The 66,613-nt window shown below is 33.6% G+C and overlaps 5 protein-coding genes, 1 long non-coding RNA gene and 1 pseudogene across 13 annotated transcripts; 4 read left to right on the top strand and 3 right to left on the bottom strand.

Annotated features, from left to right (window-relative positions):
• The first annotated feature begins 9,562 nt into the window (after window positions 1-9,562).
• On the top strand, window positions 9,563-12,557 carry LOC122604165 (disease resistance protein Roq1-like). The gene is made up of 3 exons (XM_043777062.1): window positions 9,563-10,112; window positions 10,455-11,544; window positions 11,632-12,557. The coding sequence occupies exons 1-3, from the start codon at window positions 9,592-9,594 to the stop codon at window positions 12,487-12,489; spliced, it is 2,469 nt and encodes an 822-aa protein (XP_043632997.1). The 5' UTR covers window positions 9,563-9,591; the 3' UTR covers window positions 12,490-12,557.
• Window positions 12,558-19,959: 7,402 nt separating this feature from the next.
• Window positions 19,960-20,598, top strand: LOC122604164 (TMV resistance protein N-like). The gene has a single exon (XM_043777060.1). The coding sequence runs from the start codon at window positions 19,960-19,962 to the stop codon at window positions 20,596-20,598; it is 639 nt and encodes a 212-aa protein (XP_043632995.1).
• A 2,633-nt stretch (window positions 20,599-23,231) lies between these two features.
• Window positions 23,232-32,944, top strand: LOC122604163 (annotated as a pseudogene).
• Window positions 32,887-33,823, top strand: LOC122604162 (protein SUPPRESSOR OF npr1-1, CONSTITUTIVE 1-like). The gene is made up of 2 exons (XM_043777059.1): window positions 32,887-32,955; window positions 33,056-33,823. Exons 1-2 carry the CDS (start codon window positions 32,887-32,889, stop codon window positions 33,821-33,823), a joined length of 837 nt encoding a protein of 278 aa, XP_043632994.1.
• A 2,798-nt stretch (window positions 33,824-36,621) lies between these two features.
• Window positions 36,622-39,584, bottom strand: LOC122603652. Of its 7 annotated transcripts, none has more exons than XR_006324484.1 (5): window positions 39,213-39,584; window positions 38,909-38,996; window positions 37,781-38,346; window positions 37,351-37,605; window positions 36,622-37,236 (listed from the first exon to the last, which is right to left on the bottom strand). It is a non-coding gene; the product is annotated as an uncharacterized LOC122603652 (long non-coding RNA). The 7 variants fall into 7 exon arrangements; XR_006324481.1 differs by having other exon boundaries at window positions 36,622-37,429; window positions 37,506-37,605; XR_006324479.1 differs by having other exon boundaries at window positions 36,622-37,605.
• Window positions 39,585-41,802: 2,218 nt separating this feature from the next.
• On the bottom strand, window positions 41,803-43,245 carry LOC122604160 (two-component response regulator ARR12-like). Its single transcript, XM_043777058.1, has 3 exons — window positions 42,900-43,245; window positions 42,699-42,775; window positions 41,803-42,324 (listed from the first exon to the last, which is right to left on the bottom strand). The coding sequence occupies exons 1-3, from the start codon at window positions 43,243-43,245 to the stop codon at window positions 41,803-41,805; spliced, it is 945 nt and encodes a 314-aa protein (XP_043632993.1).
• Window positions 43,246-56,554: 13,309 nt separating this feature from the next.
• Window positions 56,555-63,467, bottom strand: LOC122603813 (auxin response factor 5-like). Of its 2 annotated transcripts, XM_043776632.1 has the most exons (15): window positions 63,392-63,467; window positions 62,512-62,649; window positions 62,247-62,359; window positions 61,678-61,776; window positions 61,525-61,581; window positions 60,821-60,973; window positions 60,620-60,704; window positions 60,284-60,374; window positions 59,544-59,708; window positions 59,105-59,227; window positions 58,877-58,952; window positions 58,596-58,731; window positions 57,300-58,357; window positions 57,023-57,213; window positions 56,555-56,867 (listed from the first exon to the last, which is right to left on the bottom strand). In XM_043776632.1, exons 2-15 carry the CDS (start codon window positions 62,612-62,614, stop codon window positions 56,699-56,701), a joined length of 2,619 nt encoding a protein of 872 aa, XP_043632567.1. In that variant the 5' UTR covers window positions 62,615-62,649; window positions 63,392-63,467; the 3' UTR covers window positions 56,555-56,698. The 2 variants fall into 2 exon arrangements, with proteins under 2 accessions (XP_043632567.1, XP_043632568.1); XM_043776633.1 differs by lacking the exons at window positions 62,247-62,359; window positions 62,512-62,649; window positions 63,392-63,467 and having other exon boundaries at window positions 61,525-61,577; window positions 61,678-61,724.
• Between the last annotated feature and the right edge of the window lie 3,146 nt (window positions 63,468-66,613).

Genomic DNA, 66,613 nt, shown 5'->3' with positions numbered 1-66,613 from the left:
TTTGAAATAAAAGGATGGTCTACGATCAGCAGAAGAGTCGAAGAGAGGCTTTCTATATTTCTATTCAATTCATTAGGCCAGCGTGAAACTAAGAAAGATAGATGTGCCTAAGGCGTAAGCAAACTGTGCACGCTAAGAGAAGAGGAGGTGCACAGAAGGGGGAAAGCCCTCCTACTGAGCAAGATCATTAATTAATATTAATAAGGAAGCACTTAACTTAGGGCAGCCAGTCTCACTTCACACAGCACAGGTTGGGTTTGAGAGCCGTGTGATGGGTGACTATCCAGCACGGTTCGGAGAGCACTTTTAGTCTGCGTTGGTGGGGTTTAAGGCTAGCTAGTTGACTGCTCTGAAAGTAGTCTTTTTCCTATCTGAAAGTTATGGATTCCTGTCTTTTTCGATTAACAAGTCGGGCTTTCTTACCTGAGAGCCATAAAAACCTGTACGAACAGATGGAACCCCAGATAGAGAAAGCGGACCAAGGGGAGATTCCCCTTTCAATTGGAGTTCTACGGCGGGAAAGAAAGTAAGGAGTTAGAGCTCGGAAGTGAGAACTAGCTTATCTCTTTGTCAGTCGAATGACTAAGTACCGGAAATTTAACCAGTCAAGTCAGCTCCTCCCACCTAGGTCCCCGACTTTGCTTTCTTGTCCGGAATAGAACCAGCTTTAGTTCCGAGGACGGAAGCCTTTTTTTCTGGTTGGCTAGTTGGTTTTGATTTTCATCCACCGGAAGAACACCAAAGAAGCGTCTTCGCAGAGCTAGTTTCCTAGTCAAGACCCGGAGGGTTAACTGTTGCTGTAATCATAACCATCGGAATCGGGCTTGTGAAGGAGAGGCAATAGCAGCCCTCTCTGAAACTTAAAGATCCTACTCACGTTCACTTTAAGAGGTGGTTTAAGGAGTTTATAGGTTTGCATCAAGGTATGTTGTTTTCCCAAATGTTGATGGCTTGGAGTTACATATCCCTGAAGAGAAGGAGATGAGCGCAAAAAAGGTTGCGAACTCTTTTTGCTCAATAGCTAAATAAAGATAAACCAAACCACCTGAAGAGGAATGAAAGCTTCAAATCGAGTTATCTCTAGTAAAGAAGTGGATTAATAGATGGTGTATATAGTTTGGTTATTCCTTTTATGCAGATTGTTTCTAGAAGGACTTTTTTATAAAAATAATCAGGATATTCATTTTGGGGGTATTTGTCTAGCTAATTAACATTTACAATATTCACATTTTGTATTCCTATATAGATGATGTATATATTTGATCATTTCTTTACGTAAAGTGGTAAAACTTTAACGTTAGCGGATAGCTTTAGCTTATATATACTCTTGACTTGAAGCATTATTGTTGAATTTTTTACTAATCTTCTAAATTTAGCTTTATACATTTTGATATATCTGTTGTAAACACCATGTTGCTACAAACCTCTCTCGACCGAAAAGAGTGCATATATTGAAAGCATGTGTTTAAGTTTATACCGAGGTTTTGGCACAGTCATCATAGGAGCACTTCTTGCAAGAATTATATTTCTTACCACATTAGAGATCGCAAAGGCAGCTACTTTCAAGACGGTTGAACCAATCCGAACTTTCAGGTCCTACAAAAGTTGTTATTGCTAATGGATGTTGGCATTGAAGCCTTTTTTCCCCTTATTCTGGAGGTGTCTTTGTGATGAGTTTAATCATTGACCACCTCTTTGAGGTTCAATGGTGCAAGAAGTCTTTCTATTATTTTAGTTATATTTACTTTTGTTTTCTAAAATTTTGTTTAAAGACTTGCATTATCGAGGACTTATTATTTTAGTTAATTCAAGACTTGTGTTTATGATGTTTTTAGCATTAGTTGTAGTTTTTATATCTATTTTTTTATGTGCATAACTTTAATTAGATAACCCAGGTTGAATCCGGGTTGATTAGCTAGTACTTATAAAAAAAAAACATATAAAAGTAATCATATGACACCAATCACACCAACTTTTAAATCTATGGTTTCTTTGATGTATTTTACCGTCTAGGCATTATCTATATTAAAAATATTTTAAAGTCATAATATATTAGTTTAAATTTTCATTATTCTTTTTTTTTATCTACTTTTAATTATTATTCGGTGATATCATAAAAATCAAGAATATTTCTTTAATACGTGTTTAACTTTTTATTACGTTGAACATTATTATATTGTATATTTTGAATAACTTGATATTATAATAATCAATTTCGATCTATATATATGTTTCCTATCTCAATTGAAACTTTCTATGATTATCTACTAAAAATATTTTAAAGTCATAATATTTTAGAATAAATTTCCATTATTCTTTTTTCCCCTACTTTTAATTATTATTGGATGATGTCATAAAAAATCAAGATTATATATTAAGAAGTTTAGTCTAGTATAAAATGACATCATCACAATCTTGTTATATTAATATAATAGATTTTATTTTATACTTTCATTTGTATTTTAGTGGGATTCAAATAATTTAAATATAAAATGAGTTATATATTATGTTAAAATGATAATTGAGATATTTAAGTTTTTGAATGAAAATTGTATTTTTAATTTAGTTATTAAACATTATAAATAATTTATAAAAGTAATTGGTTGGGTTGTTAATAGGAATGTAAAAATTGAGTTTGGTTGGGTTCGATAGATAGAAGAGTGAGAAAATAATTATTTAATGAATATTAATGTTGAGTTGGATTGTGAATAAGGATGGTCTAAAGCAAGAAATAGTAGTAGATAATTTATAGAAGTAAGCAAAAAATGCTTATCTAAAAACTAACCTTCAACATCATATGCAATGCATCGTGTAATTCTTGCTGAAAATAATTAGTGGTTTTTGTTCATAGGTGTTGAGTAAACAAGTTTGACCACTTGTTAAACATTTATTGCACCTTCTAACTTAATATTATTGTATAATGCAAGTATGAGGACTAGAAGTGACATTATGTGAAAAATGATAGAAGGCAAGGACTGACATGGAATACTTGAGATTTAAAGTACTAAACTGAAAGTGAAACTTAGTTGGAACAGTCTCAACCATTCTTCTAAAAATTCTATTCTCAAGTTTTTATTAAAAAAAAAAAAGATTGGATTGGATAGGAGAAGAAAAGATAAAAAATTATATTTATAAATTGCATTCTTGAGTTTTATCATTTAAAAAAAAAAAAAGTGAATAAAAGAATTTAAAGGCATTTTTGAGTTAAAAAATAAGGATAAAAAAGGATAAAATATGTAATATTACATTTATAACCCCATAGTTATTATAGTTCATATAAAGGTTTGAAAGGTATATTGATAAATTTATAACTTATCCTTCCAAATAATGCCAAATATGGAAGGAAAGTTTTTAGCTTTAAAACCTCTCACTTTTCTTTTCGAGAAAATAACTTATATACCCAAAAATCATGTTATATATACCGAAATACCCACTTTTTTTTTAGTTTTCATTAAATAGCCATAAAATCGCAAATCTGAATGGAGAATCGCAAGTCGGGATGGAGATTCGCAAACAGTCAAAATCGCAAATGAGATTTGCGATTTAGGACAAAATCGCAAATCTCATTTGCGATTTGCGATTTAGGCTTAAAATCGAAAATCTCTTTTGCGATCCTGGATCCATATGTGTTCGACCCGACCCTATACTTATAAACCCTAAAATCGAATAGTCATTACAAGGATCGCAAACCACCCCCAAAATCGCTGCCACCACCCTCAACCACCCCCGTCGGCCTTCACCATCAACCACCACCAGAATCGATCATTCCATCACCATCAGCCATTCTTCACCATTCCAATTCATTACATCCCCAAAATCGATTTCATTCCAATTGATTTCATCTAGAATTGAACTGCCCAATTAATCAAGAACAAAACAATGAAGAAAGTCAAGAAAGTCAAGAAAGGCCCGAACCTAAGGTTGATATTCTGCCATTTTTCTTATTTTGATTTTGGATTTTTGTGAAGTTTAATGATTGTTAAACATTTATATATATTCTGCCATTTTTCTATATGTAAACTTTTATATATATATTTTAAGATAATGACTAGTTTTATACAAATTTCACAACTTTTATATAAATTTCACAACATTTATATATATTATCCTGGAGCAAAAATCTCACAACTTTTATATAAATTTCACATCGTTTTTTTATTGCTGTATGTAAGGTTTCTATCTATTTGAAACTTAATTAGTGGTATTGAACATACCTATTTACGTTTAATTTGAATGGTATACTAGTCTTAGTGATGCTACTTGGTTTTTTCTTATTGTTTTTAAGGAATATATCCAGTGTTCGTTGACTTTGAGGGGTAGAATGAGCATAGCTAATGGTATCACAAAAACTCTTACACCGAGCCAGAAAGAATTGTTTACTACTACTTGTTTTGGCTCAAGGCTGCAAGTACTAACAAGGCAGCGGAGACCCGTTCTTGACTCATCTATTTTTGTAATTTCATTATGCCCGATTTAGTCGCGAGGAGTTTTGCTTAGTGATCGGTCTACGTTTCGGGCGCCATGACTCATTCGGTCCATACATTGAGCATATCCGCACCCCATTATGGGTGTTTCGTGTTTTTCCCGACTACAAGGGTGGTGATACTCTTAATTTGATAGATTTCGAGCAAGTGTTTGAGAGTGGTCATTTGAAGGGGTTAGATAATCATGATTTCGTTCGAGTATGTCTTATATTACTTGTTGAGGCTGGATTTAGTGGAAGACAACCATTGCAACAGTTAGTAAGGATTTGTTATTATTGGCTGAAGATTTGGAAGCATGGAACGTGTTTCCTTGGGGATCATATCTTTGGCAAAAAGTGTATGAACAACTTAGCACTATGGCCAAACGTGGTGAAAAAGTGGGACATGGTCGTAAATATACTTTAATCGGCTTTATTTGGGCATTTAAGGTATGAAATATAGTGTTCAACACAACTTATTTTATATTTAAATATGTATATCTTATTTATTTAGTTAATTAATTTAATGTGTGTGAATTAAATTGTAGATATGAATTTATGAAGCCTTTCCCCATATGCGTAATTATGCAAAGAAGATGAAAAATGTGATTCCAAGAGCCATTTGTTGGGATAGAATTACGTTATTAAAATGGCCTAAGTTGTTGTAGATTATGCCGATTAACGATGTAAGTGCCAAAAATATTTATTTTAATTAGTTTGTATATTTATTCTTAATGTTTAAGCACGACTATATTTTATATATTGATAGGTTATTGACGAGCCGCTACTCACACTAACACCTGCAGAGGATGAGGCTAAGACTGATTGGTGGCAAGCTAGCAAGAGGTTTTTTAATGGGGTAGATGACATGGATCCCCCGACATTTCAGGTTCAACCTAGGGATCGACTCAATTCACCGCCACCACGATCACCACCTCCTCAAGATAATCTTCAACCCAATTCTCCACCATGATCGACCCAATTTTCCACCATTGTCATCCCCCACGTGACCGACAAAGATGCCACGCATGCATTCTCCTCCTCAACCTCCACTGGGCAACAATGTAACATCGACTGATCCTGAGATATGTGCTTTGCGGGATGAGTTACGTTCTTTATCTGAGATAGTGTTACCATTACAGAAGGAGGTGATTGCTTTATGACCATTACGTGAAGAGGTGCGTTCTTTGTGGGAGAAGGTTTGTGCTTTGGAAGTGGATCTCACTGCTCTACAGTCGCTAGACGACGCGGTATAGTTTATTTCAAAATCTAGTTATGTATTTATAATTCTGTATACGCTTATTTTGATATTGGTTTATGTACTCGACTTTATATTGCGAGAAATGGATGATATAGATGACATTTGCTATTCTGAGCCAGACTAGCCGTCTGCATTCGTTGTTCGTTCTGTACGACGGGGTATACGCCCCAAACGTGTTGGACAACAATTAAGGTCTCCATACACAACAAGACATTTCAGACGACGTCACAAGAAAAAGGAAGCTCCTAATATTGAGGACCATGTTAATGTGGTGAGCCAAAACCGATTCCTGTTCTGAGGCACCCCCCGTTCGACAGACACCTCTCGTTTCATATGTACCTGTTAATGAACCAGAAGTTATATGCCGATTTCCTAGAGAGTATAGAGATGCTAGTTACATACAAAATATTGATTGGACCACATACCAGTTACCCAAAAGTACCATCAGTGTGGATGATCGGTTCAAGTTGGTAGAGACAATTGAGGATAGCACTCTTTGGGCAAGAACTCCAGTCGAATTTTATCTACATGAGCGGGGCCAGGGATGCTACGTTGAGTTTTCTCTACACCGTCTACGTCATGTTCGTCTTGATCGTAAATGGTGGGGTATTTTATTTGGGGTAGAAGAATCCGGTTATCTTGATACAAGTGTAAGTATTATATTATATATGTTATATGTCTTTATTATCTTAATAAAATGTACTAATCAATATGCTTTTTTTTAATTTTTTTTTTATCATATTTCAAATAGCATATCGATGTGTGGAGAACTCGACTTTTGATTCAGAGGTCCAAATTAGTGCTTAGATCAAGGACAATGGATGATGGTGAAGAACGGGAAAAGCTTGAATCAAAATTACGATGGACTATCATGCCTCCATCCTTTATGGATTGTGAGTTATATGTTGGGACACCAGAGTCATATAGAGTCGCTGATGGCAATTGTTCGCTTCATGCTGGATGGTGGATGGTTGATAAGGTTAGCTTACAATCTTTTCAACACATATGTATCAAATAAATTAGTATTTATTTAAAGGCCTGTTTGTAGGTGTTTATCCCAATGTGTGCAAAACGTCATTGGTTTCTTATTGAGCTACAACTTCCGTCATTTAAGGTGATAGTCTATAATAGCTATAATAGTTACTTTGGGGATAAGGAATTGGACGGACTAATAGTGCCTAAATTGAGTAAACATTTACCAAAGTACTTGAATACCATATGTTATTGGGAGAATTCAGGAGATAAAAAGCCAAAAAAGATACAGATTACTGTCGATAAAGACAAGAGTGTGCCTCAACAAGCTTCATATAGAGGGGATTGTGGTGTATTTGTTTGCATGTTTTTGGAACAGATATGTATCAGACGCGAGAAACCTAAACTCAAATGTGGTATGACCAGTGCCATAGCAGGGTTGTCTTACCGTCATTACATGGCAGCTAACATATATATCCAACGTCTTCTACCAAGGGGTTATAAAGATGCAGAATGATCAGCAAGTATTAACAGATATCTATATCCTCTTGTTAGTTGCACAATAGGGCGATAATATTTGAGCAGTAAACATAGTTCATGTGTCTGATTGCTTTTATAAATTAGCAGAATATGATGGTGCTCTTAAATAGAAGTCTCCTTGCTGTTTGAAGATGTAGAAATGTGATAAATGTGCCCGTTAGTTCTGATGCAGAAATTGTTCGTGTTTTTAATGTTAAATTTTTTAGCAATTTGTGCTCTCTACTTTTGTATGCACCTATTTAATATATTAGTATATCCACTGTAAGGAATATTGTAAGTAATATTGATTAGGTATGCACCTATAGAGCAGTTTTTCAGCAGTTTTTGAGCAGTTTTTTTGTGGGGCTTGATAATTAGACCCATAAAAAAAAACCATTTGTACCCAAAATTCAACCTTTGACTAACTTTTCATAATAATTATTAACTTTTACTAATTTTTTAGTTAGATATAATAAAAAGTAATGATTACGTTTTTATTTATCTTTAACCAATATTAATATTTTAATGTTTTATTTTATTTTTTCCATAATTTATGTATCAACATAATAACATGAAAATAAAAAAATGTAATGTTTATTTTAATCTCTAATAATAACAAGATAAAAGTACAAACACTAAAATAATTAACAAAATGCAAAGGTTTATTTTAAATTTCTAGTAATAAAATAATAAAAGGAGTGTTGTTTTTTTATGGTGAGTATTTTAATAAGGGTTTATGGTTTCATGCTCTAAAACAACAATTTACTTTTTATTTTAGGTAATGATATTCATACTATGTATTTTAATAAATCTACCACATAGTACAAGTTTCTGAACATACTATACAAGTTACTAAAATACATATATGATAGATTTATCATAACCCAGATATCATTTCCCTTTAATGGATGGCTTAAATAAAAATTAAAGGAGTCATTGTTGAATGTTTTAAGTACTATATTTTTGTTTAACAAGTTCTTGAAAGTTAAAATTTCTTGTAAAGTGTTATTACCAACCTAATGATAGCATAAAACAAAATAAAAATCACAAAAAATGAAAGGCAAACATTGAAATAGAGGCGTAAACGAGAGCCGATACGAGCCCGAGCTTCACAGTGGTTAAGCTCATCTAATATTTATGAGCCCGAGCTCGTTCTAATCTTATTATTTAATCTCGGGCACGGCTCGTGATATATTAAAAAGATCGAGCGTGACTCAAGAATCAAGATCAACTCGTTTGTCAAACAAAAACTAAACGGGCTCGAGCATGGTGCATGGCTGGATATCCAACAGAGTAAGTTATCGAAAAGTTCATCTATCACAATCTTGTGAAAAAAACCTTTTTAAGGGTAAATCGATGGGAACCTCTTAGGTCCGTGTACCAAATTTGGTACCCATACTAACACCCTGCAAGGTTACGTGTGTACTGGTTAGTTCTCCTAGGTAGGGTAGAAATCTACCACATCGGATCAGTTTTGAAACGAGGTCGTTAAATATTGGCACCTCCATACATGGGGACCCACCGTAACACAGGCAGGTTACCAAATCCTCAAAAAAGATTGGCTAATAAATTCACCCCGCAAATGTGAAAATTAGGCTTCAAACTCAGGTAGATCTTTCCAAAGTCATAGACCTTACCAATGAGTCATCAACTCTTTTAGGTTCGAACTTAATATAATATATTAATTAATATGTATAAATTATATATAGTATTATATTATATATATTTATATAAAAGTTCATTTAGGTTCGAAAGTTTAATCGAGCTATGTATTTGAAATTTGAGTTTGGGTTCAATTAATAAACGAGTTAATAATCAAGCTCGAATTAGAATTGAGCTCATATAAACTCGGCTCAAAACGAGTTCTATAAAAATAAATTCAATTTTTTTTTTGTGAGCAGACTCGACTAATTTACAGTTCTATACATAAGTAGTTTATAGAGTTATACGTGACATAAAGAGATGCAAAATATCTAGATAATAGTTGGCAACCACTAGGGTCAATTAAAATAATTACTTGATATATGCTTTATATATTTTCCATCTTCTTGTTGTGTGAATCGTAAAAAACGACATTTCAAAGGCATCACGTTTTTTTGGTCGAAATTATGGTGATTGGGCGGGTTGGAAATTTATACGAACCGACCAAGAAACTTCTTAAAAGGTTAAAAAGCAAAAAGATGTTAAACTTTAAACAAAGTTAAAAAAATATATAGTGAACATAGTGTACGTGGCTAATTCTTGATCACAGTTACGACTTACGAGTCAACAAGTCGTCTGTCTATCTCCCTCTTTTCATTATAAAAAACAAATACAAAACAAACAACATCCAACATTCCAACCCATAACCAAACTTCTTAAAACTTCGTCATTTCAAATGGCCTCCTCTTCGAATTCGTCATCTTCTTCACCAAGTCCAAGAAAAGGAGGATGGACATATGATGTGTTTCTGAGTTTCAGAGGTGAAGACACCCGCAACAACTTTGTTGACCATCTTTTTTCTGCTCTCACTCTCAAAGGTATTCACACCTTCAAAGACGACAAAATGCTGGGCGGAGGCCAACCCATCTCAGAAGAGCTTGTGAAAGCCATCGAAGAATCAAGGTGGGCTGTTGTTGTTTTCTCCAAAAACTACGCCACCTCTTCTTGGTGTTTGGATGAGCTTTCCATCATCATGGAATGCCATGATCAGGTAGGCCAGAAGGTGTTACCTGTGTTCTACCATATCGACCCGTCTGATGTTCGCAAACAGAAAAGACATTTTGCAACGCATAAAGTGAACAAGTGGTTTAAGAGATACATGTTTAAGGGTGGAGAGATGGATAAAGTGAACAAGTGGAGGGCTGCTTTAACTGCAGCTGCCAGTTTATCTGGTCAACATATCTTGCCTGACCATGGGTAGATCTCTTTTTAAATTATTCAATAAATTTCAATCACGTCGCTAAAACCTAATAACTAATTGAGATTTGCTAACTAGTGTCCCTAGTGCACTAGTTAAGAAACATTTAATAAAAGCAGTTAATGAAGTCCAACTTTCCTAAAATATGAAAATATGTACTCCATTAATTATTCATTTAAAAATAGAAATCGTTAAGTTGAATTAATACACATTAAATACAATTTTTGATTAATAAGGAAATAAGAAGTTCATCAAATGCTTCCGAACTAGTGCACTAGGGGCACTAGTTAGCAAATCCCTAATTAATTAATGCTGTTAGTATCATATGTTTGTAATCACAGGGGTGAAGCTGCATATATAAGCAAAATTGTAGAAGAGATCTTAGCCGATATACAACCTCGTGGTGGTAGCACGGAAAACCATTTAATCGGTATAGAGCCTCGTATTAAATTCTTAATTGGATTATTGAAGATGGAGGCAACCGAAGAGGTCCGCTCGATGGGGATATGGGGAATGGGAGGGATTGGCAAGACAACTATTTCCCGAGCCCTGTATAACAGAATCGCTCATAAGTTTGAGGGTAGCAGCTTTGTCACTGATGTTAGAGAGAATAGCTCTAGTAAAAAACATATGTGCACCTTACAAGAGAGGATTCTAAATGATATTCTAGGGGAGTCTCATGGGTACAAGATAAAGGATCGTGATCAGGGATCCGAAATGATACAAGAAAGGTGTTGTCGAAAGAAGGTTCTTCTTGTTCTTGATGACGTGAATGATGTCGAGCAATTAGAGTTCCTAGCTGCAACACGTGAGTGGTTTGGTCCAGGAAGTAGAATCATTATAACCACCAGGGATCGGCATTTGTTATCATCTGTGGATGTAACGTACAAAGCTGCTATTTTAATTGGGGATCAAGCTGTTGAGCTCTTCAACAGGCATGCTTTTAACGAAAGAAGCCCTCCAGAAGGATACGAGGAGTTGTCAAGTCGTGCAATACATCATGCTGGTGGTCTTCCTCTAGCGCTAGAAGTCTTAGGCTCATTCTTTCGTGGGCGAAAAGCAAATGAGTGGGAAAGTGCTTTAATGAGGCTTGCCAAATCACAAGACGATAAGATCTTCGAGACACTCAAGTTAAGTTTTGATTATCTAAATGATTCTGAGAAACAAATATTCCTAGACATTGTATGTTTCTACAAGGGGAAAGATGTAGACTATGTTACCAGAATACTTGATTGCTGTGGTTTTGAGCCGGTTATAGGGATTAGTGTTCTTGTTGAAAAATCTCTTATAACCATCTCATGGGACAATACACTAGATATGCATGATCTCGTAGAAGAAATGGGCCAGAAAGTAGTTCAAGCAAGTGCTCCAAATAGCAGGCTATGGGAACTCGAAAAGACCTATCATTTTTTGAATAGTGCAAGCAAGCAGGTAATTAACCTCTTTTGATCATTTACTAGCTAATGTATATAATAAATGACTACACCTTGATCTAAGTTTCACGATCATTTCCTGCAGGAACTAGAATCAGTTGAGGGCATAGTGCTGCCCCCGCTCCCATTCCCACTGAGATCTGGTTTTGTTACTGTGCATCATGAAGAGGATAGATTGAGCATGAATTTGAGTGTTGATGTTTTTAAAAGCATGAAGAATCTTCGGGTACTCCATTGTGATGGAAAACTAACTTGTCGTGCACCTACGTTTCTCCCTAATGAGTTAAGATGGTTCCGTTGGCAAAATTACCCGTTCTCTTCTCTTCCTGTGGCACACATGAGTAAGCTTGTTGGGCTTGAAATGAAATATGGAAAATTGAAACATTTATGGAAGGAGAAAAAGGTATACGGTGCATGGAACCCAATCGCTTATTTAGCACCAGAAGTTTCTTTGTATAAAAATTCAAACTTGAAATTTATTAACCTTGTTAGTAGTGATTATCTACAAAGGTTTCCAGATGTCTCAGGGGCACCAAATATTGAGAGTATAAATTTAAAACTTTGTTGGAATTTGGTGGAGGTTGATGAGTCCGTTGGGAGTCTGAAAAAGCTTCTTCACTTGGACATGTATGGTTGCTCAAGCCTCAAGTGTCTCCCATCCATGCTCCACACGGAATCCCTAAGAACCCTCATTCTGTCTCAGTGTCGTTTTCTTGAAAGAATCCCAGAATTCTCGCCTTGTATGGTCAATCTATATATATTAGATATCAGTCAGTGTCATACAATAGAAGAACTGCCATCGTCCATAAAATATCTCTCTAGACTACAAGAATTGGATGTTACAGACTGTAGAAGTCTAAAGAATATTCCAAACTCATTGTCCGTACGTTTAGTCGGTGTAGAAGAAAGCGAAGGAAAGTTTATTCCAGTACTCTACCCTTAATAACGGTTAAATGTTAGCACTTTTGACACTTCCAAAGTTCCAATCTCTCAACTATCAATTACTTTGATTCTGCTACTAAATTACTAGTATTCTTCCAATTAAAATGTTTGATACTGTATTGCAAATTTCAGATTATGAATATTTAAGCTTTTCATTTTGATATGTCGTATTTTATACCCATTTCCCACGGATTAGTTAGTTGTTTAAGTAAGGTTTACGAGTCGTTTTCGTGTATATTTGGTACGTTTATGGTATTTGTTAGTGTTTCAGAAGTTAAAAGGTACTTAAGCGATAATCTGAAGAAAATGAAGTTTCTAGAGTAAAATGAGTGTTTACGGATGTTTTACGAGGCACGAGAATGAAGATTGGAAGCTAGTCAAAGCTGGTCAATGATGGTCAACGGAAGTCAACTGACACCGCGTCGCAATATAGGACTGCGTCGCAGCTATTCTTGTCGAGGAAAAAACTGCTTCGCAGTCACCTTAAACGGCGACGCAGTTGGACCATATACGCAAAAGGACCAGTCAAAGTCAACAGAAGTCAAGAGTAAGACTGAGACGCAGTTTGGTGCCGATTTAGAATACTTTTGGGATCATATAAATAGCTTGCAAAACATTCTAAAAAACCCTACCTTCACTTTCCAGTCGACTTTTGCAGCCTTAGGAGCAGATTTTCATCCGAGTATTCTCTTTCAAAGAACTTCATTACGATTGGATCAATTCCGTTATTCGTTTTCATTCCTTTGTATTCGGTAACGATGAATTCTTTTTATTTGATTGGATATTCGTATTTTAATATGAGTGACTAATCGCCTTTTCATCCATCTTGATGGAGTGAGACAATATGTAAAGATTGCACTATTTTTATTATTCAAGTTGATTTAATTTAACGTTGTGTCGTGATCTTAGTTTATTAATTCTTTATCATTTATCTATTGGTTGCAGATAATTTTTGCACAGTCTTAGTGGCAACTCGGGTTGGGTAGAAGTCATTTTGATCGCTTGGTTAGAAGCGATTGGTTCTATGACGGGTTCGGTAGAAGGTAATTAATAATTAATAAGAATTAACGAGTTAATGGTTGGTTACAATCAATAGACACATTTGTTACCTGAAATGACCAAAACCATTGTTGAATTAGTGAAGTTATAAAAAGGCGTCTCGGGGTACCGGTCTTAATAATGGAACTAGTTTAAACGAGAGAGTCAAATGAAGTTGTTAACTTGACGGGTACGAGGTTAGCGATCAATTTGAATCTCGGTTATTGAATCAACTAAATGAAATTTGAACTTCATCAAATGTGCAATCTTAACATGTTATCAGGCGAAATCAAGATGGGTGACCTTTAATTTATTGTTTTAAACAACAAAATCTTCTTTCGATTAATCCTGAGGGATTACTGACTTTTCTCACTAACTACTTGCAACGTAGCAACTCGGCCACAAACCCCCCCCCCCCCCCCATTTTTACTTGAATCACTTAATTGTTACAATTGTTTATAATAGTCCTTGTGAACGATCTTGGCTTACTAGCTTTTACTATACTGCATGCGATCAGGTACACTGCCTGTGAGTGTGTAGTGGTCAGTATTTCGGTAAATCGTGTTTATAAATTTTATTATTAGATTTCATACATCACATTTCTTTCCCTTTTTTTATTTTATATATAATTCATAATTTTATTTTTATAGAGCAGATTAATTTTATTTCATAAAAGTATTTGTCTGTATATATGTTGAAGGACTACAGTTTTGTACTTATATCAAGTATATAAAGTTAAACTTTATTTCATGTTAAAAGCTAGTTGTACTATTTAATCGTTACATATGTTTATTTTGTGAATGATATGGTTAGAATGTTCATTGGTTCGATTTATATTTCACATTCTTATCTTGGGTTTTGATATTGTTTTGATGATAACTTTTTTAGTAACGGTTTATGGTTTTAAAAATGTCCAATTTATAACGGGAAATTAGAACTTGGGATCTGATGGTGAAAATGGGATCTATTTATAAATCTCTCTAATTTATAAGAGTGTTGGCAGTCGGTGCGGCGTGGGTGTGGTGAGGGTATGGCGCCGCGGTGGTAACCCATGACCCTAGAGAGATCAGTTTGAAGGAGGGTGTCCTCTTCGATATCAACCATGATTCGTGTTTTCATCTCATCTTCAGTCAGATGAGATCGGTGAACATTCTTTTTTGATGAAGAGGTTGCCATTTGGTTAGCAAGGGTGAGTGAGTTTGTAGAAAAATGAAAATTGGAATGGTGATGAAACTAAATTGTGCTCTGGGTTGGTATTTATAGAGTGACAATTTAACTAGCCGTTTAGGGACTGAAAGTGTAAATGTTTTTGAATTTTTGGCCATTTGAGAGACTGAAAGTGTAAATATTTTGAATTCGAATATTGGAGAACTGAAAGTGTAAATATTGAAGCGTCTTTTACTTTACTTATATAAATACTTGTTTCTTATCAAACAATTTCTGATCAAAACACAAACTTTTATACATCTTAAATGGCTTCTTCATCAAATGTCCCTAACCGAAAACCACCAATGCTTGTTGATCAAGTGCAAGAGAGTATTATCACTGATATCCTCGACCACCAAAGGTTTAAAGAGGAACTTGTTGCAGTTGGTCGAAAACTAAATGCAAAGAAGCAATGGTGTCGAGAACAAATCAATTATATACAAACCGGGTATTGTACTGATATTGAGTGTCATTACTTTACTTTATTATAGGGGAAGATCGACAAGATTCAAATTGTTGTAGAACAACTTGCTTGTGCGATTATCACCTTGGACCGTTTGATCATAACTGTCAAAACAATTTATGCGATGAAGTAATAAGTTTGTATTTTAATAATGTATTCTACGAACTATTATGTTGTATGTTCTCTTTAATAAGTTTGTAATGTTTCTAAATTATGAATAAAAGTCTGTTGTTATTAATTTACAAAGTAGTCATTACAATACATAGAACACATTTAATTAAAATACTAAAACACACTTAAATAAAATACTAAAACATACTTAATTAAAATACGAAATAGACTTCGTTAATATACAAAAACAGACTTAATTAAAAGTAGGCAACCGTGCTAAGCTCCTTGAAACAATGCTGATATCTAAAGCCCCTTCCATAATTCTCGCGATACTTCTGATGTGCCGTTGCATAGAGCAACTCATTAGATTGCCTCTGTGCATTCAACCTCGTATAGATTGCCTCAAACTGCTTACGTTCATTGTGAATTTTGTTGAAGTAACCTAGTAGTTGAGATATGGTCCGTGGACCTTCAGTCGTGTTCATGTTGAAGCTTTCAGATATGTTGGTCCAAGCAGTTTTTTGGATTAGTGGGTTAACCATTTCACATCTTTGTATCCAACACCTGCATAACAAAAGATCTTCGGATTCAGTCCACATTTGTTTCGCCATTTTGAAATTGAATAGTTTGAGAAGGATAAAAATGAGTTGAAATGGTGTTTTGTTGTTGAATGATTGTTGTAAAATGGTAGAGTTTAAATAGATAAAAAAAAAATTTAAAAAGCTAAAATGTAGCCTTTGATAAAAAAACAAAAAAAAAATAATTTTTTTGGTATCCCTCCTCTCCTCACAAGCTAGCGCCGCTGACCCTTCAAAGCCTAGACCCAGCGCCGCTAGCCAACACCCAGCGCCGCTCCTCACAAGCCAGTTATAAAAATTCATTGTTATGTCGCATAAGGAAAATCTTTAAAATGATTACCTCATAACAATATTCTTTTATTTATATAGTATATAAGATAAGATTCGTTTTATTTATGATATTGGTGAGCGTCCATTTTGTGATAAAACCCCTATTGAGAGGCTTCATTTCGATGTCTAAATGAGTTAATATTCCGAAACTATTGGTACTTAATGAATCGTATGTTTATGTTGGTTCATGGAAGATGCGAGAGGGGGTAAATGGCATCAAGTGACTCAAGAAGGAAGACTATTAAGTTACAAGACACAATGAGGTGATTCGAGAGCCGAACGAAGACGCAAGAGTTGCAGCAGGAGCTACCAGTTCCGCTGGCACCCATGTGGGCGTCGCTGGCCAACACCCAGCGCCGCTCCTCACAAGCCAGCGCCGCTGACCCTTCAAAGCCTAGACCCAGTACCGCTGGCAGGCCCAGCCAGCGCCGCTGGGCGGCCAAGTTCAACAACCGAACTACACCTCTATTTAAGCCGAAATAACCCTCAAAACCCTAAGAGAGAGCCGATTCAGTAGCCCTAGCCGCCCACTATCAACCCTAGGTCGACTTTGCAGATTTCCAGAAGGTTTTGGAGCTTCCTAACGCCTTCCGATCTTCATCCTCGGTCTAGATCTAGTTTTTTATATCTACTTTCTTTACATAAACAATGTCTTTCATCTTTTCAGACTTTGTTATTCCATTAATAATGCTAGGCTGGTAGGCTGAATACTGTTTGGATCAATGTAATCTTGTAGACTTTTATTGTTTTACTATGTTTGTTAGAATCTATTGTAGTGTGTATTACTGTTTATTATAGATCCATGTTTTACTAGTTCTTCATATTATTATAGTTTCTATATCCGAATATATTAGTTTAATCCTGATGGTTATCTATGATAGTACACTAGGACTAATATGCTAAGATGGAAAACACTAGTCGGTCTATAACTAGATGTAAAAGGTGATTCACTTGTAACCGAGGGATCCGGTACCATAGTAATTAGAATGAATAGAACATGATGCTTAACAATGTCAGACGTGATCCTTTGACTTGGAAATGAGCATTCTGGTCACCGAAGAGAATTATATCTGGCCATGGCTTAAGAGTCGGGTAACTAAAAGATGAACTAGTAACACAAACTTTAGGTCATCAATGCTTAAACAATGAATCCAACGAGAATTTGTTTATAGGGTAGTGTGAGTCTAACGACAACACTAGTAATTAGGCAAAGTGAATCTAACGAGAATTTGAGCCGTGATTAATTTTACAACAGTTTAACAAACCAGTAGGATAGTATCTGGTCGTAGCATGAGATCAGAGATGCCAAACAAGTATTTTAATTTAATTACTGTTATTAGGTTTTCCATTATTTTACGTTGTTTCTTCAGAAACGGTCTGCGCCGGTAATACCGGATATTTACCTTAAAGTAGTAGTTATTTAGGAGTTAGTGACAAACCACAAAAACAACTAGAATTGCACGTATTATTAGATTAGGTAGTACAAAGTGTCCATGCGAACGATCAAGTATCTTATCACTAAACTATACTATCCTGACCGGGTTCTCTGCCCGTTAGTATGTGTATGTGTGTGTTTTAAGATAGTTACTTCTACAACATTTATAAATTTAAAGACATAAATAAAACCACCATCAGATCGCACCCCCTATTTTTCCTGATTTTGCTTTTCAGCCCCTGTGACAACCGTTATCTGACCGTACTTTCCCGAAGTACTTTTCCGATCGTTTTAGTTCATTATGTTCATGTACACGACTTTATAACTAGAATATGTATTTTAAGGGAATGAACGTCATTAGTCTATAAGGCTTTATTAATGAAAGAGAAAATTTTCATTACATCACCATGTGGTTTATCATTTTATCAATTTTTGCCTATATGCTTTTTTTTTTATCATTACATCACCCTAAAGTGACTTTTTTTTATCATTACACACCCCTAATTCTAATAGACGTTAGTGTGGTTCCGTTAACCCCCTCATGTGTGGTCTTTTTATCTCTGAACACCTCTCTTACTTGTTGTTTTCCTTTTTCAGATCTAAAGTCACTTTCTAAATCTTCAACCTCATATTCTTCATTCTTCATATTCAAGTACCTTAGATTTCCTAACACCCTTTTCTATAAATCCAATTTTTAAAACCAAACAAATTATCAAATAGCAAAATACTCGTAATAATATTACTATGGATAATGATCTTGTTTTCCTTTTATTTTCAATCTTAGTCAAACTCAAATGGCCCCATTTTATATTTGTTTTTGAGGCATTTTTCATTTTCATGTATTTATAACTGCAAGTGAGAATTCAAAAAGAAAATAAAGTGTACTACTACCTATTGTCATCATCATCACCAGTTCCTAATATCATTACACCATTGTCGTCATATTGTGCGAATGCTGTGTTAATATTTTCAAATTTAAACGAGCCATCAAATTTGTTAACTTTTTTAAACAGATCTAATTTGTTAACTATGTTTGGATGAATGTATAATCTTTTTTAACTAGATAGTTTGTTTTATTTATGATTACGAATATGTATAACATATTTTTTGAGATAAAGTCATAATTTTATTTTTATCTGTGATAATGATAAATAAAATTTTTTAAGCATAAAAGCATTTTATTTAATTTTGAATAAAAGAAATGTTAATTATAATAGATATTAAAAAATAGTTTGGTTGGGTTGTTGATGAGAGTGTGAAAGTTCGGTTTAGTCGGGTTGGATACTTTTAAGGAGAGAAATTAAATTTTTAATGAATAGTATAGATAAAGTTGGGTTGTGAGTGGGATAGTCAGGTTTAAAAGCAAAAAGATAATAAAACTTTGACAAAGTTGATCACAAATGCCTACAAGTCAACGGTATGTCTATTTCCGATATTCCTTACAAATTACACAAACAGCATCGAAATTCCAACCTGTTTAGCTTTGAACATATCACTTCAATTCAATGGGTGCTTCTTCTTTATCATCTTGTTCTTTAAGATCCGTACCAACAAAAAACAACATTGATGATTGGGCCGCCTGTTTGAGTGCACCACATCATTCCAATTCAATGGGTGCTTCTTCTCCAAGAAAAAAAAGGAGGATGGACATATGATGTGTTTTTAAGCTTCAGGGGTGAAGACACCCGAAACAACTTTGTCGATCGACCATCTTTTTTCTGCTCTTCAATGGGTGGAGGCCAACTCATCTCAGAAGAGCTAGTCAAAGCCATCAGAGATTCAAGGTTTGTTATTGTTGTTTTCTCTAAAAAATATGCCAACTCCTGTTGGTGTTTGGATGAGCTTTCTAATATCATGGAATGCCACAAACAGATGGGGGGTCAGAGCAAGAAAGTATTACCTGTGTTCTACCATGTCGATCCCTCCGATGTTCGGGGACAGAAAAAAATATTTCGCAACTGCATTCGAGACGCATGAAGACAGGTTTAAAGGAGAGATGGATAAAGTGAACAAGTGGAGGAATGCTTTAACCGCTGCTGCAAGTTTATCTAGCCAACATATCTTGTGTGAATATGGGTAACTAGATCTCTTTTAATATACTAGCTAGTTGGTATTCTTCAATCATGTTGCTATACCAATCAATAAATATATATTAATTAATGCTCTTATATATATACAGGCGTGAATCAGCATTTATAAACAAGATTGTTGAACAAAATCCTATTAACAACCTCGTGGTGGTATAGTAGTAGGGAAAACCATCTAATTGGTATACAACCTGGTATTGACGCCTTGATTTCATTATTGAAAATGGAGGCTACCGAAGAAGTCCCCATTGTGGGGATATGGGGGATGGGAGGGATTGGTAAGACAACTATTGCCCGAGCCTTGTTTAACACAATTGCTCATAAGTTTGAGGGTAGTAGCTTTGCTACTGATGTTGGAGAGAATAGCTCTAGTAAAAAGGATATATGTGTCTTACAAGAGAGGATTCTAAATAATAATTTAGGGAAGCATCATGGGTACAAGATAGAGGATCGAGATCAGGGAGCCGAAATGTTACAAGAAAGATGTTGCAGAAAGAAGGTTCTTCTTGTTCTTGATGACGTCAATAATGACAAGCAATTAAAGTTCCTAGCTGCAACAGGTGAGTGGTTTGGTCCAGGGAGTAGAATCATCATAACCACTAGGGATCAACATTTGTTATCATATGCGGATGAAATGTACAAACCAGCTACTTCAAGTGGGGATCAAGCTATTGAGCTCTTTAGTAGGCATGCTTTTAATGAAAGCCCTACACAAGGATACGAGGAGTTGTCAATTCGTGCAATTCACCATGCTCGTGGTCTTCCTCTAGCATTGGAAGTTTTAGGCTCATTCTTTCATGGACGGAAATCAAATGTGTGGGAAAGTGGTCTAATTAAAGAGACTAGCCAAAACACAAGATAATGAGATCTTCAAGACACTCAAGTTAAGTTTTGATGATCTAGGTGCACCTGAGCAAAAAAGATTTCTTAACATTGCATGTTTCTACAAAGGTGGAGATGTGGATGAACTAGAATACTTGATATCTTTGGTTTTGACCCGGTTATAGGGATTAGTGTTTGTTGAAAAATATCTTCTAACCATCTCATCAGGCAATACACTAGAGATGCATGATCTCATACAAGAAATGGGTCGGAAAGTAGTTCAAGAAAGTGCTCAGAATAGCATGATATGGGAACTCCAAAAGATCCATAAATTATCTCTCTAACCTAAGGGACTTGTTCATGACTCATTGCAGTAAAGTCAAGTGTCTCCCATCTATACTCCAGATGGAATCCTTAGAGACCCTTATTCTATCTGAGTGTCATTCGATCTCTTGAAAGAATTCCAGAATTCTCCCCCATGTATGGCCAGTTTATCCAATATAGATATTAGGGGCTGTCTTAAAATAGAAGAAGTGCCAGCATCCATTGAATATCTCTCTAACCTAAGGGAATTTAATGTTAAAAACTGTTATAAACTCTTTGTTTAATTGGTGTAAACGCTAGAGCAATTTTATGGCCTCTGATTACGGCTATAGCAAAACTTTGTAACAAAATTAAATGTTATCACTTTTGACAATTCTGATCTAGTCTCAAAACTATTAGCAATAAATAGTTAAGTTATGTGTACTATAAATGTTATTCAAATATGTTATTCAAATGTGTTCTAGAATAGTCGATCCCATGGAGATAGTCAATAGTTGTTGTGTAAAATCCTAATTAGGCTCCTAGTCTACAGGAACATCTTGTGTTTAATATCCTTGTGCATAATGGAATACTAGTCTTTCACCATTCAAACACTTAGCCTCTATAAAAACTATCAGTCACTTTTATTCTGCTACTAAACTACTGTAGTTACAAATTTTATGTGTAAAATTTAATGTTTCATATGAGCAGCAGCCATGGGAAGTCCAAGAGTGACATAACTCATTTTGACATACCTTTGTTAATTATACAATTACAACAACGGAGAACGCCTTTGTTGTGAAGTAACTGATACAGTTGTTGGATCAACTTTTGGAATAACTTACTGGCATTCAACTTGGGTAACTTCCGCTTTGATGCATGCCTATAACAAAACATTGAACACATAAAAAAGAATTCCTCTTAAAGTAAACATAAGAGATAAACTGTAAACATATATATGGTGGCTACATTTAAGTGAATCCTTCGCCTCCACTGACGTATTCAAGAACCACATAAACGCGGTTTTGTTTGCCAACTCCTGCAAAGAGAAATTACGACGCCTTAAGAGTGAATACCTTGTCAGGATATTTCAAATGAAATTTTTTACGAAGTTTTTTTATAAAGTTTATCACTATTAAAATAACTTTTGCAAAAGCTATGGAGTAAAAAACTTTTAATAAATAGTTTGAGGATCTTAAAAGTTTTTGAAAAACTTAACGCCTTCTCTCTTTTTGTTTTGTTATTATATTAAAATTAAAGGATATTTAAAAGACTTTTTTGAGCTTTTAAAACCTTTTAATAATTATTTATCAAATAGTTTTGACCATTAGAAATGCTCTTATGTTATCGAGTAGGATTTTATTTTTGAAAATAAGTTCTTTCTTTTTGAAAAAAATTGTTAGTACTATGAAGCTTCAAAATTTTTCATTACACTGCAAACTCATAATAGGCTTTCATAGACATTTTCCCATGATCCGGTTGATAAGGAACATCTTTTTTGTTAATGTGATTGGAGATCAAAATCTAAACATCTTTTTTGTTTTTCTCACTTGATTGCTACTGCTACTTTCTTTCTTTCCATTCTTACTTTTACTTACAATATATTTGTATGAGTTTAGGTGGTTGGAAGTACCAAGTTTTGGTGTTTGTTACTTTTTTAAATAAGAATAAGAAGTATGGGATGAGTTATTTTAAGAACTCATAAAAAAAAACTCAAGAACCATTCTGTACAATTCATTTTTTCTCTTTCTCTCTCTTCAATTAAATAATAAAATTCACCCAAATCATTCATAATGTTTTATCTCACAAACTGTAAATCGTTATACGAAACAACAAGAATGAGTAGTCTTAAAATTTCGTCCTCTTTCATTAAAAAAAAAAAGTCGTTAAAAGTACATCGAATTGGATCTTTAGTGAAACAGGACGAAATTTTAAAACTACCCATGCTTTTTGTTTCGTCTAACGATTTACGGTTTGTGAGATAAAGCATTTTGAATGATTTGGGTGAATTTTATTATTTAATTGAAGAAAGGGAAAGAGAGAAAAAATGAGTGGTCCAGAATGATTTTTGAGTTCTTTTTTTTATGAGTTCTTAAAATAACTCATCCCGATATATATATATATATATATATATCTTTGTTATTTTGGGTTTGATGTTGGTTTTTCTTTACCTAGTTATTATCTTTGCTTTTTTTTTTTAACAACAATATTTTTGGGTTTTATGGTTCCATAAAAAGTATATATTAAAACTCTGTTTGTATTATGGTTAAGAGAACAAAGGTAGAGGTAGAGGATAGTGGTAAATATATATGTATTGCTATTTGGATATACAAAATGGTGTTTGATTTTGTATATAGAGTATGGTTATAGATGGAGTTGGAGTATATGGAGATTTTGTGTGTAGATCTGGAAATGAAAAGCAATAAGAAGAAGAAGAGGTGAGTGGGTGGACTTTAAATGACAAATCTACCCCTCACGTGACACGCACATGAGTGCCCTAACGGAATAAAATAGATGGAACCCTCTATTTGGACCATTTCTACAAAGAAAACACATTTATTGGACCAAAAATGCGAGTTTTGAAAGCTTTGTTGCTCATAACTACAAGACCCCCCCCCCCCCCCCAAGGTAAGTATGAAGCATTGAACTATTATTTCTTTAAGGGTACGGTTGGTATGGAGAAATACAGAGAAATGAAATGAAGCAAATAAATGAAATACTTGAGAAATTATTTGATTTTCTTTGTTTGGTAATATTGAAGAATTAAATCGAGAAATAAAAAATTAGAATCAATTTTTTAACAAAAACTAAATAGATGTATGAATGGTTCTTTACCAAGACTTATCAGGGTTTCTCCTTAGGGTGGGAGGAGGGTTTCCCCACTCCTCCCCTCCATTCCTCTAATGCTAGGAGCACCTCACCACCCCTCCCCTCCCCTCTCCACCCTTTTTTATTTTTTAAGTTAAATTAAAATAAAAATAAGTTAAATTAAAAATAATACAAATTCCTAAATTCATTAGCTACTTAAGTTTAAAACTAGTTTAAAATGATAATAATAATAATTGTTATAATAATGTAATGTATATAAAACAAAATAAATATAACTTTTACCCAATATTATAAATAAATTAAACTCCAGGATATAAAATGTAAATATGAATTTAGTTAATATATATAGATTGATGGATATGGTCAATTGGTCATATGATTCTGGCTGAGAGTCAGTCTTCTTCTTTCCCACATATATATATACATATGTATATGTATATAAAATGGCAGCTTAAAAAAAAAAAAAAAAAAAAACCTCAAGCAACGGTCACATGTAACGGTCAAGAATCGGCAACACAACCGGCACGGCCCTCACCAATTCCCTCCCCACCCAACCGGTACCGGGGGTCGGCGCGGTGTGCCAACCGGTACCGGCCCGGTACCGGTTCCCTCCCCTACCCACTCCGTCCAGCCTTATAAGTTAGTCACCATCGTCCCCAATGCACATGTCAGACTATCATCAACCATTGTTCTCAAAATAATACACCATCGACCTCCTTACCAAACCACATATCATATTAATTTTGTATATCAGTTTTACCGTCAAATTAGAAGCCCTGAATATACACACACAAGACCATCACCGCCGTCGTCAGATCTTCACCAACCACCGCCACAACAAGCTCCTCCACTACATGGACAGTGGTATTTCGGTCACTCAGTCAGATTCGGTACCACTCGCCGTCAATTTCAGTCCCCTGTTCAACCACCTCCTCCGCCGTACGCCGCCGCAGCTCCTCCGTTGTATGTCACAGCAGCTCCTCCGACTCCGATGCCATACTCTTCTTACTCTCCTCCTTCTAACACGTATGTCTCATTTGTAAGGGTGAGTATAAGTCAACAGTATAATTAAGATAAATGGGGAAAGGTTACTTAAGAAATTGTATTTCCCTGCATTTCTCCATTTTTTGGATGGAAATCAAAATACGCTAAAATGGTTTCCCGAGAAATGAGCATTTCTCCGTGTCAAGATTTCCTTGGCTTACCAAACAAAAGAAAACAATTCATTTCCATTTCTCATGTGTCATTTCCCCATACCAAACACACCATAAGCCAGTGTTCTTGAGTTTATATGTAAAGGAAGGGGAAAGAAGAGAAGAGGGATGAATGGAAGAGAAGGGGTGGAGTTTCCTTCCTTTCAAATCATCCCAAAAGTGGGAGGAAAATATCTTTAACAAATTCTATAGAATTCTCCTTCCAAATTTTTTCCCTTCTTTTCTCTTCTTCCCTTAAATAAAACTCAAGAACCCAAATATTTTTAAAATCCTTTACAATCTTTTCCTTTCCTTTTAAAACAAAACTCAAGAACATACCCTAAAGGAAATGTTTAATCCTCCTAATAGATTAGCCTAGAGATCCTCCTAATTTTTAGATGAGAACATGTGAAAAAATCAAAGGGTAGGATTAGGAAAGAGAATTAGTGGTATCCACATGTCATAAGCTACAGTTATTAGGATGATTTTTAGGCTAGTTTTTTAAGAGGATAAATCATATCCTTTCTTTAAATCTGAAATGTTATGCTTTTTTATTAATTCAATGTCGCCTTGAATATTGTAAACTTAATTTCAATCTTTATAGACATGGTTAATTAGTTGTTAGAACAGGAGCAGTTCACAGTTATATTGGGACAAACTAGCATTATAACATGGCTGGACAGATACTTTATGTGGGAGCGAGTATTAACTTAGGTTTATGGCCAAACATTGTCAACAAAATTTTTTAGTTTCTACACAATTGAATGACTCATATATATCCATTGAAGTGTTGAACTATCATATATGTTTTTTTTAGGATGTACTATCATATATTAAAAAAAAAATTGAAAGTTCAATGGGTATATCACTCATTTAAAAAAAAAAGTATATGGAACAAATTATATATGAAATAGGTTTAATAGTTTGGAAGAATTACATATATCCAATATAAGTTTAATTTGAGAACTTGATAAGTCTAATTAACCACGATCAAACTTTAAAAACAAAAATCATATATTATAAAATATATATAAAGTGTAGAAAATGAAATAGAATATATATAAACAAAAGTTTATTTGTTATGATTTCAGTTTGAGTCATTTATTTGATTCATTACTATCATGATATTCGCATAATGCGGTGGTAATCATGGCGATGGTGTGGTGGGGGGCGAATCTTGGTGGTAGAAGCGACGTCGAATAATTTAGATAATTGATGTAAAGGTTTAATAGATATATTTTAAAAAATAAAAGAGTGATAGTATAATTAAAATCATTAAAGACATTTTAGAAAATTCTCAATGTAACTTTCAACAAAAGGATGTTTTCTATTTATTTTAATATAATATAAATACAGACGAACCTTTAATCAAAACCGCTTAATTCATTTTCTTTTTTTTCTCTTCCATTTTTTAAACCGATTAAATCACTCTACTTCTTCTGTTTATTTGGATGATTTGGTTGGTGTTGATGGAGTTTAATAAAGTTGACCCATTTTTTCCTTTTTTTAAAAAGGTAAATTACACTTTTCGTCCCAGAAGTTGGCACGTTTTTCACTTTTCGTCCCTTAAGTAAAAAATTACAATTTTAACCTTAAAGTTGGCAGATTTTTTCAATCATCGTCCCTCGCCAAACGTCGTTAAGTTTCAGCCATTAAGTCGGACACGTGCAACACACGTGAGGGACTGAAACTGCAAAAAATGACAAGTTGAAGGACGAAAACTGAAATTTACTTTTTTGTTGTCATCATCTTCATATTCTCCGGCTGACTTTCGTCGGAAAAGTCGCCGGAAAACTTAAAATGTCAATATCTCACTCGTTTTTTCGAATTAGACCACAAAACCACCACCAAACTACTTAAAATTAATTTCCACACGAATCCTAAACTCTGCACCAAAAAGAAAAGTACAAAATGGGGAGAGACCTTCATGTGGGTTCGGTTTTTGTCAATGAGGCAAAGACATAAGATCAAAAAATTAGAAATATATATAAAGAGGAAGCAAATAAAGACAAAAAGACAAGGAGGCCTAACAAGCCCCTGCAACTCAAACATTTCAAATCAAAAATTCCGATCATCGTCACTTGATTTTCTTAGTTTATATAATTAAAAGGACCCAACTCGATAAACCGAAAATACAAGATTTTTTTTTTTTTACACCCCACTGCGCCGCAGTGGGTCGAGCACTTCTCACTGCGCCGCAGTGGAAAGTCTCGGCAAAGAAAGGGACGAAAACCCACTGCGCCACAATGGGCTTGACACACCCCCACTGCGCCGCAGTGGGAGGAAACCAAATACTTTCCAAGGATTCCCACTGCGCCGCAGTGGGCATAACCACCCCCACTGCGCCACAGTGGGAGACCTAACCTGCAACCCTAACATCATTTTAACCCTTGATCCAACTTGCAACCTTCAAATTTCAAAACAAACTTCTCGAAACACATTTCAGAGGTTTCCAACAACAAAGTAGACACATTTCATACACCATTACAACATAACATGTTTCACAAATCCAAGAACAACCCTAACGGGTCATTTACCAGTTTTGGCAACATTTTCGCCCAAATACGTCAATACCATTTTCCAAAGACTTTACAACTTGGACATTTACAGAAATATTACCGAAACATGACCTCAAACCAAAATGTACCATGAGCCATGAGGTGTGGGACATCTAAGCTTCTATACCAAAAGATCGTCATCCGTCCGTAAAATGACCTAATTACCTTCAAGTTCTTCAAAAGATATCTACAACTTCAAGCTTATCAACACACTTAATTCCTTCCTCCAGAACTACCTATAAAAATGTAAACAACTAAAATATAAGCAAAGGCTTAGTGGATATACTTGCATACATTTACGAATACGAAGGAAGGCATAGTACAAGGACTTTCACATGTAACCTATGGCATCGTCATGTCACATTTACATATTCACCTTGCACACAAACAATACATATATGGATCCATATAAGCTAAACAATCACATCTATCGGGATTCTTAGGCCCCGGAGGTTCTTAGGCCTCATAAACAATGTCCCACATAGGCTTGACGCCAAATCAATTACCATGCTTGGAACATTCACATCTCATGGTAATTGACCCAACGTATACATAAGGGTATGCAAATATACTCACCTCCTCCGCAACAAAGAGAATAACGTTAAACAACAAGCACAAGCAAGCTTCAACCTAAAATCATATCGTAATATGCATAAGCTTACATTCACAACTTGACTAGTTCAACCTAGCCATTCTCAATCACTAGCCTTTTCTAAACCCAAAACCCAACCCATTTGTCATTAAGTTACTTTCATCTTTAACTATGACATTAGGTAGTTTAACCTACCATTTTCATTCACATATCAATAACTAGTAATATTCATCTTTTCTTACAAACTCAATTTATCACATGAACTTATCAATTTCATAATCAAACACATCATATAACTCAATGACAACTAGGTTAACTAGAATTAGAGAAAATTATCCATAATTCATTTCCTAGTAAAAACCCCCAAATTGGTTCACTCTATGAACCCTAATTCCAAAAAGAAAATGAAAGCTAGGTTAGGGGAAATCAATACCTCACAACAAAAGCAAATTCAAGACTTAAATGGAAAATTCTTCCTCTTCCCTTTTTCCTCTTGAAATTCGGCCACCACCACTAAGCCCACAAACCCTAACTTTTAATTCTTGAAAGGAGATTAAAGATGGGGATGATTATTAAGGATGTTTTTTTATCTTTTACTTGGATGAATTATCCTTTGATTTTGAAAGAAATTGAGAAGGAATGCATGGGAGGAGGAAGAAGATAGAAGTGGAGATATGACTCAAAATCAAATAAGTGTTTGGCACTTCCTATGGGTGCCACGACCCACTTCTCAAATTGGTGGATATTTTACCCGCTATCCGCTAAAGTTCCAACTAAATTAATCCCATATCCAAAAATAAAATACTAGAAAATTAATTTAATGTCAAAACTATGAAAAGGGGTTAATTTATTTTACCTTAAAATCTTGGGGTGTTACAATAATAGAAGTTCAAAGCAATTTAGAGTTCGTCATTTGGTTGATTATAGCTCTCGTTATATATTTTGTATAGAAACTTTAAATCCGTTGTTCGTGAAATCCTTACGTCAAAATCTCATTCTGAAAGTTGTTACAAGTTTACTATTGATTCATCTAGTATTGTATTAAGTTTCATAACGATTCATTACCTTTCATTTTTGACGATTTAGTTAGATGTTAATTTCATCGTAAGGTTTTCGATATAGTTTACTAGTCAATCGTTAAGGTTATTAAGTTGTTACAATAGTTACATTAGTAGATTGAGGTACAAAGAATTCGGGTGTGACAACCGATTCATTGGATCTCGTTTCGGTTATAAGTTATTCGCACTCAAAATTGCTAGTTCGTACAAGTTCCATGCTAGTTTGTTGATTTTTTTGGTCAACTGGGTCTTGGTTACAATATCATTTACGATGCTTTTCATTTACATTTCATGAAATATCGGCATTTTAAGAATTTTTTTTTTTGTTAGGATTCGTGTGAAAATTAATTTTGAGAAGTTTGGTGGTGGTTTCGTGGTCTAATTCGAAGAAACGAGTGAGATATCGGCATTTTAAGTTTTTCGGCGAATTTTCCGACGAAAGTCAGCCGGAGAAGATGAAGATGATGACAACAGAAAAGTAAATTTCAGTTTTCGTCCCTGAACTTGTCATTTTTTGCAGTTTTAGTCCCTCACGTGTGTTGCACATGCCCGACTTAACGGCTGAAAGTTAACGACGTTTGGCAAGGGACGATAACTTTAAGGTCAAAATTGTAATTTTTTCACTTAAGGGACGAAAAGTGAAAAACGTGCCAACTTTAGAGACGAGAAGTGTAATTTACTTGTTTTAAAAACAAGTTAGTACTTCACAGACATTTCAAACACCACAATAACATTCAATTGGACAGTATACGAAGCTCTAACTAGATATGAAACCCAAATTAATATATAATCAAGACTTGAGAGATACCATTAGTGCGTAAATGGCTAAATCTATCAATACAGTTACCAAACAAACAACATCAACCTATTTGTGCTTAATTAGCTTTGCACATATCACTTCTATTCAATTGAATTCAACCAAAGTACTTAGATTAATATATCAGGTTTTCATTAAACAAAACTTAGGAAGTAAAGTTATTCTTACAAAAAGTAAATGGAATACTATTACTTATTTTAATGAAAAGCATCATTATATAAATAAAAAATATAATACGAAACCCAGGGTGAAACTTCTTAAAAGTTAAAGTGAATGACCCAAAGTTGACCAAAAAAACAAACATCCTCAGTCCAGACTTAAAAGCTAATGCGAAAGACCTCAAAGTTAACAAAAACAAACAACATCCATCCACCGGCAGCATGTTTGAGCTTATTTAGCTTTCTAGATATCACTTCAATTCAAATGGCTACTTCATCATCTTCTTCAAGTGGTGTACCAGCAAGAAAAGGACGGACATATGATGTGTTTCTAAGCTTGAGGGGTGAAGACACCCGCAACAACTTTGTTGATCATCTTTTTGCTGCTCTAGATCAGAAAGGAATACACACCTTCAAAGACGACAAGATGCTAGGTGGAGGCCAACAGTGGCGAAGCTAGAAATTTTTGAGTGAGGGGTCGGGATCTAAATTTTTTTTCCCTAACGCTATTTTTCGGATAATATGTTCGGGTCAGTGATTCGATTCGGGTCGGGTCAAAAATTAAATATTATTATAATAAAAAAAAGTTTCAATCACTAAAAAACTAAACATTTGTCCAGGACAAGTAAACATTAAAAAGAAGACAAACGATTGGTACCTGGTTCGATTCACTAAAAAAATTAGAGTTCAGCCCTTCGACCTTTATGAACATTGAATTCAGTGGGCTAAGTTTTTAATTAAGAAATAGGTTTTAGTTTGGGTTAAGTAATTTTGAATGAGCTTATGTAAAATGTAATGGATCAATTTTATTGCTTAGTATATAAAAAAGTTTTCACGATTAAGATGTGGGGTCGAAACCGAGTATATCAAAATTTTTCTACACAAAAACAATATACCCCCTACATCACAAAAAAAAATTCGGGGGGTCGGGCGCCCCTCCCGGCCCCTATATAGCTACGCCCTTGGAGGCCAACCCATCTCCAAAGAGCTTGTGAAAGCCATAAAAGAATCAAGGTGGGTGGTTGTTGTTTTCTCCAAAAACTATGCTAACCCTTCTTGGTGTTTGGATGAGCTTTCCAACGTTATGGAATGCCATGATGAGATGAAGGTGTTACCCGTGTTCTACCATGTCGACCTATCTCATGTTCGCAAACAGAAAGGAGATTTCGCGACGGCATTCGAGACACATGAAGACAAGTTTAAGGATGGAGATATGGATAAAGTGAACAAGTGGAGGGAAGCCTTAACTACAGCTGCCAGTTTATCTGGCCAACACATCTTGCCTGAATATGGGTAACTAAATCTCTTTTTAAAAAACTAGCTAGTAGGTACTCTTCAATCATGTTTCTGATATACCAATCAATTAGTTACTGCCCTAGTTTAAAATATGTATGTACATACAGGGGTGAATCAACATTTATAAACAAGATCGTTGAAGAAATATTAGCGGATATACAACCTCGTGGTGATGGTAGTAGGGTAAACCATCTAATTGGTATAGAGCCTCGTATTCATGCCTTAATTTCATTATTGAAAATGGAGGCTTCCGAAGAGGTCCGCACTGTGGGGATATGTGGAATGGGAGGGATCAGCAAGACCACTTTAGCTCGAGCCTTGTTTAAGAGAATTGCTCATAAGTTTGAGGGTAGTAGTTTTGTTACTGACGTTAGAGAGAATAGCTCTAGTAAAAAAGGTATGTGCATCTTACAAGAAAGGATTCTAAATAATATTCTAGGGGAGCGTCATGGGTACAAGGTACAGGATCCTGATACAGGAGCCGAATTAATACAAGAAAGATGTTGTAGAAAGAAGGTTCTTCTTGTGCTTGATGACGTGAATGATGTCAAGCAATAAGAGTTCCTCGCTGCAACACGTGAGTGGTTTGGTCTAGGAAGTAGAATCCTTATAACCACCAGGGATCAACATCTATTATCATATACGGATGAAACATACAAACCTTCTATTTTAAGTTGGGATCGAGCTGTTGAGCTCTTCAGCGAGCATGCTTTTAAAAAAGAAGCCCCCAGAAGGATACAGGGAGTTGACAATTCGTGCAATACGCCATGCTGGAGGTCTTCCTCTAGCGTTGAAAGTTTTAGGCTCATTCTTCCGTGGACGAAAAGCACAAAATAATGAGATCTTCAACACACTCAAGTTAAGTTTTGATTATCTAAATGATTCTGAGAAACAAATATTCCTAGACATTGTATGCTTCTACAAGGGGGAAAAAGTAGATGATATAACTATAATACTTGATTGCTGTGGTTTTGAGCCGGTTATAGGGATTAGAGTTCTTATTGAAAAATCTCTTATAACTATCTCATCAAGCAATAGAATAGATATGCATGATCTCATACAAGAAATGGGCCAGAAAGTAGTACAGGCAACTGCTCCGAATAGCAGGCTCTGGGAACGTGAAAAGCTCCAGGATTTAAACGGGATGAAGATGAAGGACCCAAATAGTTGGCTATTGCCCCACCAAAAATTGCACAATCTCATCTGGAAGACCGAGAACCGGGTAATAAGGCTCTATTCATTTACAAACTAATCTATTTGCAGAAATGTTGTTATTAAATTGATTACGCATTGATCTATTTTTGGTTCATTTTGTGTAGGAACTAGAAGTAATTGAGAGCATAGTATTGCCATCGAAAGAAACTGAGGAGAGCTTAAGTGTTGATGTTTTTAAAGGAATGAAGAATCTTCGGGTACTCAGATTGTAAGGGAAAGTTCACTTGTAATAAACCTAGCTTTCTCCCTAACAGCTTGTGATGGTTTCTTTGGACTTACTACCCTTTTTCTTCTCTGCCTGTGGCACACATGAGTAACCTTGTTTGGCTTATTATGAAGTATGGCAAAATTAAACATTTATGGAAAACGGGGGAAAAGGTATACAATACACGAAAACCAATTTCTTATTTAGCATGTTCAGAAATTTATTTTATAGAAATTCAAGCTTGTTAATTTCTGCTTTCTTTCCTCCCTGCAGGTCATGCTAGAGAACTTGAAATTTATTAACCTTAGAGGGTGTGAATCCCTAAAAAAGTTTCCAGATGTCTCAGGGACACCAAATATCGAAGGATTGGATTTGTCAAATTGTAATTATTCTGTTGGGAGTTTGAAAAAGCTTGTTAAGTTGGACATGACGACTTGCAATAACCTCAAGCGTCTCCCATCCATGCTCCAGCTGAAATCCATGAAAACCCTTGGTCTTCTTAGGAATGAGTTTCTTAAAAGATTACCAAAATTTTCGCCATGTATGGTCAGTCTATCTATGTTGGAAATTAAGTATTGTAATAAGATAGAAGAAGTGCCATCATCCATAAACTACCTCTCAAACCTAAAGGAATTATACATAGCTAGTTGCGAGAAACTCAAGTGTCTCCCATCCATGCTCGAGATGGAATCCTTGGAGGCCCTCATTCTGTCTAATTGTTCATCTGTTAAGAAAATTCCAGATTTCTCGCCATGTATGGTCAAACTATCTAAATTAGTTATTAGTGATTGTCATAAGATAGAAGAAGTGTCATCCTCCATAAACCATCTCTCTAACCTAAAGATATTGGACTTGAGTGATAGCTATGAACTCCAGGATCTCCCATACATGCCTGACATAAGATCCTTGGAGACCCTCTTGCTGCGTAATTGTCATTTCAAAACTATCCCAATGCTCCCGCCATGTATAGACCCATCTGATGTAGATATGACAGGCTGTTATATGTTAGAAAGAGTGCCAACCTGGATGAACACTCCATAACCTATCTCTCTAACCTAAAGAAATTGGGCATGTGAGTTGTTGCTATGAACTCCAGTATCTCCCATCCATGCTCCACATGAAATCCTTGGAGAACATCTTGCTGTGTGGTTGTCTTTCTCTTAAGAAAACCCCAGAATTCTCACCATACTTATGGTCAACCGTACTGTCTGTTCAGTGAGAGTGGACTTCATCAAACCACCAAAACCGGGTGAACCAGACCGCTTAAAAACCGTGTCAAACCGGTCTAATGGTCAAACAGGTGAAGACTTTGCCGGAAAAATGGGCCAAATGGAGGGTGGAAGGTGGATTTGAAGGCGGAGATGGTAGGGGTTGCAATTTTCCAGAGGGGACGAAGTCGCCGGAGATGAAGGTCACCGGATCTGAAAGGCGGCGGTTGTGAGGGAGGCTGTGCCTTTTTTCAGAAAATGGAGGCCGCCAAATATGGAGGCAGCACCAGTTTTCCAGCCATCTTTGTTACTGTGTTTTTGTGTAAAATTATGTGTGAGGGAGGAAGGCTGCCTTGAAAAGGGTTATAGATGAGAATATGTATCCGATGGAGATTCACAAGAGTGGGTCACAATATCATAATATCATCATCATCAATGAACATCATTATCGAGTTGATGTATTCATAAAAACAATTGATAGTCAGTCGCAACAGTTGATCTCGAGGTTTAATGAGTCTGTTACTGACCTTCTCAACTTAGTGCTGCTTTAAACCCAACAAAGTGTCAAAGTCTTCCAATAGGGATGATTTATTCTCAAACTTTCAATAAAAATCTATCCTTTGGACTTCACAGACCAAGAACATATCCTTCTGGATTTGGAGCTACCCAATTATAAAGCCTTGGCCATTTCGAGGGTGGGCTATTCTCATCCGAAGCTGAAAAATGTTTATACACTTTCCAAGTTGTGTTGAGGCTTAAAAGAAACAGAGACGTCAGGAATATATCTAATGCTTGATAGGCTAATTCGTCTTATATTAACTCTTCCGGTTTCAATGGCAACAAGTGAAAGGGCTTTCTCGGCAATGAAAATTGTGAAAACAAGACTTCGTACAAACATGAGTGATGACTTCATTAAAAGTTGTTTGATCCTTTACATTGAAAGGGAGATTGCTGACACATTTTCTACAGATAAGATAATAGATGATTGTGCTTCCAAAAAAGAAAGACGTGCCCAATTTCAAATGCCCAAGGTATAAGTTCTTGATAAATATAAATTTGTTGATGAGTATCTGTTTGTTTTGTTTTTGACTATAGTTATTATCAATGATAGGGTAGCTTTTGATAATATAAATTTGTATCTAGGATATGATTAAACTTTTGAAGATTGTTTTTGGCAAAGCTTATGTTTTAGTTTAACAGGTAAGTTTATCAATTTGAAACAATATGAATTCTTAGGGTCTTTTCGTCCCAGTGTTACTTTTACTTTCTATTATTTGATTTTAATGAATTCCTGGTTCCGCCCTTGCAAATTTGGCAACTGAAAAGTTCTATATCAAAAACTTACCTTTTAATTTATTGTTTATTTAGTTTTAGTTCACGTATGCTATTCATCAGAGCTGAAAAATAACATAAAAACACCTAATAGATTTGCAATATCCCTATGGTTCTAGATTATATAATTAACTAAGAAAACAATAAAGCAGTCGAGTGGGAAAAAAATGTATTTCATTCAGGCTTTTCATCAAATAGTTGATGTGCATCAGACACAATAATAATTAAATACACGTATAATATCTCTATATATATACAAAATGATTTTTGATAGCAAAGTGTTGACAAACGGGCTAATCCACTCAGAATTATAAACAATGATAATGATAATATACATGCATAATAAACCAAAATGACCAGTATCTTTATAATTAACATATACCAGAGAACACCAACAGCAACATTAGAGCAAGAATTAGTAGTAGATGAGTTATAGAAGTAACTAAGTAAGCAATAAATGTTATATTTAATAGTAAAAACTAACCTTTAACATCATATGCATCGGGTAATTCTTGCTGAAAATAGATAATCTTTTTTGTTCTAGGTCTTGAGTTATACAAGTAAATCCACTTGTTAAACATTTCAAGTTAACACAATATGAGAACTAAAAGTGACATTTTGTAAAAAATGATAGAAGGCAAGAGCTCACGTTGAATACTTGAGATTTGAAGGTCTAAGCTGAAACTTAGGGCGCGTTTTTGGAAGAAATGAAATCTTTCAAAGGAATTGGAATTTGAAGGAATGGAATTTGACGGAATGTTTTTGATTTTTTGAGAATTCAAGTGACGGAAGGAATCAAATTCCTTCTTCTATCCCCAAGGAATGGAGATAACATCAAATGATTAAATGTTTACATTCCTACGGAATGAGATTTCTCCTTCTTTGAACAACCAAACGCACTAAGAAATGGAATTGAATTCCAATTCCATCAGATTCCATCAAATTCGGTGAAACAAACGCGACCTTAGTTGGCTCAATCTCAACTTATGTGTGTATGATATATGATTTTTTTTTTGTGTGTGTGTTTTTTTTTTTAATTCAAGCATAAATTTAGGTTTTGCTAATTTGAAAGGGAAGGAAATTCAGTTATGAGATGAATCAGACTCCATTTTATAAAGTATTTTACTCACGTCAAGATTTGAACTCAAACTTTCAAGGTTTCAAGTTTCTTCAAATATCAATTTATTTATCAACTAGTTGGTTCCCCGCGCGTTGCGGCGGGAACAAATGGTTATTAGATGTATACCCGCGCTTCGCTGCAAGCACAAGTCAAAATTTGTATCGTTGTGGTCACAATAGTAATAGTAATTTAGTATTTTAATTGCTTTTAAACATCAAAGCTTTACAAATATGACAAACTTAAATGTGGCAGTGTTCATAGAAAATTCCTAAGGGCATAACATACATAACTCTATATCAAAAAGTTATACTTTTTAATACTTCAAATTTAATACGTTTCTGAACCATAACAATCTGGCAGATCAGTAAGTTCCAAAGAGAACCCATTGTTCCACTGCCAAGAGAAAACAACCCTTACCCCATTCATAGAAACCCAATCATGTACTGATCATAGTTCTTGCTTGTGTATCCATAATAGAATAGCTAACCCCGAACGCAGTAAACCTATTATAGCGTTTTCCAAACAAACTTCCTTTCTATTAAGCTCACCTGAAATCTATGGCGTGATTTGCTTCCAAGGGCGCGATTGAGAGAGCCTAACAAGAATAGAGGACTAAGAACGGGAACAACAATGGATCGACCAAATGACCTTCCTCCATAATTTTTGTGTTTTGTTTTCATATCTAATCTTGTCTTCCCTTTTGCTTTGCACTTCTTTCTTACAACTCTTATCTCATAAATGTACTTAATATCTTGCAGTCCATCCATGACTGATTAATGGAACCAAAACAAAATCTGCTCATGGCAGGTTTAGATAAGAACTTTATATTGAAAGAAAACGAACCTTCTAAACCCCTATTCTAAGAAGTTTCAATGAAAATTTTGTTTGGTTGGGCAACTTTCTCTGACCTTTTATTCTTGGAATCCATAAGTGTTATGTGAACTATCAGCCGCCAATAATCGATAGTCAAAAGGTCCACTTATTGCCCTTTGTAGGTGCAAAATTAGTTTGCAAGAAACTAAGTAATCACATGAATTTGCCAGCGATGAAAGAAAGAACTCACTTGAATAAACAGAAAGCATTTGCAAGCACATTTGGTAATGACCTCACGAAAGTGAAAAGCCAAGGAAGATTTTAACGGCAAATTAATTGGGTCCAATGATCTGCAAGGAAGTTAAAATGGTTATCTGCAGGTTAAAATGCTCCGAATGTTGCTACATAGAAAAGTGTCTATAATTAAATATGACAATGGTACAGCGGGAATACATGGAAAACGATTTATAGCAAATCTGATATATTACGTAGCTAATAAGCAACAAAGGATTAACTGAAACTAACTGATTCAACTTCATTGTATAAGTTTTCGTCTTTAACACTATTGTGGTTGGCTTACGGTCGCTAATCTCAGCGGAATGTTCATCTTGTAAAGAAATCTCATGGACAATATATGAATTAGGTGATAATACATTGAATGGTTGAACACAACCGTAGGTCCCTTCTATCAATAACCACATACATAAGCAGGACCACTGGCCTCAAACTAAATGCAACATAGCAAGTTCAATTCTATACTCTTAACATCAACAATCAGTGAAAGGAACCTATTTGCTTATAAATGAGTATATTATGTTTTTTTTTTATATATATTTCAAACAGGATTAGACTTGGGTTACAAAATGTAGCTTTTCAATCAAAACTATAGCTTTACAAAATGACCTTGACCAATTGCCCATTTTGTAACCAAATTGGCCTAAGGTTTAACAAATCATGTATTAAATGAGAGCTCTAAGGTTTACTTTAGCCACCGACGTTGTCTGTGACAGATACCTATGGTCGTAGTCGTCCTTTGCTTTCGATGACATTCATCAAAGTTCCCATCCAAGTTGTCAAATTGCATCTCTGCCCTAACAAAAATAAACTATATTCATGAGTAGATATATAATGTATTCTGAGCATTAAATAACGCGCTTCATAGCCTGTTTAGCAATTTTCCGATATTGAATAACACAAAATAACACGAACGCTAATGGTTTTCAGGTATGACATGAGTTATTTGACTAAAGATACTTACTAAACCAGTGTATTAGTGTAATACAATTATTACCTTATGACTGAACTTTTGAAAAGATTCACTCAGCCATTTGCCATAAGTACATAAACCACTTTTACTAATAACACAAAAGAATCAAGAGAAAGCAGCATGGTTGGATCAGTGGTAAACATCCTTGCCTCCGGAGACAGAGGTCATGGGTTCGATCCTTGTCCCATGCAAAGGTTGGAGGCCAGGAACTGGAAGCAGCCTATCTACTTAGGTAGAGGTAAGGTCTGCCTGCATCTTAACCTCCCCCATACACCATCGATGTATTGGGGCTCAAAACTCGCGGAAGGCGGCACTGAGCAGTTACTTACTTACTTACTTACTTACTTACAAAAGAATCAAGAGAAGGAAGTTGGAAAAGGTGGTACCAGCCTTCGGTTAAGTTGTAACCGATTAGGAAGTTGAAGCCAAGACCTTAATTTTATAAGCAAAAACACTCAACAGCTACAATTAAATCTACAAAATAAAACACACCCACATTAAGAAATATCAAAGTATGAAGACCCATATAACCAATATAAAAAGTTTAATGAAAAAAAAAAAACACTCAACAGATTATCCAGAAGAAGGGTGGGTAATTGGTAAAGTAAAGGCAGATGAAACATATGCAAACACACAAAAACAGGCAAGGTTTGTAGCCCTAGTTACATATTTAATAGTTAATAATGTTACCCTTAATGAAGCTCTGGGAAGAATCTGTTGATGGAGCGGCCGGCAACGGAGTGGCTGACTGTTGAAGAAGTAAGCGACCAAACTTTAAGATTGATGATGGAGAAGCGGGTAATCGATCGGTTATGGAGATGAGATAGTAGCATAGTGGGATGGAGAGAAGATGTAGAATGGAAACGGAGTAGAGAGAAGGCTCTGGAAAGTCGTTTGAGGCATTTTCTGACCGACCCGGCCCTCTAAAACCCGATTATTTACCTACCGACCGGACACTGTAGAACCCCACTTTTGAATTGTTATTGTATAATAATGATTGGCATGTAGGTTTAGTTTTGATTGTCATTGTTTAATGAGTAATGAGTGCATCGCCTTTGAGTTCTTGGCATGGCATAGTTAGTGATTAATTTAGGGTAGTTTAGTTGTGCTAGGTTATTTGGCTAATTGTTTAATGAGTAATGAGTGCATCGCCTTTGTGTTCTTGGCATGCCATAGTTAGTGATTAATTTAGGGTAGTTTAGTTGTGCTAGGTTATTTGGCTAACTGATTAAATTACGAGGTTTTTATATCAAATAAATTTTATTAGTAAATGCAATTATTGCGGATTGTGTGTATACTATTTTGGGTTAATGATTTGCATAGTTGATATGATTTGAGCTAAGTTTTGCGGCTCTTTGTCTCTCATGCCCCTTGTTGTATCTACACACAACACACAAGATCGTCATAAAGGAATTTATGGCGAACATACTTTTCTATAATCTGTTAACACCTTGTGCATTAGTGATATTTCCACAACCATAACTAAGTGAAGGCGGTTCTACAACAAACATACTCTTTTAATAACTTGAAGTGATGACGTGGTTTTAGATTAAATAAGTTTTATACATCAATGTAATTATTGCGGATTTTGTGTAGACTATTTTGGGTTGATGACCCGCATAGTTGTGATATCTTAAGTTGCACATGGGTGTTGACTAAGTTTTGCTACTCCTTGTCTCTCATATCATTTGTTGTATATATAACACGTAAAATCATAAATCATCATAAATCATCATAGTTGTGATATCCTTTGTTGTATATACACTCGGAGTCCGAGACCTTTTGTGTAATAGTGATAATTCTACAAGTATAACTAGTTATATTCCCCACTTAGCGTAACTAGTCCTAAGCATAACTAGTTATATACACTTAGGATATGGTAAACATGGGGTGAGTTATTTTGAGAACTTAAAAAAATAAATAAATAAATAAAACTTAACAACCATTCTGGATCATACATTTTTTCTCTCTCTTCAATTAAATAATAAAATTCACCCAAATCATTTAAAATGTTTTATCTTATAAACCGTAAATCATTAGACGAAACAAAAAACATGGGTACTCTTAAAATTCCGTTCTCTTTCATTAGAGATTCAATATATTCGATATACTTTTGACGACTTTTTAATTTTCGCTTTCTTTTTTATACTTACACATGTGTAGGTTGAACAAAAATTATGATTCGGAATGGGCTTTAATAAACAAAAGCTAGTAGGGACTAGGGATGATAGGTCATTGAGGGTGATAGGTCATAAAGGGTGATAGGTCATAGGGGGTGACCGGTGATGGGTGATCTACCTAACGGGCTTCGTCCTTAGCCACTATGGCTCCGCCATGGACTGATGGGCTCCGTCTTTTGCCACCATAGCCCCGCCATGGATTGACGGGCTCCGCCCTTAACCTTCATTGTTGTGTACATATGTTCATTTACTAATTTACATGTGAAAACAATGATCCTGCACATATGTAGGTACACAAGTACAAGAGGAAAAAAAAGACAAAAATTAAAAAATCGTCAAAAATATATCAAATTGGATCTCTAATGAAAGAGAACGAAATTTTAAGACTACTCATATTTTTTGTTCATCTAACGATTTACGGTTTGTTAGATAAAGCATTTTGAATGATTTGGGTGAATTTTATTATTTGATTGAAGAGAGAGAAAAGAGAAAGAATGTGTGGTCCAAAATGGTTCTTAAGTTTTTTTTATTTGTGGGTTCTTAAATAACTCTTCCTCGTAAACATACCTTATTTGACCGAGACCTTTTGGTGTAGTAGTGTTTGTTTTTTTTTCCGCCGTAAAAAGTTATTCTATCTTGCAAAAAGACATTTTTAGTCCTATATTAGTTGCCTTTAAAATTAACAATTTTGTCATATGTATAATTAGAAGATTTTCGAAATTTTATAATCTGCTTTTGTAAATGATCGAACACTTAAAATAGAAAGAACAAAGATTAAAATATAAACAACCAAATAAAATGAAAGAACTACATAACATTAAATTAATTAAAACATTTCATCACACATGAAAATTATCCAAACATCACATTATAGAAATCCTTATTATACTAAAACCCCATGGATCACTGTATGTGTTTATTGCTCCCTTTATTATCCTGTCATATACAGAAAAGATTTCATCAGATAATTATCGACAAAATATAATTATAAGACCATTTAACGTACTAATTAACTTATGGTAGTAAGCAAAAAACAACTTATCTAAAAATTAACTAACCTTATTCGGCATAGCATGATTGCAAGCAAGAGATAGAAAAATTTAGATATCGTTTGGACCATTACCACCCGAATCTCTTAGGAAATCAGGAAATTCCTCGGATGTTGATGGAAAGGTATGCTGATCGAACCCTTGACCAGCATGATCACGTGCACCGGGCAGTTCTTGCTGGAAATAGTTGGTGGTAGTTACCATACTAGCTTTGCTACCAAATCCATCATCTTGGTTTGAGCTTAAATCACTCGCGAATGGGATTGGGACATACGGTGTACATTTTTCAATATTGTTCCTTTGATGATTAGAAATATTCATCATAGATGCACTTCGGTAATTAGTACTATTGTTTTTCATGTTATTCATTTCTTTTTGCCATCCATTGATTGATAAGTTAATTCCAATAAGAGTACTACTTTCTTCTTGATCATTTTGGTCTATTGGCATACACCCAAACTTTCTTTCATCAACACCTTGTGAAAACAGATTATTAGGCAATGTATGATTCCTTGACGAATTAGTGAGCATTGTTTGCTTTTGTTTTAATCTCAAATTTTCCTTTCGGCATTTCTGATACACAATAACGATATGAACAAATATCAGTCAAAAGATTAGCAAAGATACACTACAACAAAAATGTCAATTGTTCACAGTTATTTCTTTCCTCGCATTTTTAAAAAGTGTGAAAAAATATGTCAATTTATTCGCATTTAAAATTGTATAAAAAAAATCATACTTAGAACTAATAGTATATATGAAGGGTTAATGTATCAAAATGTAACCAATTATGGACAAATGGTTATGTATTTTCAAATCCCGGTTATTGGATATACTGGTACCAGAGTCCATGTGACACCAACCATATAAGTTGTCACGTCTAATTACACCTTGTCAATTTGCAAGTTAAATATACCACTCATCAAAAATGAAATGCGAAAACCAACCTGCAGATGACTAGCAACCTGCATTCTTGTAAGACCGGGAACACCCATACGCTCTTGAATATCTTTCGGAAAACAGCCTAATATCACACAAAAACGCAAAATTAGCAAACGATCATAACAAGAGGAACCAATGGTCCAAACTTATTTATATTAGATGTCGTGAAAAATATTATTAAATCATGCTGAAAGATAAATTTATACTTCCATCTCCAAGCTCCCTAACAACTTTAAGGAATTTGCCATGAAGTTCTTGTGTCCATTGCACACATATTTTCTTCTTCATGCCACAAGTTTCATGATAATTATCGTCGTCTTGAGACGAATGACATCTCTTTTTAAGACCATAACTTTTCTTTCCGAGTATAGGTGCTTCATGTGTGGGCGTCTTATGGATCGAAATATTGTCATTATTCTTGAGCATTCTTTCTCTCATGACAGCTTGACGGATAATCCTCAATGCATCAATAGAAATTGGCTTCTTGAGAACATGAGAGGCGCCATTTTTAAAAGCTTCATATAGGAACATATCATCCTCTTGCTCCGACATCACTTGATAATAATTAATCAAACGAATTATATAGATTAATTAGCAAATATATCTATGAGGTGCGGAAGTGATAATAATAGATTAATTAGCAAATGTGTATCAAGTAATGTAAAAAAAATAAAATGACGAAGGCAGTGATGATAAGTGATGATGTCATATTGACATTGGTGTGTTATGACATAACTAATGAAAGAAGTGACGACTGTATATATAGGCCTTCAATATAAAGCTATGTTGACTTCTAAATAAAATTTCATTAATTATTTAAAGATAAAATAGAAGAAAATAGTTCTTTGTATATATTTTTTTTTCGAACATTCAGTCGGTATGCGATATCAGGGAAACCTCACCGTATAATGGTAAATCCTTGCACGTACCCTAGACAACGAGATGTTGATCATGGGCCGTTACAAGTATTCGGAAGAAAAAACCTCAATACTTGTCATCCCTATGGATCGAACTCAAGACCTTTGGTAAAACCTGGGATGCCTCTAACCAGTTGGACTAGTCATCATTGGCAGTATATTTATAACTATATTAATATGAAAGATGATAATCTTTAATTTTGAAACAAACAAATATAGTAATAGTAATAGTAATGATACAATAAAAATGTAACGGATTTCGTTTTTCCTTGCTGTTGTTTTAACTTTAATTTGTTTTAATTTTAGTCCCGATTAATAATTTTGGGTTATGTGCTTTTCAGCGCATCTACTAAAAACTTCAAGATCCGTATGGTAATTTTTTAAGATCATAACAAAAGGAGTAGAATAATAGATCGAGTGTAATTTAAAAACTTACCAACTGATAGTAGGTCCATGTTGATTGTTAATTTAAGAAATGTAAGAACATCGACGTCACACATGTCACGATCAATGAGAAGGAGATCAAATTTATTCTTATTATCTGATGATAGCAATCTTAAAGCGGCACCGGAATGATCAACACATGTCACTGTGAAGAAAAAATAAGATATAAGAAGAAAGTAATTAGTTAATCTCTATATATAATGCTACTTCACTTAATTATGTGATTTGTGTACTCGATCTGTTAATTATTAAATGCATATTTATTCGACTACAAATTAAAGTTTACATTTTTAACCTTTAATTAAGTTATTTCATACATATAGATGAATCATTGCATTCTTCTTCAACAAGATTATGACACGACCACATAAAATGATAAACTATCAAACGACAAATTTCATACTATTTATTAAGTTTTTTGTTTAATATTATCGAAAGTTAGATGGCTTTCCTCAAGAGTTTAATTTAAATTACTGGCTATCAAAAGTCATTTTTGACGAACGTCACAAATTTTTGACATAAATGTTGGTTATATGTGATATGTTTAATTATTAAAAAAAAAAAAATTATAACTGCATCCTTAGAGGCTATTATTAGTGTGTATTGTGAAATTATACATTTTATATCAAAACTATACGCTTTAATTATAGTTAGCAATGGTGAAACATAAAATCACAAACTTAATTCGAATAAAATCATTTGAGTTGAGTCTTTTGCTTACATGTTGATAACTTAAATCTTGATTTTACTATTATATATATATATATATACATAGGATAGATATCAATAAGAAGGTACTTTAAGGAGAGAAGGAAGAGAATGTTCGTCTTTGATTTTTTTTTTTAACTTACTTTTTTCTTTTTTTTCACTTTTTTCATTCTCTCTTTAATTAACTAATTCCAAATAAAAAAATTTTAAAAAAGGCGTCTGGTATCCCGACCATATTTTTGGTAACCCGACCAGACTATTAACGACAGGGGGTCGTTTTTACTCTACCAGATTTGTCATTACAGACAAGGGGCCCACACTATTTTGGAGCGATATGGTCAAGATACCAAAATTTTGGGTCGGGAAACACCAGGCGTAAAAAAATTTTAAATTTTTTTTTTTTCAAAAGGCGTAGCCCGTAAGCTATGGGCGGAACCTCTTAGTCTATGGCAGAGCCATGACGGCTAAGGGCGAAACCCTTTAGATAGATCACCCCATCACCGATCACCCCCTATGACCTATCACCCTCTATGACTTATCACTCTTACCAGCTACCCCTTATTAATAACCGTAAGGGCAAAGCCCGTACCGTACCCTTACTTGTATAACTCACTAACTCGGATTAGAATTTTTTTTTTTAAAGAAATTTTTTTTTATGGATTGAATTAATTAAAGAAAGAATGAAAAAAGTGAAAAAATCAAAAAAAAAAAAAAATCAAAAAAACAAGTTAAAAAAAATAAAATAAAAAAACGGACTTTCTCTCCTTTCTCTTCTTAAGAACCATTTCTCTACCCTATAAGGTTGTCCGGCACCTAAGCTTAGGTGTGGAACCCCTCACATACTAATATTTTATTATTTCTTGTTTAATGAATAAATGCATGGGCCCCCATGATTTTTATGGATTAAAAAAAACAATATGTGAGTGTTCGACACCTAAGCTTAGATACCCGACAGCCTTTTATTCTCATCCCCATATATATATATATATATATATATCCTTAAAAACCAAATTGACTTAGGTTTAGAATTTATGTAAACACTTATATTTCAAATAAATTGTTGATTAAAAACTCAAGTTGATTTTTAGACATATATATAACTTAAGTTGTTTATCATTAATTAAAAATAAAATTTTATTTAGAAAATAATATTTCAAATAGACAATCGTCTATAGACAAAACTATTTTCCCTATCCTGATCTCGTCTTAATCCCGGTAAGTAGCACTAAATGTCAAGTAGGACAAAGAGCGTTTTCATTTTTGATTATTTCCAGGATCAATACCGGAAAAATACCAAAAATATCAAGAATATCGGCATCATACTGAACCCGTATTGGATTCGGTTCATATGTACCAAGGTACCAGAATTGGTACGAGACAATACGAGTCTCATCTTCATCCCTACGAGACAACACGAGTCTCATATTCATCCCAACAATCGTCGTATATTACAAATACATAATTATAGTTTCCCGTCATTCATAGAAGATGTAAAACTTATTATTTTTTAAAAAAAACAAACTTTTACATATAAATACACCATTGCTAAAGATAAAATCTTGGTTTTTAATTCAAAATGCAAGAGTATGTACTAAGTGGACTAACCATACATTAACAAATGATGAAAATTATTTGGGTTTTGCTAAACAAAGTTTTAAGGGCTTTTATTAAGGTGCATTAAATAGTTTTATATTTTTCATAAAATTCAGGGTCCTGTACAACGTAATGAAATCCGGATTCATTTTATATTTTTTAAATTATTTAAATTTCTTAGGAGACTAGACTCAAAATAATTTGTGGTATTAATTTACCGTAGCATTAATTAAAATCTTGTTAGAGTGGATAAAGACGAGAATTTGTAGTTTTGTAATTGTGGGAGGGAAAAGTAAACGATAAAAGACCACCACGAGTGTTGCATTAATTAATGTAATGCTATTAGTTGTTTAAACTATAAATAAACAGAGATAGGAAAACAGATATAGAAAGTGAAGTGGCTAATAAAGCCAAACAATATACGTACATGCATGTTTGTAGTACTACACAATTTCTTCATCTTCGGATAAAAATATAATTGCTTATTTTTCATTTCTCTTATGTTTTAATTTTTAAAGAATTAGATATTATTATTGTATATCAACTTCAAATAGATTTTCATTTTATGTCATATTATCCACAAATTATTAAAAGAAATGCATTTTACGCAGAAACTTTACCTTCAAATAAACAAGAATGTAACACCTCACCAATATAAGCCAGAAAATCCTTCTTATGGTCAACAATTAGAACTTTGATCGAGCCATAAAACCCCATATTTTGTGCATTTTGGAGAAAACCATTGTACTTGAACATTTCAACACCCTCAGCTCAAAAGAAGACAATACTTAGAAATGTTTTTATAAAATGATAAGTTGAGTGAGACTATTACGAAAATACTGATCGATATTTATACAACATATATGTATATGTATATCTTGTCGCAAATCATTTAATGACTATGTGAGAATTAAAGCCAATAAATGATCAAGTTAAAAAAAAAAAAAGTCAGAAAGTCAGTTATTAACTAGAAATATATATTGCTCACAATTCACAAAATGACGATGTTTATCTCAGCATTTCTCTAAGCATTATATATTTTAAACTTCAAACCATTAGAGTATATGTAATGGTTGGTGTGACACATTAGCGTCACATCAACATCACACAATATCACCCCGCAACACCACACTATATTAAAAACAAATAAAAAAATAAAAAAGAACACACCACCCAATTTAATCTCAACATGGATTCATCCACTTTGTAACCTCCACACCAAATTCACTTTGAAGTTTTGCCGTTCAAAAAAAAAAATTCACTTTGAAGTTGTAGTGATACCACATCATGTGGTCAAGGTTATAACTTTCACCTCGTCCACACCATACCCTGATACAAATGCTCTTAGGGATAGAATAAACATTTCTATGGCTAGTATAAAAATGCTTTTAATTCGGTTAATATAATTAACAAGTGTTTAACCAATTCTTTTATTCATATCTTTTACCTCGCTCATTTTGTTAACCTTTGAATGAACTTAACTTTTTTTTAATCTGATTTTGGCCTATTTAAGCAAAGGAATCAAAACAAGATGCATATTAATTTTAATTTTTATTTTTGTTTAGGATCGTTATATTTTATTAATAAGTAATTTTTAATAGAGAAAAACATGATAAATATAGTACAGTATTACTTTTGACATTAATAATGATATCATCCTAGTCTAAAATCATGTTGCATTGCTATTGAAACGTCATTATTGTCGTTTTAAAATTTTCAACCACTTCTACTTAAGTTACTGGATAAATAAGTAATTTAGTAATAATTAATATTAAATTGTAGATTAGAAATATAGTTATATTATTCAACTTTTATTATTGTATTAATTAATATATATATATATATATAACATGTCAAATGGATTATAGCAAATAATTTTTAGTTATGTTTTTATGATATAAATGTTTTGTTAAATTTGATTAAATGCAAGTTATTAAGGAATCAAGCAGAGCATTTGATAGTTTAGAGTTTAGACTTTCATGTGTTTACTGTTTAGTAGGTTGTGACTTTTTAAACAAGACAGGTTTTTCATAAAATATTTTATTTTTATTTTGAGTTGTCATACTAAAAGTAAAATTTATAAGTGGTTCAAAATTAGACTTATTTAGATTTTCCTTAACCGAAATTAGAAATGATGATGTCAATCGATAGTCATTGTAATTATGAATATAATATATTTTTTAGGGAAATGATTAATCCTCCTAACAAATTAGCCTAAAAATCCTCCTAACTATTGGATTATGACATGTGGAATAATTATGGGGCAAGATTAGGAAAGAGATTTAGTGGATACCACATGTCACCTTCTTAAAGTGTTATAAGGATTTTTAGGCTATTTTGTTAGAAGAATTAGTCATTTTCCTATTTTTTTTAATGTAATATGTTAAATTATACTAGGTATATATGTAGGTGGGTCATTGGTAAAACTAATCTACACATGGTTCGAATCTCACTAACTACCATTTCTAGAAGTGCATTATAAAAAAAGGGGGGGGGGGGTTCGAGAGTCATGAGTTTCATACCAGACATAGGTCGTTCGAGCTTCGCATATTGGCCAATTGGATGTCATTGTGATATCTCAAATGCTAATTATTCCGGTTAATAAATAATAATAACAACTTAAAGTTTTGTTTTTTTTTTGAACAGTAGTGGTGATTGGACTCAGCGGCATGTCTCTTCATCGTCAGGTAGAGATCGACCACGTCACCAGCACAGTCAATTCGAGGGCATGACTGGCGGTGAAAGTCCCGCTACCATTCTTCTGAAACCAGCTAAATGCTAGAGAAAACCCCTATGCCCCACCTCATTGGCAAGGACTTCCCAATATGTCTTTCAAAGGTTTTGAACCCGTGACCAACATTTGGCTGAAAGACATAAGGGGCATTAAATTGCCAGTTATTTATGATATAAAGGATTATTGGAATATATTAAAAAAGACATATATTGCTCAAATAAAACAACATCGGTTGTCTTCTACTTGCTAGCGCAGTGGTTGACATCCTTGGCAAACGCTTTGGGCCTGGGGTGTTAGCTGGGTTCGAATCCTTGCAAAGGCTTCCCAAATCCTTCAATGATGCCTTATTCCTGGGAGACCTAGATTCAAGGTTGACAAAATAGGGTTTACTCCAATTAAATGTTGTGCCTTCAGACGGTTTAGTTGGAGGTTTTCTCCCTTCCGTGGTTTCCTGAAAATTTGTATGGCATCATGCCCGAAAGACATAGGTGCCAATAAGTAGGACAAATAGACTCTAACCAATCGAATATTAAAAAATAATAAAAAAAACAACATCGGTTGATGAATAATGTCTCGATTTGGTTTTAGCACATATTTGTTGATGGAAATAGAATACACTCATCACATTATCATTAATTTAATTGGTTAAATTTATTGATTAAGAACATCAAGTATAATTTAATTCGTTAAATTTATTAATTAAGAACATCATGTTTAATAAATAGTGTAGAAGCCAATAATGTTAGTAACTTATTGATTGATAAAGTCTTTAATCTGATTAGTTTTCACTTGAAACTCATATTCAGCCTTCATATTTGTGGGACAAGATTAAAGGCAATATCAACTCCTAGTATATATTTATATAAACTTATAGGAAATTGAATAGTTTGTCATTTTACAAACTTAGTATATTTATATAAACTTAGTATTTCAGATTAATTTTTCACCACCGGCCACTATGAGCATTCAATTTATAACTTTTCATAATTCATTTTTATTTTGCACCACCATTTTTAGTATTCATTCAAAAAATTTTCATGAATATACACCATAACTTTTTTTAAAGGTGAGTTTCGCTGGAAATTCCGTGTCGTGATTCGACAGCGGGAAGTCTAACATACATTGTCTTAACCGGGTTCGCATTAAAGAGCTCACTCGAAGTAGAAATTTTTATTTCAAATACCCGATGGGGGAAACCCCTACTAATTCGCCAAAAGGCACGACGATTGATGAGGGTAAACCTTGCCACCTCAGACTTGAATCTGGATATACCCAAGTCAAGCCTTCATAAAGAGACTTATTTCATATGTTCTCCCTAAGGCTTGAACACAAGACCTCATACAAGGGATGATTTTTTGACCATGAGCTAAAGCTCAAAGACAATATACACCATAACTAGTGTTAGCAAATCCCAATATAAAAAACACTTATCATTTCGGATAGAGATCCCCTCAATTTAAAAATAACTTAAGGGGTAAAGTTAGAATAATCTCGACTATTTGATTAAAAACAACTTTAAACTTTGACCTTTAATTTAATCTAATAGTCAATAACCCCTAACTTACCCCTCAAGTTATCCTTAACTTGAAAAAATCCTCATCCTATTATTTCAAGATACATTAAGAATCTTATATTTATAAGCATAATTAATGCAAATATAAAAATACCTAGTTTCACTTAGTTTTAGTAACTAATTAGATTTATATTCGTGTCAAATACACGAGTTGTTAATGATATTTTCTATATAAAATAAATTATTAAATATGTAAGTTTAAATGTGAAAAATGTTGGTCAAAATCCGGTTAAAAAAAATAATTCTGAAACATTTAATGCATATATTTCATCTCTTGAGGATGATATTTGTTTATATTTTTTAATATGGCATTTATTGCTTTATCATAGCTTAAAATACTTTTCTATTTAACTCGAGATATCGCAATGTATAATCGTTCATACTCAAAAACTAAACGTTGTGACTACAAACCTACTTTTGACGGAAAGAAAATACAAAAGGTATATATATTAACAATTTACATTAATACCGTACCTTTATTTTATTGATTCAAAATAATGTATTAATTAGTTGGAAAAAAAGTTTTAACTCAAAGTTTTAGAAAACTATATATTGAAAAAAGGTATTTGAGATCCATTATCAAATTAAAAAAATAAAGTTTGAGATACAAATAAAAGAAAATCAATATTAATTAGTTTTATTGTCAATTATTTATCAAATTAAAAAATAAAGTTTGAGATACAAATAAAAGAATCAATATTAATTAGTTTTATCGTCAATTAACAAAATTAAAGCAAAAAAAATATTAATTTAAAAATTATAAAATTACGTAAAAATTGTCGTTGACTTTTATTAATCATATTTAATATTAGGTCTAAAATAAGATATTTTTTAATAAAAGCAAGGATTTTGATTGGTTACTTGGTAGTTATATTGGGTAGACACAAAACATTATAAAAGTTGATATTTCGTGAAGAAATTTATATGAATTAGATGAATCTTATTACGTGTTAATGAATTATATGTTTAAAGGATTGTTTATTTAACGTATTTATTAAATTTTAATATCGTATTATACACACGGTAAGTTAAAATATTTGTATTAAAATTTAAAGTAGTTTATATAATTAAATTTCTAATTTATATACTCATTGAAAATGTAAGTTAACATATAGTTTTAATATCTCATCCAAAAATATTATTAGTAATATGTTCGAATCATTTTTAACTAAACGATGAAACCCTAAAAAAAATTATCAACTTGATGGCTACAAAATGCAAAAGTTATGAATTAAATATTTAATGAGATCAAAAAGTATAAATTATTGATAAAATAGGGAAAAAAACATAAAAGTTAATGATACTTTTTTATATAAATACTAATAGAAATACTATCATATTAATATATTAGATAATGATTATTTAGATTATCACAATATTTTTATTTGAATCTTCATATAAGATTTTCTTATGTTACTATTTGTACAAATAACAACAAATTTACTTTTTAAAAACAAACTTAACTATCCTTTTTATATAAAAAAAAAAAGAAAAAAGAAAAATTGAAAAAAAATATATATATATTTGTTGAGCCCAAATGGATCTGGACTGCAAGAAAGAAAAAGGATAGTTAAAAAGGATAGTAATTTTTGGGGCTAAAGAAAACCCAACAAAAAGGAAGGGGGGATGCTGCTGTGATTCGGACTGGGTTAGACCCTCAAAAAGTCTAGAGCTTAAGCTTACCAAGTTACCAATCGTTTTAAGGTATACCGTCGTTTGTATTTGGTAAAAAATATTTTAACATACTCGTAAATCTGGGACATGTGTCTAAAGGTGAGTGGAAAAGTATTATTCCCTTCAATCGACATTAATAAATGACTAGACGCATGTCCCGCAATGCGACGGCGATGGTAATGATGGTGGCGGTGTGGTGATGGCGGTAGTTATGGCATCGGTGGGGGTGGTGGAGGTGAATAAGCAAGGTATTTTATATTTGGAGATCTAAGATCGTCTGTCAAAAAAGGCTTCACTAAATAGGCTTTAACTTGAGTTAGAAAACTTTGTTTTGGACATCTGACCAGTAAAACAACCGTTGAAACGAGGAGCATGTTTTTACAAACCGTCGTTAGCATCCGAGCCCAAAAAGTTTTTTTCAATGTGTTTTTAGCCTTTTTATACATGTTTTTGGTTTTTTGGACTTTTAATTTACTTTGTCTCCACTTATGTTTTTATGTTTTTAGGCCCATTTGAAATTTGTAATCTATTTTGCATGTCTATAAACCATGGGAGATAATCAGTTTATGAAATTTATGAGAATTATATTCTTCTACCACAAGCGTGTGCGTTAGTGTGAAATTAATAACTTTAAGTATTGTTTTTGAATCAACAATTATTGGAAAAGTCATTTCTGGTATTCATTAGAAATTTAGAATCAACTGATTCAATCATGTTATCTCAAACGTAGTCGTTTTACTGAACGGAGTTTTCTAGTTAAGGTTATGGCCATTGTAAAAATCAAACGATGCATAATCAAATTGTGAAGAAATGATTTGTAGTTATGTACTGACAAATGATAATTTTTTTTTACTTCTAAATTACAGATTTATTGGCACGAGTATTAAACTACAATTACAACGGGAATATAATCATCAAATCAAACCAAAATAAGGTACTCTTTTAGCTCTAATATTATTATTCATATTTTTGTCAATTAAAGCCTCTATAAATAAATAATAATAGGTATATAGGGGTTGAGTATTGTAAAACAACTATTAAAGTAAAACAAATAAAACAAGATATTGACCATTAGATTATTAGTAAAATTAATGCAAGAAGATTCACGAAACAATTGATACACAATAATTTTCATGATGCACGGTAATTTTCAGAGAACATGATCCTATTGTTTTATACTTTTATTTTACCTAAAACCTAGGTATATAATTGTAATATATGGATATGAGCTTAAATGTAGATAAATGGTGAAATTAGATCTAGGAGAAAATGTTACAAATAGTCCATGTGGTTGTCGCTATTCGCATTTTGCCATCTGTGCTTTTTTTTCGTTGCAAACAGTCCCTTGATTTTCCTTTTTCATTGCCAGCAGCCCCTCATACCAACTTTTGTTAAATTTAGCTATTAAATTCCTCACGTGCATGCTACGTGGGGGCATTTTGGTCCATTTAATAATCACAAGGACTATTTATGATTAACACATAACATCTTCAATCATCATCATCATCTTCAAACTCGTATTCAAAAACCCAGAAAATACAAACCAAAATTTTAATTTTTAATCAATTTCAACTTAGGCTGACACCACTTTTTTCGTTATTTTCATACATATATTTTTTTCATTAATTAATATACCAAGATTACTTTCAGAAACTATTAAAATCCATTTTAAAAAACAACTTTAATCATCATATAACAAAATGACTTTTCAATTAGCAAACTTATTCAAGTATTTTACTACTTTACATTCACTTTGTTGTCGGCCATCTTCATTTGTTTATATTGAAAAGAAAAAAGCTGTTGTATCTCATTTCTCTCTTTCTTGCAAATGTATATAAACCACATGGACCATTTATGACATTTTCTCTAGATCTAGTGTGTGTTTGTGTGTGTATTGAGAGAAAAGATGTATTTTTATATAATTAGATTTTATTATATGAAAGGGTTAATTTACAAATGGGGTGGAAGGGGATTTATATACATTTATCATATTTTCACTAATACCCCTTCCACACTTAGATAATTACAATTCAACAACATAATTTATAATTTTAACAATCTCTCCCTTGGTGTTGAATTATAAATGTTGCATCGTATTCAGTCTTTAAATAAACATGATGAACCCATTTGTTGAAAATATTCAATGTTGAGTGGACTTTGAAGCTTTCTCATTGTCTTCAATGTCTTGTATCAACCTTGACTTTGAATCTTTTCAACAATCATATATATTTGACGATGACTCTCTAAATCTTGATCTTCTCTTGCACCTTTGAATACATTAGAAGCATCTTTGAAATCTTTATAGCTCTTGAGCTTTGACAACTTGAACTTTTGAATGTTGATTTCAACTTGATGTGTTTGGAGAAGTAATTTGAATCATTGAATAACGTGCGGAAGCTTGGTTTTGACTTTGAATTCTTTTGGCATTGCGGAAGCTTGGATATCTTTAAATGCTTTTGACATTGCGGAAGCTTGGTTTTGGAATGTGAAAATTTGGTTTGACTATGAAACTTCATTTCTTGATCTAACTTGTCTTAGATACAACAATCATCTTTGAGCATTTAATCCTTTGATCATTTAATTATTGCCCCCCTCAAATATACAACTATCTTAGAGCAACTTTATTAAATAAAAGATTGATCTTCAATTTCTTGCTCCCCTTAATTAAACAATCATTTCGGAGCATCTTTAACAGTTAATCAGTTCAATAATTCACTCTTGCCCCCCCTCAAATTAACAATATCTTCAAACTATGAAAGAGCTTAACTATCCAAGTATCAACAAAAAGATAATCTCCATTCAATCTCAAACTCTTCTAAGGGCATCTCCAATGGTGTAAAATGAAAGACTTATTTTGTATGAAAAAGTCTTTGTGAAAGGTTGACACCATTGGGTTAGAACACTTATTTGATTAAAAGGTTGAGAAACTTCAACCTTTTAGCTAAAAGCTTTTTCTTATTTGTATAGGAATTTAATCAAAAAAAAACTTTAATAAAGCTTTTCCATTGGAGTGACAACTATTTAATAGGTTGAAGTTAATGGAATAGTGAGATGACAAAATAAAAATTTTCATACAATGACTTAATGTCATTGTGGATACTCTAATCATCAAACAATGGTCAATTTTCCAATAAAAATTTCTATTATTGACCATGTACTTTCCAAAACTTAAATCATCTTGAATATTATCTTATAGACACAACCTTTCAACTTTCTCGAAACAATCTTACAACTTTTAACATATCAAGATAATTATTTGGGAAAAAATAAGAAATTTAGGTTGGGGAATGAGTGATCAGTATGGTTTGCAGGAAATAATTCAAGATATTGCAGGGCAGAAAGGAAAGAATAATATTGGAATTGTGGTAAATAAGCTTATTGTGGAAAGAAAGAAATGCTAGAATTTTCAAGAATGTGGAAAGGAATGAGGAGGTAGTGTGTAATCTTGTGCAAGAAAGTATTAGAAATAAGCTGCTATCCTTAAAAGTGAGGAAGACTTTGAATGTGGTTAATATTGGTGCTAAATGGAAGCTGAACTGGGTTAGTTCCAGTTTTGTGGCTATATGAGGTTGTTGGTGATCATCACTGCTACTTGAAATATGTGTGCGAATTGGAATAGTGAGTTGTGAAAGATGAAACTACTTGGTCTAATTCTAGCATATTTTGAGTTTAGATGCAGTTTTCGAATGTGTTTTGGAGGAAATGTTTTCTAGTTCTGGAATGGCTGCTGGTGTGCTGAAGCATGTTGGTGTTTTTGGATTGTTTGTTAGAATTTGTTTCATAGCATTGGATGTCTTAGCTTGGATGTTTTTTTTAGTTTGTATATACTGTATTTGTTGTAAATATTTTGATATCAATACAATTTCACACGTTTAATTAAAACTAATGACCTTTTGAACAACCAAACAAGACAATTACCATCAATCGATATCTACCTATAACCTTAAATTCCATCTACCTATAACAGTCTAATAGCTTATTAAGTCCTTAAGGGGAAATAGGTGGTAATTTGGTTAGAGAACTAGTAGTTATGAATTATGATTATATATCAAACGAAAAATCAATAGATCTCTTCGTGTCATGACATAAATTTCAAGTCACTTGCTTTGTCAGGAGGTCTCAAGACTTATAATGGTTAACACTTGATACACAAATTCTGATAATGACAAATTCCAAGATAACTCTGCTATTTCAGGAGACTAATTAAGATTAATAATATAGCATTTCAATTGTTGGCATTTCATAACATCTCATAAAACTACAATTGGTTGGTTTTTTACTAACTTCTTACTCTACAAACAGCAATCAAACAGATCTAGTCACTACGTGCATCTCGTTCATAGTAGTTAGGGACGAGTTGAATTATGTGGCGTTGACCCACGTGCGAGCCCCGTTGTCTGGTGTGGGGCCACCGTTTATCTCAGCCTGTAGTGCGGCGTTGCTGTTGAGAAGCTGCATTCCTTCTTCACCCATCTGCTGAACTTCAGAAGGCGATAGAATCCTTATACATCGCACACAACCAACGAATTCCCTGCATTTTACAACTACAACGTTAGACACAGCAATTTCATTACTCTATAAAAACCAATTATGTCAATTTTTATAACATTTTGTATGGCTTTTGGGCTAATTTCGAGAATTAAAACTATAGCAAAATCGTAACTATCATATCACAACAGAACTTACTCCCAAGGATCATCTCCAACAAGAAGAACATCATTCTCGAAATCTACATACACCAACTTCCAGCCGGATCCTCTAGAATCATTAAGCAATCCTTCGAGTCCAAACATCTTTTCAATTTCGCTACAAAGCTCATCGTAGTTCTTGAAACTTGAAACATCAATAGACCTCCCCACTGACCCCGCCTTTTGAATCTGAAACACCCCAAAAACAAAGAATTTTAAATTCTGCTGAGAAATGTAAAACTGTTTTGACATGTTGAATCAAGAAAGGCTCTGACCTTTGTATAGGTTCGTACACGGGGAGGAGCAGTAACTTGTTGCCACGAGCTGTTCTGCAAAAGTCCACTATCATCAAATTCACCGTTGCTTGAAGATGCCCCACCTGAGTTATCGGGTATTTCTTGCATAGAATAAGCTTGAGAGTCAACAAGACTAGCCGAAGTGATTTGCGACTGAACATCTTGGCTTGAGCTAAAATTATTACTCACTAAATAATTTGATGGATTTTGGAACTCTATATCTTTCAAGTTACAAAAATCGTCCAATACTGTACTCGAAACTGAAGGATCAACAACTGCACTACCTCCATTACTACCTTCAAAGTTAAGACAACTGTATACATTTCCACTTTGGGGGTTGTTATTGTTGTGTTGACTCTCATCTGACAAGTCTTTGAAACCGTACATGTTTGAGGGACACGTGTTTGATTGGAACAGAGATTTGGAGTTATTATTTGTCTGCTGGTCCCATGTTTCCTGCCCGAGAGATGGATACGGGCTCAATATGTTGGTGTCTGGGTAGTGAAATAACCCATTAAGACTTGTGGAATCGATCTGGGGTGAATCAAATTGTTGAGATTGAAGTATAGTTGAATCAAACGGCGACAACTGATTAAGAAACGGTAGCTCGTGTACAAGACTATGATGGTTGTCTGTTGGCTTTGATTCGGATTTAACTGTTTCCAACTGTTGCTGATGTTGGTTTCCATGAAGATTTGAATTGGATTGCGGTTGGGTGTTTGACATCACGACAGTGTTCGTGCTTGTGGTGTTGGTGGTGGTGACGGTGGCGGTGGCGGCTGTGGTGGTGTTTGGTTGAATAAGTTGAAATTGGGGGCGGTTTTCAACTTGTAACTGGGTCCTGTTACCAAGAAAAGGTTCTTGAACAATAGGTGAACTGGGCGCCATATTATTACCATTTTGAGGTTTTATTAACATCTTGATCAGTTGTTCCGACCATAAGCTGGACATTGAAGGGTTCGAAAAGTTTCCATTCAAGGCTTCCGGGGCCCGCATGAATGGCCGGTTTACCATATTGTCCCATTCAGGTTGTGCTCCTGATATATTTATATAAACAAACGCCACTCAAAAGTTTTTCAAATAAACTCGAAATAACTACAACAAACATGTAATTATAACTTAGATATGGAGTAATAATTGATCAAATTTGTAAGCATGTAACTCAAAAAATAGGTGAACACTTAAAAGTGTAGAGATCAAATTGCAATAACTTGATTCACACAAGATAATTAGTTGACAGATAATGTGTTGCGAGTAAAACATAATGAAACTCACCTAGAAAAGCAGAATTAAACGGCCGTTTAAGACTTGAAGTAAGAGAAGGGAAGATGAAGAGACTTTCGGGGGCCTCGATATCCCATGGACTCACTCTACTTTGCTTATCACCACACCCTGGCTCGTCCCACTCCACCTAATTTAATGAGACGCACAGGTGTTGCATTAAATTTACTTCCATAATGCCAATATACGTAAAAAAAATGATACAGTCGATGTGACAGTATCTTTTCAGTCCTATGAGACTCTCAATATTATTATTTACAGGATGCCCTAGTTACCTGGAGGTTATGCCACTTGGAGCCAGGCCATCTTAATGGATCCACGTCACTTATACCGACAATTGTGCCCATATATCTGCATTAAACCATTAACAAAAAAATTGATTAACATAATCAATGCGTTACATACACCAAATGGCCATCCACCCAAGAGATCTCTTAAGTAGTGATTTCTACAGAGATGTCAGATCGTTTCTCACAAAAATAACTTTTTTGTCATACACATACCTGCGTTTTCCAGATTCCTCGGTTTCAAACATCATTCCAAAACGCATGCCTACGGAAAGTTGTGTCCCATAAATAGACTTCCGATATCTCGCCAATGGAATAACGAATTCCGAAGGACATGCCCTAAATGAATAGATAGATTTGCTTAATAACAGGGGCAATATTTGAGTTTACATTAGAGGTAACAATATTGAACCATTAACTAGTTATGGATTGATTTGGTAGACATTTCATCTAAAATGAAAATGGTAAAAATGATTTTTGTTCTCGTAATCTTATTTAACAGTGGCAGATCGATTATTAATATGACATTCCAAAAAAGTGCACAGTTTTCACGGGAAAACCCAACCGGGCCAGGTTCTACTTGTGCTAAAAAAAATTTCTTTTTTACATTAAAAGTAACACATTAATTATTCATTTGACATTATAAGAAAGTTACCTTGGATTGTAGAATATCGTGAAGGGACTTCGATTGGCCGCAGCATGAGCGGCAGCAGCAAGGACTCCAATGTGCATACTATCCGCAGATAAAACCGAAGATGGCAAAGACGTTTGTTGACGATTAGCTCGTCGTACTCCCAGCAATAATTGTGACTTCTCATCCCTAGAAACCAAAAATCACGAACAATATCAGTATTGAACTGTGACTCGAAATTTGTCTAAAGACACTAGCTTATCAGTTTATTGATCGTTACAAAATAGGTTTAAGAGGGAAAAATTTTGTAACTTTAAATGTTTGTTTTGCCCTATCAAATTTTTATATCCAAATTAGCTACCAAATAATAAAGACAAAAATGCCCGTCACAATCATCATGTGCACTTGCCATGTCCTTTTTGTTGTTTGCTTGAAGTCATTGTATGGCTACATTGGTTGTTAATTCGATTTAACTTCGGGGTTGAAACAAGGAAATGACACAATATCTCCACCCCAAAGAAATCTGCAGCTATCTACATTTTAGGATCTCACGTGGTAATTTCAACATCTGTCTTCTTAAGGAAGTTTTTTTTAATTAAATTACTTGTTTGCTCATTTCTACCATATATTAGTATCATTGCTTTTCATAAACAAGCTTTCCATTACTTTTTCCATATTGTTAAAAAACCTTTTAAACATTTGATGAAAAGTTGAACACGTGAAATAAAATTCATAAATCAACTATAAATAGAACCAAATTGTACCTGATAAATAGAACAGCATCACCTGCTTTTAGCCTTTTTGCACCAACGAACATACTCCAGCCCGTAGTCAGTAGGTGCCGTTTTGGCTGCCCTGCATTAAAAAGACAAATGAATATTAACTCATTGACTCAATTATAATGCCAAAATGAGATAGAAAATGACTTGTAAATTAATTTGGCTAAATGTCACTTCAAAACATCACAAGATGGGTAGAGATCATAGAACTATAGCTTTGTTTTCCTTCCCAACCAGCTAGGAAGAATACATGACACTTTACATATTGTTTTCCATTGTTTCCAACTAGAAAACATGCTGAAAAGTGGGTTAAATGCTCACCGCGGTATATGTGACGGAATGTCCATGTGTTATCATGTAAATCCCGAACAAAAAGCTCTTGAGTGGGAGGTTGCATTGAAAAATCCTGAAGAAATACAGCACGGGCGAGTTTAAGATCGTAGTAAGCCTAACTCAAATAATCATTTTTACAACATATTAAGAGTATTAGAAACAATGGGAATAACAGAACCGAAACATTACCAATTGTGGAAAGAGTTTTTCTGCTGCTCTACGAGGTACGGAAAATCCACCATGTGTACTTGTATCACTCGGTGTCAATGTCTTGCAGAAGAATTCGGTTGGATGTCTACTTGGCTTCATCCCAAAGTCTGGTATCGGAAGAACATCTTTTTCCTGAATGCCAAACACATTCAGTCCAATATCTAAATCTTAATGATTAAATTCTTTACAAGACTCAGTATTTCACTTATTTAAAAAGTTGAATAAATTATTTGTTGAAAAAAAAAAACAATCAGTTTGAAACAAAAGTGTCAAGTCACATGTTTACTCTTTGTTCAAAATCACTTTTTATTGCAAATATTTGAAGTGTTCCCTTATTTACTAAAGATTGATGATCAGTTTGCAATAAGAAAGAAGTAAAAGAATTTACAGAGTTAATCACTCAATTAGAAATGTAAAATCTATTTACATAAAAAGTACTTTCTTAATTCAGAATCTAAGTAAAAGGTTAGGTTAAGCTTTCATCTTAAAGATGCCTTTAATATCTCCGAAACTATGAGCTTTGAGGTTAAGTTGACTCTCAAAAAGTCAAACTTTGAGGTTAAGTTGACGCTCAAAAGTCAAGCCTTGAGATTAAGTTGACCACAAAAGTCAATCTTTGAAGTTAAGTTGACACTCAAAAAGTCAAACATTACGGTCAATTGACACCATCATATTTAGCTCACCGAGTTCACAGGTCGAAGGCTCATTTGGGCATAGATCTCATCTGTATCTTTATCTGCCTATTCAAACAACAAAAGTACAAAAAGATACTAAGTAAGTTATAAAGATAGTTAAAAAGACTAACATAGAATTTTACAGAAATTAAGGGAACATACATGTAACGTAGCATTTAAAACTTGGCACAGCAGTTGAGATGGTAGATTCGGATAGTTAGGAACTTGAGATGTTGCGGTTCTGTTGGTCGAAACTGCAACCTGGTAAACACAATTCTCTTAGTCAAGACCCATAATCCAACTCAACTAGCCAAATGGAGTATAATTTTAGAGAGAGAGATAGAGACCTTTCTGGTTTCCCAAATAGTGATTTTAAGATAAAAAAAATTGTATCTTTTTATATTTAACAAAAAAGATGGTTATTGCAGTGTTTAAACTCAAACTAATATGGAACACTTCATGATTCTAAATTAAGAAAGATGGTTTAATTTATAGATGGGTTAAAAACAAGGGTATAACAAAATATTCAAAGAAAGAATTCTATGACAAAAGATCTTTACAAGTTCAAGCAACAATAACAACAAAATACACAGAACAAGATTTCAAACTAAAGCAAAATTCAAGTAAAGAAGCTGGTATAATAATCAAAAATTTTACATATCATATTAAAGATTTGTTCAACAAAAAAGTAATATTTAAGCATTATAGAATGCAAATGATGGAGATCAAACCTGTTCACTATGTCCTTGTGGGAAGTAATAAACAAGGCTTCCCACCTGTGGCAGAGTAACCAATGGCCCAGCACATGCATGCCATAGCTCTGAATTTATTGGCTTCTTTAACACTACATATATTTTAACAGAATAACTCAAATTAATTTCTAAAAATCTTGTTTTTGGAGCAAAATCTTCAGAAACTAAAACCAGTTTCCAAATCTTGAAAAAAAAAAACAGAATTCTTTTTGGAGAACAAGAAAAAGAAAGGGATTGTTTTTACCAGAATGGTCCTGCATTTCCTTCAACAATTTCATTTCTTCAAGTAAATTGTGTGCCCCACTATTCACACCTGTTGAATTAAGCTTCTCTTCAATGGTGGACATAATAGTTCAAAGTTCCTTCCTTTCTACATCAACAACTTTTAAAACAAGAAAATAAGGCCCCCCTCATAATTATTCCAAAATCTATCTATTCATAACAAAATCTTCAATACCCATATCATAAATGTGATAAAGTTTTAATCTTGACAACAAAAATCTAAACTTGACCAAAATTTGACCATAAATCCATAGGTTTTTACAACATGAAGGAACAAAGAAACCCCACCAACATAAGGCAAAAACAAAAAGAAAGCCTTGTCACATTTCTTAGGAAACAACAAAAAATAAAAACAAAAGAAATGAAATGGAGAAAGGATGGTTTATTTTAGGGGGCAAACACAAAGGAATCTAACATACAATCCAAAACACACACACAGAAAATGCCCCCAAAAACACACAACAAAAAAACATAAGCCTGCAAAAATCTAAGGTGGGGCTATCTTTATAATCAAAATAAACAACACCCAAAAGTCTAAAAGTTAAAATTTTAAAAAAATAAAATAAAGTTACTGTTTATTTGGGCATCTAAGCACGCCTACCAAAGCATTAGGAGTGCTATATTGTGTATGAGTGATTATAGGGTCCTCCATGAAAAAAAGCAATCACCTTTCTGTGAAAGTGGTCATAATACTACTGATTTTCACTCCACAAACAAACAAACAATATATATATATACACAACACAACATAGATATAACCATTGGATATTCAAATAATTTTACTACTAGAAAGAAAGCAAAAAGAAAAAAAAAAGTGCATGCTAAAATCTATCTTTATTAACCTGTGCTGTCACACACTTTCTGTATAATGAGGTGATTACATTTGTAGCTTTCAACTCTGCAATTTCAAGATTCTTTTTCTTCTCTTTTTTAAATATAATATATATATTATTCTTATATGTACAGAAAACAGAGAAAAGTAGAGAAAGAGTATAGATACACGAAAACGAACTCACACTTTCAAAGATCAAACAAGACAAGAGAGAGAGTAGTGTTTTATTAAAATATTGGTAGTTAACTTCTATACATCACCTTTCTCTCTAGGAAAGACAAATTCTTACAATAGTATTTAATACTATTTTTTTATTACATTTCATATACGGAATTTGGTACTATATTATTACATGTATCTTGTACTTTTGTTGTATTAATATAATACTGTCAACTTTATATTCGGTTACGTTTATTTATAAATTATTTGGTGTGTGTATTTAAGAATATATGACGTAGTACTCTATTAGTACATACTTTGTTAACAAAAACAGAACTAGTAAGAAATTTGAGGGTGTTTGTCCTATAAATTTTTGCTACACTTGTTAAATTAACATGACTTTTATATTTAATCTTTCTCAATTAAACAACCGATCCATTTTAACATCAAATCCGACTCCACCGCTTGTTAATAATGTTTTTAAGGAAAATGTTATGTACTGTGGACTTTACCTAAGCTTAGGTACTGTCACTTTAAAAAAAGTTACAAATTAAACCTTTGAATTTGATAAACATACATAGTATCCTGAATTTTACATAACCTCCCCCAGAATTTTATATATTCCCCTCTCTGCTTTACTTTAGATACGTAGTGCATGTTTAATTTAACCTTTCCTCATGTTTTTATATTATAAACAATGAAAAAAAGGATAAAAAAGGAACCTTACCCTTGGTGTAACAATTAGATTTTCATTGACTCACCATGAACCATATGATGTCGATACAATACTTTCATCCTAATCCTACATGATTAGGGCACCCTGAAAGATCAAACTCGCATCTTCATAACTTTAAATATGCGACTAGGCTTCATTCTTTCATTGATAACGGGTATCTTATGAGAATTGTTTTTATTGTGTGTATAAAACGAAAATCGAACCTGTAAACTTAAGATGATAAAAGAAAAAAAAATATTATTAGCTCAACTCCTTGTTGGTTTATATTATAAACATTGAGCATTTATACAGTATGACTGAATTATGCTTTTTATATTATAAACATTTAACAATTGGATAGTATAACGAATAATGATGTATGTAGTTTTGATTAAAAATAATCTAGATACATTGCTTGTTCGGGGGATATGTATGCATCTATGATGTAATTTACTTACTTTATAAATTAAATAAAGCATTATTATTAGACACATAGTATTCGAGTGAGTTGTTATACTACTTACTATTTAACAAATTTATAGCGTTTGGTTGAACTAATTAATTGTAAATGGTTATAACGAGTTTACATAATTTAGAATGTAAAGACTTATTGCACTTTTGATCGCCCTTGTTCGACATGGGTCAACATGTGATATTGTGAACGGTGAGACTAACATCACGTACTTCTACTCAAGAGAAGTGAGACCAGTGTTTTCCTATATTAGACAATGATATCATACAATTTTTCCTCTTTTTCATCGCAATTCATGGAAACAATATCAGTTTATAGGATATGTATGTAACATTAAAGAGTGGTGACGATTTTAACGTTCAAAATAGTATGACCTATGTGTATGAACACTTTCTAAGTGAAAAAATACTTCACCTTACATTGCCTCAAGTTACATATAAAATCCACAATTGAAATATGTATGCACACTTTCAATTAAGTTGAAGTATTTCACCCTATTTATTTTGCCTTAAGTTATATAAGATCTACGATTGAATTGAACAATATTACGATTTACGAACTATCATACATGTTTTTTTAATTAGACGCATTAAATAAAAAGAGGATGATCTACATGTCGGTCTTTTTAATCATACAACACCAAATGTGATCTAAGATATTATATGGTATAATAAAATTAATATGGAATTTAGCAATGTAGGAATAAATAAAGTTATTTACATGCCCATCAACCTAGTAAAGATTTCGAGTTATATGTTGATGAAACCAACCAAAGGTCAACTAGATAAATATGGATACACCAATGTGGAGCTGCTCATTGACCTCGCGAGGAAACAAATTCCCTCAAACCTTATATATATTGTGGTCAATAAGATAGTAAATTAGGTGATGGTAGGAAAGAAAGAGATTTGAACTTTCGGTAAGCAAAAGCCTACATAGTCGTTCCTTCCCTTCTTTCACTCCGTCCCCAAGAGTAGAAACAACAACAACAACAACAACAACAAGGTACCCAATCACGACATAAGCCGGGCTATGGGGGAGGTATGATGTAGACAGACCTTACCCCTACACAATGGTAGAGATGCTGCTTCCGGATCCATCGAAGTGGAAGGGACCTCCGGCCCGAGGTGAAAAATAGGGTTAGATCCACCGGAGTGGAAGCTTAACCGGAATCCTCTCGATCTCAAACTCTCAATCTCAACCTCTCAATCACAATCACAGTCTCAATCGGATCTAGATTTGGATCTTAGAGAGAATGAGCCGTTGGAGAGGAGAGAGGGCGTCCCCAAGAGTAGAAAAATTCCCACAAATTGAATGAGAAGTGGGTCGGACCAATTTATAGTCACGTTTTCATGTTCCAATTGAACATTTTCCAATTAGCTCATTGATTACCTTATAAAAATAAAAATGCTAATCTTTTTTTTCTAAATCTTCTTTTTATAAATAGTTAAAAAAAAAAAAAAGTGACACATTAGAAATGTCAATTAAGCTAATTAATGAACCTTTTTTTAAAAAAGACTTATAAAAATTGATTTTTAATGAACTAATTTACACCATAAACCCTTATTTTTACTAGTTAACACCCTAAACTCTTATCGTTCAATATATTTCTATTATTATCATCTTTATTAAATTACATTTAAATCAATCCACACCGCCTCAAGCCACCGACACCGGTAAGAGTCGCCACCAAGAAGCCATCGTCGTATGGCCGGATATCATGCTAGTATTAGCTCGTATATGTGTACACCTCTCACGTATCGTGTCGCATCCTAAATCATTATTGAATATGATCTTAATTTCATTTCGTATTGAGTAATATAAAATATTTGATGATACTAAAACAACAAGCATATCATTAAGTCACAAAAATCAATGTAAAAATA

Source organism: Erigeron canadensis, chromosome 6 (genome assembly GCF_010389155.1).
Source record: "Erigeron canadensis isolate Cc75 chromosome 6, C_canadensis_v1, whole genome shotgun sequence".
Lineage (NCBI taxonomy): Eukaryota > Viridiplantae > Streptophyta > Magnoliopsida > Asterales > Asteraceae > Erigeron > Erigeron canadensis.
Note: the sequence above shows the minus strand (reverse complement) of the source record. Positions and strands in the feature narration are given on the sequence as shown.

What these genes read in the sequence shown, in the direction of transcription:
- LOC122604165 (XM_043777062.1), top strand. Translation starts at nt 9,592, where the DNA reads ATGGCCTCCTCTTCGAATTCGTCATCTTCTTCACCAAGTCCAAGAAAA. An exon ending in CATATCTTGCCTGACCATGG is followed by an intron (nt 10,113 to 10,454) that starts GTAGATCTCTTT and finishes TTGTAATCACAG; the next exon opens with GGGTGAAGCTGCATATATAA. An exon ending in TGAATAGTGCAAGCAAGCAG is followed by an intron (nt 11,545 to 11,631) that starts GTAATTAACCTC and finishes CATTTCCTGCAG; the next exon opens with GAACTAGAATCAGTTGAGGG.
- LOC122604164 (XM_043777060.1), top strand. Translation starts at nt 19,960, where the DNA reads ATGGAGGCTACCGAAGAAGTCCCCATTGTGGGGATATGGGGGATGGGA.
- LOC122604162 (XM_043777059.1), top strand. Translation starts at nt 32,887, where the DNA reads ATGAGTAACCTTGTTTGGCTTATTATGAAGTATGGCAAAATTAAACAT. An exon ending in TATGGAAAACGGGGGAAAAG is followed by an intron (nt 32,956 to 33,055) that starts GTATACAATACA and finishes TCCTCCCTGCAG; the next exon opens with GTCATGCTAGAGAACTTGAA.
- LOC122604160 (XM_043777058.1), bottom strand. Translation starts at nt 43,245, where the DNA reads ATGTCGGAGCAAGAGGATGATATGTTCCTATATGAAGCTTTTAAAAAT. An exon ending in TAGGGAGCTTGGAGATGGAA is followed by an intron (nt 42,776 to 42,899) that starts GTATAAATTTAT and finishes GTGTGATATTAG; the next exon opens with GCTGTTTTCCGAAAGATATT. An exon ending in AGGTTGCTAGTCATCTGCAG is followed by an intron (nt 42,325 to 42,698) that starts GTTGGTTTTCGC and finishes ATTGTGTATCAG; the next exon opens with AAATGCCGAAAGGAAAATTT.
- LOC122603813 (XM_043776632.1), bottom strand. Translation starts at nt 62,614, where the DNA reads ATGTCCACCATTGAAGAGAAGCTTAATTCAACAGGTGTGAATAGTGGG. An exon ending in CCAAGTGGCATAACCTCCAG is followed by an intron (nt 58,732 to 58,876) that starts GTAACTAGGGCA and finishes TCATTAAATTAG; the next exon opens with GTGGAGTGGGACGAGCCAGG. An exon ending in GTGTACGAACCTATACAAAG is followed by an intron (nt 57,214 to 57,299) that starts GTCAGAGCCTTT and finishes GGGGTGTTTCAG; the next exon opens with ATTCAAAAGGCGGGGTCAGT.